Below are 71,574 nucleotides of genomic sequence, written 5' to 3' on the forward strand. Positions count from 1 at the left end.
GCTTGTTAGCAGAAAGCCTCTTCATTGTCTTCCACCCGTATCTGAGCCACACTGAATGGAGTGTTATTCAATTTGCCATTCCAACGAATGTCAAATTTCCCAAGTGACATATGACTTAAAATTTAACTCTTCAAAGCGATTACAGATTTTTTTGGGAAGCGTATCAACAGGTAAATGTATCCTCTATCGGAAATGTCAGAGGGGAGTGCTGTTTGAACCCTTAGAAATAGATTAGAAATAATGGCCAGGATTCTCCCAAAAACATTCTAAGTGTCGAATTCACGTGAAAGCTGGAGTAAATCGTGCTTTTTTTTCAGCGGTTTTTCAAAATGAATCTCCCACACTCTGCGCACTGCAGATGTCACCAGCGTGAATCAGTCCAGAAGTCCGGGGACGGGGCCTATTCCCGATGAAGAGGCTGAAATCAGCGCGCTGAGCGGGACGCCTGCACATGCACACACCGCTGGGAGATCGCTAGACAAGTCCCCCCAGCATAGACACCGCTGGCCTCAGCCCCTCACAGACATCACTGGCCTCACCGCTGGCCTCAACCCCCCACAGCCATCGCTGCCCTCTCGCCCATCCCCCCACCCCTCAAGGAAATTGCTGGCCTCTCACCACCCCCACCCCACCCCCCCCCCCCCCCGCTCCCCCATGGACATTGCTGGCCTCTCACTGACCACTCACTCTTCCACGCACATCGCTGGCCTGATTGCTGGCCTTTCACCTCCCTCTCCCCCCCCCCCCCCATGGACATTGCTGGCTTCTCACCCACCACCCCCGCCACCCCCCCCCCCCCCCCCCCCCCCCCGCCCCCCGCCCCCCTCACCCCCATGGACATCATTGGCATCTCGGCCTCCTGATCCTCCAGTGACCCGCACATTGCCGGATTACTGCCTCCCCATCAACCCCCCCCCCCCCACCCCCCCTACCCAGCCACACTACCTTGTTGACTTAACCCAATCAGCACCTTTGGAGATGGCTCACCCTCTATTGAAACCAGGTTGCTTGTACATTTCTCACAAGTGAACATCAGCTTCCGAAGTCTTCTTTGAAGTGAGTGCTATGTTGCGCGGGCCGCTTTCCTTCCCTTCCTCTAATGTCCGTTCTTTTTTACAGTCTTGGACCCTGAGGAACCAGGGTGTTGACGCCCCCACTCCGCTGCTTCCCAACCAACTACCCAGGACACCCCGGACACCTTGGAGGGAAGCCCTGAAGGACTTTCTGAGGACAGCACCAGTGATACGACACAGGCATCAACCACACAACCCACCAACACAGAGACTGTCACAACAGTAGGTCATGTTAGTGCTGAAGCTTCTGGGTCACGAACTGGTGAGCATATCACAGCTGCTGATGTACATCGGGTGGAGGCAGGCACATCCGAAGGCTCGGGCACACAGAGGTCTGCCGGAGGCCCCAAGTGGCCCCAAGCCGGATGCCGGGCCTCAGGATTCGTTTGTCCTGAAGCTGGTGGAGATGCATCAGCAAACCCAGGGAGTTGTGGATGGGTTGTCAGCAACTATGCTGCAACTGTAAGGCTGTTTAGAAGAGTCACAACAGAGTGCTGTAGCAGGAGGTGGTGTCGGCACAGTGTGCAAACCAGGCCAACACTGCAAGGGTGGCGTCCGCAGTGGATAGTCTGGCTCAGGGATTAGGCCTCACGGGTGACATATCCAGGCCATCCTGGAGACACAGCGGGCCATGGCAGAGACACGGCGGGCCACGGCTGAGGGTATCGCTGGTATCTAGGAGGCACATCGGGCGTGGCCACAAGTGTCGGGGGCCATGTTGGAGACACTGCTGGCCATGCGGGAATGGCGGTGTGCGCTCAAAATCCAGAAAGTGTGATTCGTGCTGGCGAGTTTCGATCTTCCTGGCCCCTCCCGGTGGAATGGCGCAAAACACACCGTGGGACTGCAGTAAGCTCATTTTAATACATTAGTGTGTCATTAGTAAACACTCTCTCTGGGACTTCCCCCCATCATTGAATCATAGAACACCTACAGTGCAGAAGGAGGCCACTCAGCCTATTGAGGCTGCACCGACTCTCCGAAAGAGCATCCCACCCAGGCCCTACCCTCGTAGCCCCACACATTCATCCTGCCAATCCCCCTAACCTACATATCCTGCGCCACTTAGGGGTCAATTTAGCATAGCCAATCCACCTAACCTGCATATCTTTTGTGGGAGGAAATGGGAGCACCCGGAGGAAACCCATGCAGACACAGGGAGAACGTGCAACCTCTACACAGACAGTCACCCACGGCCGAAAGCGAACCCGGGTCCCTGGCGCTGTGAGGCAGCAGTGCGAACCACTGTGCCACCGTGCTGCCCATACCTCACTGGATATTCAGCGGGCACGAGCGTGATGTCACGCTAGCGCCATTTACAACAGCTCTACATAAGGGTCACACCTGGCATCTTCACCTCTGAGGGGGAGTTCAGAGGTGAGTTCGGTTCAGGAGACACCAGAGAGGACGCGGGGGACACTGATAAGTGACACTTGAGGCCGGGGGTGGCGGGTCTCAAAATCCTCATATCAGGGAGGAGAAGGTCCACAGGGGTCACTTGCAGGCCTTATGAGCCCGGTCAGGTCTTCAAAGTTTTGGTCGGGGAACATGTGGCAAATAGTGACCACAATTCTGTTAGCTTTAGGATAGTGATGGAAAAGGATGAGTGGTGTCCCAAGGGTAAGGTGTTGGATTGGGGGAAGGCTAACTTTATTGGGATCAGGCAGAAATTGGCAGCTCTTGATTGGGAGAGGCTGTTTGAGGGTAAATCCACATCTGGTATGTGGCAGTCTTTTAAGGAACGGTTGTTAGGGCTACAGGACAAGCATGTGCCTGTAAAAAAGAAGGATAGGAAGGGTAGGATTAGAGAACCGTGGATAACCAGGGAAATTGAGGGACTGGTCAAAAGGAAAAGAGAGGCGTATGTTAGGTCCAAGCAGCTAAAAACGGAGGGAGCTCTGGAGGAGTATAATGAAAATAGGAAAATACTCAAACGGGGAATTAGAAGAGCAAAAAGGGGTCACGAAATGTTCTTGGCAGACAGGATTAAGGAGAATCCCAAGGCATTTTATTCATACGTTAGGAACAAAAGGGTTGTAAGGGAAAAAATCGGACCTCTCAGGGACAAAAGTGGGGACTTATGCTTGGAGCCCAAAGAGGTAGGGGAGATCCTAAATGAATACTTTGCGTCGGTATTCACTAAGGAGAGGGATGTGTTGACTGGGAGTGTCTCGGAGGGGAGTGTTGAACCGTTGGAGAAAATCTCCATTACAAAGGAGGAAGTGTTAGGTTTGTTAGAGAATATAAAGACTGACAAATCCCCAGGGCCTGATGGAATCTATCCAAGGCTGCTCAGGGAGACGAGAGGTGAAATCGTTGGGCCTCTGACGCAAATCTTTGTCTCGTCACTGGACACAGGTGAGGTCCCAGAGGATTGGAGGATAGCCAATGTGGTCCCGTTATTTAAGAAGGGTAGGAAGGATAACCCGGGTAATTATAGGCCGGTGAGCTTGACGTCCGTGGTGGGGAAGTTGTTGGAGAAGATTCTTAAAGATAGGATGTATGCGCATTTAGAAAGGAATAAACTCATTAACGATAGTCAACATGGTTTTGTGAGGGGGAGGTCATGCCTCACGAACCTGGTGGTGTTTTTTGAAGAAGTGACCAAAATGGTTGACGAAGGAAGGGCCGTGGATGTTGTCTATATGGACTTTAGTAAAGCGTTTGACAAAGTCCCTCATGGTAGGCTAGTGAAAAAGGTTGGATCCCATGGGATAAAGGGGGAGGTGGCTAGATGGGTGGAGAACTGGCTTGGTCATAGAAGACAGAGGGTGGTAGTGGAAGGGTCTTTTTCCGGCTGGAGGCCTGTGACTAGTGGTGTTCCGCAGGGCTCTGTATTGGGACCTCTGCTGTTTGTGATTTATATAAATGATCTGGAAGAAGGAGTAACTGGGGTGATCAGTAAGTTTGCGGACGACACAAAACTGGCAGGACTTGCAGATAGTGAGGAACATTGTCAGAGGCTACAGAAGGATATAGATAGGCTGGAAATTTGGGCAAGGAAATGGCAGATGGAGTTCAATCCTGATAAATGCGAAGTGATGCATTTTGGTGGGAATAATGTAGGGAGGAGCTACACGATAAATGGAAGAACCATAAAGGGTGTAGAGATGCAGAGGGACCTGGGTGTGCAAGTCCACAGATCTTTGAAGGTGACGTCACAGGTGGAGAAGGTGGTGAAGAAGGCATATGGCATGCTTGCCTTTATAGGACGGGGCATAGAGTATAAAAGTTGGGGTCTGATGTTGCAGATGTATAGAACGTTGGTTCGGCCGCATTTGGAATACTGCGTCCAGTTCTGGTCGCCACACTACCAGAAGGACGTGGAGGCTTTGGAGAGAGTACAGAGGAGGTTTACCAGGATGTTGCCTGGTATGGAGGGGCTTGGTTATGAGGAGAGATTGGGGAAACTGGGGTTGTTCTCCTTGGAAAGACGGAGGATGAGGGGAGACTTAATAGAGGTGTATAAAATTATGAAAGGCATAGATAGGGTGAGCGGTGGGAAGCTTTTCCCCGGGTCGGTGGTGACGTTCACGAGGGGTCATAGGTTCAAGGTGAAGGGGGGGAGGTTTAACACAGATATCAGAAGGACATATTTCACACAGAGGGTCGTGGGGGCCTGGAATGTGTTGCCGGGCAAGGTGGTGGAGGCGGACACACTGGGAACGTTTAAGACTTATCTAGACAGCTATATGAACGGAGTGGGAATGGAGGGATACAAAAGAGTGGTCTAGTTTGGACCAGGGAGCGGCGCGGGCTAATTGTTCCTGGTTTCTCGTTTCAAGGCTTCATTCTACGATCATCTTGCTGGTGCCAGTACAGAGTGAGACTGCGGATAGTTGGGAACCTGTCTCGGGGGCAGGGAATTCATATGGTGTTCGTGGAAGTGGAAATGACTAGGGTTGGGAAGCATTTTCCGATCGGGGCCATTGTGATCTCCTGGACTCGTTTCGATCGCCTCAGGGGGTCGGAGAGGAATTTCCCAGATTTTTTTTTCCCCATATTGGCCCTGGGGTTTTTCACTCTGGGTTTTCGCCTCTCCCTGGAGATCACATGGTCTGGAATGGGGGGGTGGGGGTAAGTTAATAGGTTGTAATGAACAAAGCATCGTAGCTGTGAGGGACAGCTCGGTGGATAGGATATTGGTATGTAGATAGGCTGGAAAATTGGGCGGGGATCCTGGATTCAGGATTCAATCCTGGACCGGGGAGCGGCGCGGGCTTGGAGGGCCGAAGGGCCTGTTCCTGTGCTGTATTGTTCTTTGTTCTTTGTTCTTTGTTCTTATCTTCCCTTCATTTCTGGGTGCACCTTGTTTTAAACGGGATGTGAAGGCTGGAATGCAGGCAGTGCTTCCCGAGTCCTCCTTCCTAGGTTTCTATCCATATCACAGTTGAGGGCATGCCCTTAGTGGATAACTGAGTGGCTTGTTCGGTCGTTTCAAGGGGCATTTAAGAGTCAAATACATTTCTCTGTCACAGGTAAAGGCGGCAGTTTTACTTTCCTAAAGTGCATCAGTGAACCCGATGGATTTTTACGATAATGGATGACTTTTAATTCCAAACTGCTATTGAATTCAAATTCCACCATCTGACCTGGGGGATTCGAACGCAGGTACCCAGAGCATTGCCCCTTGTCTCTGGATTACTCATCCAGTGATAGTAACACTGTGCCACCGCCTTCCCAATTTATTTTTAGAATGCACAACCTACTTTGGTGACAGAGGGATTACTGATCCACAATTATCTTTGTTCATTGTTCATTTATTTGCTGATCCATTATTACTTAGGACTCATCAGCCCTCTGTAGCTCTAATAAAGGCTATAAGTGTTTTGCAATGTTATCACCAGACATACACTTATTCATCTAATTCATCCAAGTGCTATGATTTCTGTTCCCATTCAATTTTTTAAATAATTATTGAACAGAACGATTGAATAGACCACATTGAATATTAATGCCAATTCCCTGTCTCTAACCTGCTTTTAAAGTTACAGTGTTTATATGGCTGGCTCAGTTCAGTTTCTGGTCAATGATAACTTCTCGGATGTTGACAGTGGGAAATTCAATGATGGTAATGCCATTGAAGGTTAAGGGAGATGGATAGATTGATTTTCTGTTGACGGAGATGGTCATTACCTGCCATTGTGTGGCAGAAATGTCACTTGCCACTTAGCCCAAGTCTTGCTGCATGTGGACACAGACTGCTTCAATATCTGAGCATCCTCAAAACGAATGGTACTGAATGGTACTGAATGGTACTGAATGGTACTGAACACTATACAGTCACCAATGAACATCCCTCCCTGGATGCAAATTACTGCAGATGCTGGAATCTGAAACCAAAAGAGAAAATGCTGGAAAATCTCAGCAGGTCTGGCAGCCAGACCTGCTGAGATTTTCCAGCATTTTCTCTTTTGGTTTAACATCCCTCCTTGCTTCTGACCTAATGACAGAGGGAAGATTATTAACCAAGCTGCTTAAGAGGGTTGGGCCAAAGATACTATCTTGGGGAACCCCTGCAGAGATGTCCTGGGCCTAAGATGATTGGCCTCCAACAATTCTCCTTTGTGCTAGGTATGACTCCAACTAGTGGAGAGATTTCTCCCCAACTCCCATTTGTTTTCAACCTTGCTAGGGCTCCTTAATGCCACATTTGGCCAAATCCTGCCTTGATGTCGAGGGCAGTCACTCTTGCTTTTCCTCATGACCTCATCTCCTTCGTCTATGTTTGGATCAAGGATGCAACGCAGAACTGAAACTGAGCATAAGTGAGCAGGTTATCGATGCTTAAGTGATGCTTGATAGAATTGTTGATGACAGCTTCCATCACTTTGCTGATTATCATAGATGCCGGTTATCAGCCAAGCTGATTCACCCCACATGATATAAAGAAATGGCTGAAGGCAGTGGAAGAAGGAAAGGCTAAGAGCAGTAACAACATTCTGTCAGAAGAACTGAAGATTTGTGCTCCACAACTGCCTGCACACCTAACCAAGCTATTCTGGTACACAACAAATTCTGGCATCTATCTGGCAATATAGTTGGGGTGTGGAACAGACTGCCTGCAGTGATAGTGGAGTCAGACACTTTAGGAACATTTAAGCGGTTATTGGATAGGCACATGGAGCACACCAGGATGATAGGGAGTGGGATAGCTTGATCTTGGTTTCAGATAAAGCTCGGCACAACATCGTGGGCCGAAGGGCCTGTTCTGTGCTGTACTGTTCTACGTTCTATCAAGAGTGGGCTGATTTTTAGGGATCTCAGAAGCAGGATGGGGTGGATCATCCATCGATACTTCTGGTTGAGGATGGATGCAAATGCTTCAGCCTTGTCTTTTGCATTGACATGCTGGGCTGTCTCGTCATTGACTACCTCTTCCACCACCAGCGCAGAGTGGTAGCAATACGTACCATCCATAAATGCACTGTAGCAACTTACCAAACCTCCTTTGACTGCACCTTCCAAACCTGTGGCCCCCACCATCTAGAATGACAAGGACAGCAGAGCAAAGGGAATATCAACACCTACAAATTCCCTTTCAAGCCACATACCATCCTGTCTTGGAACTTTATTGCTGCTGTCTTACAGCATCAGGGACCCGGGATGAATTCCAGCCTCGGGTCACTGTGTGTGAGGAGTCTGCACATTCTCCCCATGTCTGCGTGGGTTTCCTCTGGGTGCTCCGGTTTCCTCCCACAGTCTGAAAGACGTTCTGCTTAGGTCCATTGGCCATGCTAAATTCTCCCTCAGTGGACCCAAACAGGCGCCGGAATGTGGATTTTCACAGTAACTTCACTGCAGTATTAAAGTAAGCCCACCTGTGACACCAATAAATAAACTTTATACTGCCTTATAACAATCCTGGAGGCTGTCTGCAATTCATATTTTGGAACTGATCTTGAAATGATCCTGTTGCCATTATATTGGATATTTATCTGGCGATCCATTTCTACAATTGTTTGATCATTCTCACCTCCCAAGAACTTTATTCAAACAGAGGAACTGCAAGCCTAGTGTATAACTGCTTAGGTGCAATTTGATACCTTGCATCACTGAATCTAAGGGTCATGGTGAAAAGTAAGAATAGCAGCACAGGAAGGGACAATGATGTGTGGTTCCTGCAGGAAGTGGGATCTTCAAGTGGCAGATGTTAACTCAGACAAATATAATTTTGAAAATCTTAAAGATTACTTGAGCTGGAAAGGATCTGAAAGTTCAGAGAGGGAGAGTGAAATGAACAGGAATAACAAATCATTGATTATTGTTCCAGGATATTTTCAGCCTTCACTTATTGATTGGGAGAAGGAAGAATTAAACAAGAGAAAAGGAATAGAATATTAAAATATGTCCAGCTCGCCTTTCACCAGCATGATGTTTGTCCAAAATGTTGTGACATTGCAATAATGAAATAGTGTAAATTAGTTCAAAGTGAGCAGCTTGAGAGTAGTAATATGATTGAGTTTAAGGTCTAAATATAAAGTGAAAAGTTAGTAAAAACCAAAGGCACAGATTGGAATGAGGTAAATTCTAGAAAGATAAGGGGCTGATTTCTTAGGGAGGTGGAAAGCTCAGGAAGTATGAAGTGAGCGACAGACCCTATTCCCATCCTCAATGATCTCATATAATTGGTGGGATGTCAGGCCAGTCACATCAACCCAGCTGCTTTGTGTAATTTCTTGTGGACAGGTGAGAGAAGTGAACCAAACTTCTTTATCCTCTCACTATCTGTCCGAAAGCAGAAGTGTTTTTGAATTATTTTTAAATTTGGCTGATAAACATAGTAAGTGATAGCCATTCGCTGGTTCATTCCTCAGGGCAATGCCTTGACCAACCAGAGTCAAGCTGCCTGGTTTAAATTTTCAAAGAATGCTTGGCAGTTAACAGTTAGTCATCCATGAACTGGTATCTGACAGCATGCACCATGGCAATGCCTCTACCAATGTGTCCACTTGCCAACCTTTCATTACTCTTTTCTCAGAGAGTATGAAGGTATTGTTTCCCTTGACAATGGTATTCTTGTGATTGTCCTGATGAATACAAGACAAAAAGCTTTGACAAAATGTCTTTCTTCAGCAATACTCAGGTTCTGTACTGTCAAACTACTATCTGCATACTCGGATTACTGGATTACTATACATACCTAAACTAATCAATGTAAATAATTAACAAACTTAAGCTTTTCTACAGTGGGGCCTGCGCAACTGAAGGCAGGGCCATAGTATAACAAACATGATTGGGAATGCACAAGAGGCCAGAATTAGTGGAGGGCCTGAAGGAGATTTAGGGGAGGTGATGGCATTATAGCTAGATTATTGATCAAACTCAGCTACCCCAGGTTCTGGGGACCTGGGTTTGAATCCCACCACGGCAGATGGTGGAGTTTGAATTCAATAGACAAAATCTGGAATTAAAAATCTACTGATGACCTTAAAACCAGTGTCGATCGTTGGAAAAACCCATCTGGTTCACTAATGTCCTTTAGGGAAGGAAATCTACCATCCTTACCTGGTCTGGCCTACATATAACTCCAGAACTACAGCAATGTGGTTGACTTTCAAGTGCCCTCCAAGGACAACTAGGGATGGGCAATAAATGCTGGCCAGCCAGCGACGTTTTGGCTGTTGGGCTGGGAATAAAGTGCAATGTTTCCCTCTGGCAATCATCATCTGAGTTGTGAACTCTACCCCAAAGCCGGATGGATGGCTGCAACGTAATGGAATATAGACTTACACTGACTGATAGAGATCTTTCAATTGTCATTGGTACAGCTGAGATGATGAAAGTGTAATGCCAGTGCATCCACGTGAGGGACACATTGCTGTATTCACATCCACGTTTTTGTTAAAAGTTGACGCTTTTTCATTTTAATTTTGTCACGTCTTTTTCTGTTATTTAAGAACTATAACAATGAAAGTCGACGCAAGCACAAAATAGGTGCAAAAACAACATTGTCTCAGAATGAAGAGTATTTGGAAGTAAATTGCAGAAGTGGCATAAATGGGGCAATGTTCAATCCAACGGTAGATGTTAACCTGAAAAATGGTTTTGTAGGCAATTGACCAGAGAGACTCTAAATAAAATAGACGGGGAGCAGCAAGAGGCAGCTTTTAGGCTGAAGATTAAACATTGGCAGGAAGGTCATGAGGCTTGCTGCGGCGAACCGTAAACTTAATCGATCTTTATCTTAGCATTGTTTTTCCGGTTTATGTATAAAAAATATTCTGATAGATACACCCCCGCTACCCCAATGTAAGACCATCTTTGCTCAGTTTCGGATTATGCAGCTCACCGTAACCCCCTAGCCTGCCATCACTGAAGAGGTGACAAAAAACATCCTTTGGTACAACTAAACCTTTTTTCGTTGACAATTCCCATCCAGAGAGAGAGAGCGGAATGTTAGTTTAAAGTGAAGCATTGCTTCATAGTGAAACCACAGCTTTGGCTCTTCCCCCTCCCTCCTGCTCACAAGTGATACTTGCGATAGTGTGTGTGGTGTAACGGGGCAGGTCACGCAACTTTTCGGATTGCTTGTGCCGGGTTCCATCGCCTCGGGTTAAGTGGCTGGGCAAAGACAGACAAATGGACCGCTCTTCACTCACCCTGTGATAACCGCGCTGGGGGTGGGGGAAGAGAGAGAATCATTATTTTAGTGTGTTTTTTTTCTCTCTCTCTCCAACACAAGGACCAAAAAGCTCCGGAAAGGAAAGGATCAGACTTTGAAAGCTCAGAAACACAACGACAACAAAAGAAGGAAGTCTCAGTTCTCGACAGCAAAAGGCAGGAAAGTGATCGGAACCGTCCTGAAACTAAGAGGGGGGACTCGTTGGGGTGGGGGTGGGGGGGCAATCAGTTTGTCACCTCGGATATGCAAACAACTACCGAAGCACCCTTTAATAACTCAGGAATTGGTGTATTCTCCGAAGATGCAAACAGCGTCCAGAATCATAAAGGTGAGAGGGGATATGTTTGAATTGTCTGAATACAGAGGCAGCACTTGCTGTCGATGCTGCATCTTTTTTTAGAGCAGGTCTCTCTCTCCCTTTTTGACGCCATTGCGAATATTTACCTAGAGTCAGTGTGATTTTTGCACAAACTGGGACAGGGATCTGGTCACAGTAATATTCCGGTCCACATTTCCCGCAGGAAGGATAATAATGTGCCCCGCTGTCAGCGAGTGAAATACTACAGCTTGCAGCAGCGTTTGTTACAAGGACAGCACAGTAAATCTCACCCCTTCACACGTTGCCTCCCGTTACCTAGTCTTTCAGAGGATTTGAAGGGGACGTTTGAGTGTCCCAGTTGCAAACACAATCGTCTTGTCACATTCGTAAATCTTTTGAGTTTTAACTTTTTAAAAGAAGGCAAAAATGAGAGAGGATTTTTTTTAAAAAGGAGGCGCGTGTGGATTAAGGTTTGGTTTCAAGTTATTACAGGTCAAGTTATTTAAATAGAAATAAAAATGATAGGAGTGATTTGGAAGACTGGGCTTGGTATCTATTGCAGTGCTGGGAGGGGGGGGGGGTAGGTGGTTGACGAATGTATCAGTCAGGTGTTGTTTAATCGTGACAATTGGTTTCAGAAATGAGTGTATCTTGTTAGTGTTTGGATACATTGGCGGTGTAGAGTCGTGAGCGCCGCCTCCCGATCAGCCTGGGGAAAGGCTGCAGATACCCATTCCACTGGAGAAATTGCTCCTCACTCCCTTCATTCCAAAGGCTCAGTTGATCCATAAGACCGTAGGATACAGGAGCAGAATTAGGCCATTCGGTCCATCGATTCTGCTCCGCCATTGGATCATGGCTGATAAGTTTCTCAATCCCATTCTCCCTCCTTTCTCCTCCCCTTTGATCCCCTCACCAATCAAGAACCTATCTACCTCTGCCTTAAATACACTCAATGACTTGGCCTCCACAGCCTTCTATTTATTTATTAGTCACAAATAGGCTTACATTAACACTGCAATGAAGTTGCTGTGAAAATCTCCTAGTCGCCACACGCTTGTTCGGGTACACTGAGGGAGAATTTAGCATGGCCAATGCACCTAACCGGCATGTCTTTCAGACTGTGGGAAGAAACCGGAGCACCCGGAGGAAAACTGCGCAGACACGGGGAGAACGTGGAAACTCCACACAGACAATGACCCAAGCCTGGAATCGAACCCGGCTTCCGGCTCTGTGAGGCAGCAGTGCTAACCACTGTGCCACCGTGCTGCCCAGGATGCCTGTGTTGTGGCAATGAATTCCACAGATTTATTTTCTCAGGGGAATATTATCCTCTGAGTTACTTTTCTGGAGATTTGCGAGGGGTTAAACGAGATTCGCTGCATGAATAATGCCCTGTGTTTGTTCAATGATCTTGAATGGTTTTTTTGGGGGGGGGGAATAATCTGTCAGCTTCAAATCGAAACAAGAGTTGTGCCTCTCTGTCCAATTGTAATAAAACACCGTAACCATCACAAGTGGTTTCTCCTTCCCTTGGGCAGCTTTATTTCTAGCTTAACTAAGCATTCTCTCATTAATCAATTGAGCATTGCAATAGAGGAATAATTAAAATGGTGCTTTCTGTTGTTGTCGAAAACCCAGCGTACGCAACCAGTTCCTACCGACAAGTATGTCGAAACATTGAAGGAATTATCAATATTTCATGCAGTTGTACAGAACTAAGATCTAAGGTTCCACACCATGTGGCCTAATCTTCTTCAGCCTGCTGTGAATCTGCACAGAAGTTCTTGCTCACTGGCCATGCTTGGGATATACGGCTTTGTCCCAGCCGCGCTGTTCATTAATTGATTCATTGGGCCTGAGGTAAAATATTTCTGTGCTCAGCAGAGCATTCATGCACTTTTGGTTAAGGTGATCTGGGTTTGATCGATTTGAGACACGTTTCACACCAAATGGGGTTTGTTAGAAATTGATCCTTCAAAAGTCACCTGATTGTTTAGGAAATCCCCAAAATAGTCCCAAATCTCATTGAGGCATAAGGAAATATAATATTGCCTCGTCGGTAAGAATTATTTAGTCATTAATGGATTGTTGATGTGTACATGTTATTACTCACATAAAAGCATTGTTAGTCAATTCTACATAGACATTCTGGTTTTAATCTGGACTCCGAAACAACAGGATACTGGGTGATACTAGTCTGTGTGATGTTGATTTGCAGAATAACAATGTTTCTGATTAATTCGAGTTGATGAGCAGCCTAGCAAGCATTTGGCCTTCATTGTGACACTTCAGTTCTGCTGTTTTGCAGTTTGGCGGTTAACCATGGCATATGAGAATTCTTGAGCAATGTGTGCAAAGTGGACTAACAAAATTTAAGGACGTTAATAAATCATTATGATATTTACAATAAAGTACCTCACCAAAAGGTTAATATATAAGACAAGGTCTCATAGGGCCTGAGGTGATATATTAGCACGGACAGAGAGAACTGGTTATCAAACTGAATGTGGAGATGCCGGCGTTGGACTGGGGTAAGCACAGTAAGAAGTCTCACAACACCAGGTTAAAGTCCAACAGGTTTATTTTGTAGCAAATACCATAAGCTTTCGGAGCAGAGCTCCTTCGTCAGATGGAGTGGATATCTGTTCTCAAACAGGGCACAGACACAGAAATCAAATTACAGAATACTGATTAGAATGCAAATCTCTACAGCGCCAGGTCTTAAATGTACAGACAATGTGGGTGGAGGGAGCATTCAACACAGGTTAAAGAGATGTGTATTGTCTCCACACATGCCCTCAGGGCATGCTAGTCCAGCCAGCGATGCCCACATCCCATGAGAAAATAAAATAAAAGAAATAGACAAGTCAGGTGAATGGGCACTGAGGTGGCAGATGGAATATCATGTGGGAATGTGTCCTGCACACAGCTTACATTTTCACCAAGCAGCAGGCAGAGATACCTTACTTTTGGTCTCTTCAGCTAAGACATTAATATAGATTGTAAATAGCTTCAGTAGTAAAAATAGAAAAGCAGTGTATTTATAAAAGGTGTGAAACTTGTAAATGCTGATATTCAAAGAAACCTTGTACTTGTACAAGGCACACAAAGTTAGCATGCCAGTACAGCTGGCAGTTAGGAAGTCAAATGGCCGATTGGCCTTTATTGCAAGGGGATTGAAGCGCAAGAATAAGGAAGTTGTTGCTACAATTGTGCAGGACTTGGTGAGATTACACCGAGAGCATTGTGTCCAGAATTGGTCTCCATATTAAAGGAAGGATGTACTTGCATTGGAGATGGTGCAGCGAATGGGTTCCTGTGATGAGAGAATTGGCCTGTAATGACAGGCTAAGTAAATTGGGCTTATTCTCTCTGGAGTTTAGAAGAATGGCAGGTGATCTCATTCAACCATAGAAGATTCTGAAGGCTTATGACAAGGTAGACACTGAGAGATTGTTTCCTTTGGCTAGGGAGTCTAGGCTGGGTGGCACAGTGGTTAGCACTGCTGCCTCACAGCGCCAGGAACCTGGGTTCGATTCCTGGCTTGGGTCACTGTCTGTGCGGAGTCTGCACGTTCTCCCCATTTCTGCGTGGGTTTCCTCCGGGTGCTCCGGTTTCCTCCCACAGTCTGAAAGACATGCTGGTTAGGTGCATTGACCCAAACAGGCGCTGGAGTGTGGTAATTAGGGGAATTTCACAGTAACTTCATTGCAATGTTAATGTCAGCCTTACTTGTGACTAATAGGTCAACTTTACTTTTGGTGGCACAATGGTCAGCATTGCTGCCTCACGGTTCGATTCCCAGCTTGGGTGATTATCTGTGTGGTGTTTGGACATTCTCCCCATGTCTACGTGGGCTTCCTCCAGGTGCTCCAGTTTCCTCCCACAGTCTGAAAGACATGCTGGTTAGGTGCATTGGCCACACTGAATTCTCCCTCAGTGTACCCGAACAGGCTCCGGAGTGTGGCAACTAGGGGATTTTCACAGTTATTTCATTGCAGTGTTGATGTAAGCCTATTTGTGACACTAATAAACTTTAAATAAATAAAATAACAGGGGCACAGTCGCAGGATAAAGGACCAATCATTTAGAACTGAAATGAAGAGAAATTTCTTCACTCAAAGGGATATGAATCTTTTGAGTACTAGGGTTGTGGAGGCTCCATTGTTGAATATATTTAAGGTGAAGATAGTCAGATATTTTGGTTTCTAAAGGAATCAAGAGATTTGGGGAAACGGGTGAGAAAGTGGAGTTTAGACCAATGATCAAGAATGATCATATTGAATGAAGGAGCAAGCTGAGGGTCCATAATGTCCAGCCCTGCTCCTATTTCTTGTGTTTTTAATGATCTGTTATTGTCAGTTGACGTTTATATATTCTTGGCATCAGCATAGCCATTGCTCGTTGAAGACTGATAGTTGCTTTATCTGGGTCCTAACCAGAGTTGAAGTTTTAGTGCCTTATAGCAGCATGTAAATATAACATCTTTGAAGCTTTGTTTGATGAGGATTGTTGAAAAAAGGACTTGACAGCTCACAAGGGAGCAATTCTTCAGTTCATTTTAACAGGAATAATTGAAGTCCAGCTGGATTTCCTCAAGCTGAAAGTAAACAGCCTTAAGCAACAGCTGGAAGCATTCCACAGTGGTACAAAAATGATAAAAAGAAGCTCAAACAGTAAAAGCTTAAGCAACATGAAAAATACTCCATAACATACATTGCTCATGTAAAATCATTGAATCATTACAATCCCTACAGTGCAGAAGGAGGCCATTCAGCCCATCGAGCCTGACCAACAACAATCTCATCCTAGCCCTATCCTCGTAACCCCACGTACTTACCCTACTCGTTGCCCTGACACTACGGGTCAATTTAGCATGGCCAATCCACCTGACCCGCACATCTTTGGACAGTGGGAGGAAACCAGTAGAACAAAATTTACTGTGCTAAATATTTGAGAATAAATGCAGAGATATAGCCTGATACTCCCTTTCAGCATTTATCACATATCTGTTTCTTTAAAAATGGACACCTGAAAATAAGTATTTGATGGACATTTGTGTCGAATAAATGGAAACAGTAAGTCATCCACTGTGATGAGTGCTTGTAAATACACTGTATAAAAAAGTAGACTGCATTGGGATACCTTTAAACTTGTATAATGTTTGAAATGATACTTGAAACTTGTACATCTGATGCGCTAAGTGTAATTTTACAAGATGTAAATTTTAAATTTTCATCTTGGGAGGAAACCCTCACAGACACGGGGAGAATGTGCAAACTCCACACATTCACCTGAGGCCGGAATTGAACTCAGGTTCCTGGTGCTGTGAGGCAGTAGTGCTAACTACTGTAGATGTATATTCAGATAGAAAGTAAATTATAGAAGGGGCAGCAACTGATCATTGATCAGTAAGGGAAGTGGAGATCGGAATAGCACGTAGAGGGCATTCTCTTGATCTGGAATTATCTAATTAGCTTGCAGAACTGGACGCCTGTAATGATAAGTGCCAGTGAAACAAAAAAATAATAGCAAGCAGCATCTTGACACTTGAAGCAAATGGTTTCGCATTGGGAGGGGGGGCGGGGGGGGGAGGGGGGGGGAAGGTAAAGATGCCAGTGAGAACAGGGAAGTGGTAGTAGTTGTAGTGATTTAATTAGAGGAATCGGCAATCTTTATTCCAGCTATGACTTTGAATCATGTATTACCCCCCAGGTGCTAAGAATGAACTGCGTAATAACATGGTTAGAAATACTTACAGGGAAGAACTGACAAAAGTTATTGCTTTTAGGATAGTGTAAGAAAACTGGGGATAGGTATTCTGATATGCATTCATCAGGCAACCAGAAAACAAATCCTTAACCCTTCACCATAAATTCTTGCCAAGGAACTGTTTCCAGCTTATCATCCGGGTTACACCTCGGAGTGAATGATATTTCTGTTTGGCTTGCAAATCTTCCTTAGGCCAGCTAGTTTAGTTTGTATTCATATTTACTTCAGAAACCTCCAATTAGGTACTCATTGCTAATGCATGAATGATTTAAGTAAGAAGTCTCACAACACCAGGTTAAAGTCCAACAGGTTTATTTGGTAGTACAAGCCACAAGCTTTCGGAGCGCTGCCCCTTCATCAGGTGAGTGGGAGTTCTGTTCACAGAACTGTCTATGAACCACTCTGTGAACAGAACTCCCACTCACCTGATGAAGGGGCAGCGCTCCGAAAGCTTGTGGCTTGTACTACCAAATAAACCTGTTGGACTTTAACCTGGTGTTGTGAGACTTCTTACTGCTTACCCCAGTCCAACACCGGCATCTCCACATCATGAATGATTTAACCCATTCTTGCCAAGTTATCAAAGAAGACGGCAAGCAAGTCATGCATGAATTGCTTATTAATTTCAAAATCATGATTTTTAAAATTTAATTTGATTTATTATTGCCACATGTTTTGGCATACAGTGAAACGTATTATTTCTTGCATGCTATACAAACAAAGCATACCATTCATAGAGAAGGAAAGGAGAGGATGCAGAATGTAGTGTTACAGTCATAGTTAGGGTGCAGAGAAAGATCAACTTGGTGCGAGATAGGTCCATTCAAAAGTCTGATGGCAGCAGGGAAGAAGCTGTTCTTGAGTCAGTTGGTACGTGACCTGATGTTTGTATCTTTTTCCCGATGGAAGAAGGTGGAGGAGGGTATGTCCAAGGTGCGTGAGGTCATTGATTATGCTGGCTGCTTTTCTGAGGCAGCGGGAAGTGTAGACAGAGTCAGTGGATGGGAGGCTGGTTTGCATGATGGACTGGGCTTTGATCACGACCCTTTTTAGTTTCTTGCGGTCTTGGGCAGAGCAGGAGCCATACCAAGCTGTTATACATCCAGAAAGAATGCTTTCTATGTTGCATCTGTAAAAGTTGGTGAGAGTCATAGCGGACATGCCAAATTTCCTTAGCCTCCTGAGAAAGTAAAGGTGTTGGTGGGCTTTCTTAACTATAGCGTCGGTGTGGAGGGACCAAGACAGGTTGTTGGTGATCTGGACACCTGAAAACTTGAAGCTCTCGACCATTTCCACTTCGTCTCCATTGATGTAGACAGGGACATGTCCTCCACTACACTTCCTGAAGTCAGTGACTATCTCCTTCATTTTACTGACATTGAGGGAGAGATTATTGTCTTCGCACCAGTTCACCAGATTCTCTATCTCTTTCCTGTACTTTGTCTCATCATTGTTTGAGATCCGACCCACTACAGTGGTGTCATCAGCAAAATTGAAAATCGAATTGATGGGGAATTTGGCCACACAGCCGTAGGTGTATAAGGAGTATAGTAAGGGGCTGAGAACACAGCCTTGTGGGGCACCGGTGTTGAGGATGATCGTGGGTGATTGTGGATTGGCAATACTGAATGTATTTTTGAAAAAGTTGATAATGTTAACTACCAAATAAATGAGAGGTTATAGTAGCGATCCAATTCTATCACAGTAATTTTACCTTGATTGGTTTGCAAAACCAATATCTAAGATTGATATATATTGGTGTGATTAATTTGAGATTAGACCCAATACATAGTTGACAAGCTAGCAGCATTAGAAAGCAGTCTTTTGGTTTATATGTGCTGGTGGTTAACAATGTTCTAGAATTTATTCAACCTCATAATTATAAATTGTGTGGGTTTCCCCTGAGCCACTGGCGTTGGCTTCTGAGACATCAGAATGGTAAACCTCTGACTCTACAGTTGTTGTCTGCTGCTCTCAGATTCTCTGCCTCCAGCTAAATCCACCTTATTGCACTGCTCATAGAATCGTAGAATCCCTACAGTGCAGAAGGAGGCCATTCAGCCCATCGAGCTTGCAGCGACCACAATCCCACACAGGCCCTATTCCCGTAACCCCACTTATTTACCCTTCTAATCCCCCTGAAACCAGGGTCAATTTCGCATGGCAAATCAACCCTAACCCGCACATCTTTGTACTGTGTGAGGAAATCAGAGCACTCGGAGGAAACCCACGCAGACACGGGGAGAATGTGCAAACTCCACACAGACAGTGACCCAAAGCCGGAATTGAACCCGGATCCCTGGCGCTGTGAGGCAGCACTGCTAACCACTGTGCCACCGTGCCACCCATATTCAAACACACCATGGTCCGAGTATTCAAACTAGCTGATTTAAATCTCATCTTTCCTGATCTTGGGGAAAACGTGCCCATTTAATATAACACTCTGTCGAGAGCAATGGGAATAGTTAAATAAAACATATTGAAGGGCAAACTGGATTGGCACATGAGGGAGAAAGGAATCAAAGGTTATTTCAGATGGAGTTGGGCAAGGGAAGGCTCATCAGCCTAGCTACCAGAACCAAGCATTTGGGGCAAATGGCCTGTTTTTGTGATATAAATCCTATGAAAAAGGCATGATCACACAAACAATCATGCAGCTGATTAGGATTCCAGTTGTAACATTTAGAATATTCAGACAAAAGTATTAACTTTGATTAGAGTTGTTATGCTTGATTTGTAGTTTGTGTTGCTGCAGTTTCATTAAGATTGTAGTCGGTGCACAGTATAGTATTAATTAGACTGACAAAAATGAACATGGAGATCTTTTGCCACTCTGTACACACTGTGATTATCTTCCAATTTTGAACATAGTGGATTACTTATTGCTTTAAATGTTCACACCATATGATCCCTAAAGAACTGGCTGTCGAGGTGTACAATCAACCGCACTTAAAATTGCTTGATAAACATCTACCCATTATGCGCCGTTGCATAGTTGCAATAAGGTGGAAATGATTATACCCAGGAAATATACTCAATGGAAGTTTCAAGAAAAGCATCCCATGTTTTGATTAGGTAATTTATAACCCTCTGGATTCAACATCGAACTCCCAATTTCAGTTCATAAGCTCTGCCCCCCTTTTTCCAATGACAACTGTTGGTGTACATTCTGCTGTTGCCATTTACACCTCCTCTAGATCCATCTTTTGTTTCCATACTTGCCTCTTTACCACTCCTTTTGTCATTTAATCTCTCCTGCCTTCCACCCTGTCTGTCACAGGCCTTTTCCTTTTGTCCTTTCCTCCCCTGCCACTTTCCCTCCCTCTCTACATGTCATATCTCTAACGTTCTCCAGTTCTGAGGAAAGGTCATTGACCTGGAACATTCCTTGTTTCTCTTTTCACAGACACTGTCCGACCTGCTGAGCAATTCCAACATGTTTTTATTTATACTTTCATTCATTTACATCATCATAAATCTCTTAAATTATTCACCCGACATCTGAGCTGTCAGGAATAGTGGGGGTGATTCTCCCAAAAAAGTTCTAAGTGTCAAATTTGCAGGAAAACTGAGTAATTCACGCTGTTCTTTTCAGTGGGAGTTCAGACTAGAATCTCCCACATTCTGTGCAATGCAGGGGCCACCAGCGTGAATATCATTAGATTTCAGGGCGTGGGGCCTATTCATGCTGGAGAGGCTTAAACCAGCGGGCCTGTGCTCATGTGCAGTGGTCCCAAACTGACAGCCTCCTGTTTGCTGGCCCGATTGCGCTGCCCCCGACCATTCCCGGGCCAGCCTCGACTCCACCACCTGTCCTGGACCGCCCCGATCTCCAGCCACACCCCCCACAGGCAGCCATACTCCCCTACTCCCCCCCCCCCCCCCAAACCAGCTAACCCCCCCCCAACCTTGCAGGCAGGCCACCCCCCACCACCCCCCATGGCTGACCCTCCCCACCCACTCCACACTGATCCCTGGCCTCCCTCCTGCCTGTATTGGTCCCCTTGCAGAGAGGCAGCGGGACCCCCCATCCCCACTCGTTGCCCCCTAAGCCCCAACCCCAGTAGGCTCCACCCTCTTAGCCCTGCCCCATGCCCACTGGACATTGCCAAGGTGCCCCCTGAGCAGTGCTGGGGGCACCACCCCCATGCCGCCCGACCCCCTGGGGGGGGCCACAATTGCCCCCCATTCACTCCAGCGGGGTCGGCCTAATAGTTCTCCGAAAGTGGGGACCTACTGTAAACCCTGCCAGATTGGAACAGTCTGGCCCAGGTGGGAGAGGCTAGCGGGCCCGGAGAATTCAGTCCTGGGCCCATTAATCACATTAAAATGACATTAAAAATAGATATAAATTACTTACCTGGTCTTCCCGCCGGTTTCCAGTGTGGATGCGACGCGGATGGCGCTGGGAGATGCGCACGCGGCGGAACCGCATGCGCCAATCTCGTGCTTGCCCGGACGCGAGATTCTCCCACCCCGCTGCACTAGAAAACTAGCACAGCGGGGTGGGTGGGAGAATTGTCCCCAGTGTGTATCAATCAGACTAATTTCTCGGAGAGAGTAATTGTGTCCGTGAAAGTTGTGTGTGTAATCAAAACATAAAACAAATTAAATGAGTTGGAGTATTATTTGAATTACATGCTTGCATTTCATTTCATAGGGATGAAGTCTTCCATTATTAAGTCTACTCATTCCATTTAATGGAGCATAATTTTGTGCAAAAACACCTTAATTATCTGAGACTTTATTCCAAGGTCAGTTTCATAAATTCTAAGCATTGCTGTCGGATTTCCAGATTAAATTCTTTGTTCTAATGTGCTCAATTTTTAAACTCAAGTCTGTAATAAAATCAGACTTCTACCTATTTCTACATTATGAAGCTTGTAATGTACCTGCTACAAGCACAGTACTTTGAGACTTCTGTGTCATATTCTGCAACATTGCTGCCAACCCAACTAAACCGCGGCCACAGTTTTACAGATAAAAGCGGCTCTGACAAAGGGTCATCCAAACTCGAAACGTTGGCTCTATTCTCTCTCCACAGATGTTGTCAGACCTACTGAGATTTTCCAGCATTTTCTGTTTTTGTTTCGGAGTTTCACAGAGTTTGAGCAGCTGCACACACCCGACTTGTGTGAAATTGCACGAGAAGACATCAGGGGCATGTACTGACATCATGGCTCCCTTTCGCGATATTTTGGTTGGCGTGGACATGTAAGAGTGGGAAGCCCACCCACCAACAACTGAAAGGGGATTGAAGCCCATTAAGCATGCAATTGAACCTAACTTCATGTGGCCTGTGCATTTTTACGATTGATGGATGGGCCAATTGGCCAGGTGGTGTTCATGTTTTTTCACACATTCTTGTTCCAAGGTGGGATAATATGTCCGAGATTTTAAAAAAGAAAAGGTTTGAGGGTTGAGGTATTGTGCTGTGTTGCCAGTTGCTTGACTCTGCACAATGGAAAGAGTTTGCAACATGTCTTTGCTGCAAGTGTCATTGGAACAACACTGTAACTTCCCTGAGGCAACTGTCAGCCTTCAGGGAGCTGGTTGGAAATGCCCACTCGCACTTCTCTGATCACCTGCCCTCTCCGGCAACGCTCAGCCTGTCAGAGCGTCTGTTTCGCTCTGGTTGGCTGTTAAGATGTGGAGATGCCGGCATTGGACTGGGGTGAGCACAGTAAGAGTTTTAACAACACCAGGTTAAAGTCCAACAGGTTTATTTGGTAGCAAATACCATTAGCTTGCGGAGCGCTGCTCCTTCGTCAGATGGAGTGGAAATCTGCTGTCTCTGTGTCTCTGTGCCCTGTTTGAGAGCAGATTTCCACTCCATCTGACAAAAGAGCAGCGCTCTGAAAGCTAATGGTATTTGCTACCAAATAAACCTGTTGGACTTTAACCTGGTGTTGTTAAAACTCTTACTGGCTGTTAAGAGCCAGCCAGCGGAAAATCGTTCTCCAGGGCTAATTGTGGCCAGAAGCACATTTCGTGCCTGTTTCCAGCGAAACCGAATGCGTGCGCCCAATGGGTGAAAAATTCGGGCCCATGAAAATGTTTGCAACCTTGCATGAAAAAGTGGCAGAGAGTACTGAATGGAAGTTACAACTGAAAACTCTTTTGATTTCATCTTAGCAAAAATGTAGGTGCTCCCAAACACATTGCAGGTACAAATCCTCTGGTGCCACATGTCAATTTGACTTTGACAGTACCCTCAGTTTAATGCTACTTCTGAAGCCGAGACTGTCTCAAAGTTTAATATCGTAACACATTTTTGAAATGTCTTTGGCAGACTCCTGCTGATAGGCCATGGGTACCCCTCCTGCGTATATCTATATATCATCTTAACAGTGAAAGGAGCTGGACTCCTCTGGCATAACATCCTCTGCAACTTACCGTACCCTGCGAATAGCCACATTACTCACCACACCATCAAAGGACATATGAAATAGGAGCAAGAGTATGCCATGCAGTGTCACCTGCTCTGCCATTCACTGCGATCATGGCTGATCTTCTAACTCAACTTCACTTTACCACCCTATCCCCATACTCCTCAATTACTCAATCACTGACTAATTGGATCTAATTTCAGTGATGTGTCAGTACTACTATATATTTACTTTGCAATGTATTTTTGTTTATCTAGTGGTAGGCCGAGTCCTATTTCTTTGCTGTTGCTGTATTGTATCTTCCTCATTAACGTGCTGATATTGGTGCCATCACCCACATAGAAGTTACCATCTATCCCTACACCACCTACTCGGGGCTCTGTAAAATTGCTGAGAATCAGCAGGTGCACATTCAGAAAATATCAATAGATGGTTTAAAATGTTCTCTGTTATCAAGTTATTTGAAAGGAAAACTGATTGCTGTTAATGTGACGATGTTAGTGTAGACAGATGAGTACACTTTCAGACATCATTGTGAAGGAGCTTAGCTGTGTATTCTTCATCAAAGTTTTATAAGTTTATTTATTAGTGTCACAAGTAGGCTTACATTAGCACTACAATGAAGTTACTGTGAAAATCCCCTCGTTGCCACACTCTGGCACCTGTTTGGGTACACTGAGGGGGAATTTAGCTTGGCCAATGCACCTAACCAGCACGTCTTTCGAACTGTGGGAGGAAACCGGAGCACCCAGAGGAAACCCACGCAGGCACGGGGAGAACATGCAGACTCCGCACAGAAGTGAGCCGAGTTGGGAATCGAAGCCGGGTTCCTGGTGCTGTGAGGCAGCAGCGCTAACCACTGTGCCACCATGCCATCCGTAATCTAAATCGCTTATGAAAAGCATTTAAATCTATCCAGTCTGTAGGCCCAATCTATGTAATCACCTTTACCACTACGAGCCATGGTAATTGGGAGGATAGCAAAATCACATTTTGTTAATTGATTACGCCAATAATTTAGACGGACAGTTTTTTCTATAATAGCTGGCGACAAAGATCAGAGTACTAAGTTTGAGGATAACCGGAGTAGAACTGAACTGGACAGGTGTTACCTCTGACCTCATACATGGGCGTAGGAACTGCTTGGCATTTCAAAACTGGAGATTGGTAAATTTCCAATAGTGACAGCCACTGCATTGCAATACCCTGTTTTTTTTTGGTAGAGACTAGTAGCACAAGCTTCTGTGTGCTCTGGTTTATTGCTCATAGCAAGCCTTATGTGCTTCCTCATTCTATTACAGCAAGACCCACATCCTGTTTGTGTTCGCATTATGATTTCATCAAACCTATGTCTTACTTCTGAAATTGTCTGCTATGAACTGGACTTCTAACCACAAAATGTTTACTGAACGTTTTATTACAATTCATTTTAGTCTCCAACCTTCGTAAGACAATGTAAAGATGTTGAGTTCTTCCCTAATTATCTACTACTCCCATCCTGCATCGTTCCTTCTAGAACGTTCATTATTTTATAAAACGATTTGCCAGAATCCCCCATCGAGAAGTGGATGTGCACAATCTCTTTATTTTTCAAATTTTACAGAATGTTGTTCCCCCATCTTAACATATGGATAACGCAGATTTTGGAAGGTAACTAATCACAGGAATATTGCTGTTTTATTTCAGCTGTCTCGAAGTATGAAGATTTCGGTTTTAAAGTTGCAGTGATTGCTTCCATTGTCAGTACGGCTGTCATTTTATTGATGAGTGTGGCTTTTCTAACCAATTGTCTTATCAAATGTGTGAGGAAGAATGAAAGAAGAAAACATCAGAGGTAAGGAGGGTGTTGGTGAAGAATGTGTTAAATTGTAATGTTATGGGGATTGTTGTTTCTGCACTCACTGCCAATTTTCTCCCATTTTGTCTGCCCCTAACATATGATTGGGGGCCCAGAGCCAGGTGAACTCTCTTTGTGCTTGAGCTTAGACAGACAAACCTGACTGTGGCAGGAACCACAACCTAGCTTGATTGTGCTCACGTACAAGTATTTTCAGCAAGGCTGACTGGAAAACCCCCAGCAACAGGAATCCTCCCAGGTTTAGCCTTCCTAATCCAGAAACACTGACAATACCTCAATATGCTGCATCAACCGGGATCAACTAACTGGAGATGTTACATGCTATCCAGAAGGTTATTGCTTTGGCTCACGCAGTTAAGCAATGCCTTGTTATAAAAGAACAAGTGGGTCAGCACACTGACAGGTTTGGGGAGTAGTGTCCCACAGCGTTAATTACCAACGTGGGCTGGGTTGTAAAGAGATGAGACTTCACATGATTTTCTGAGTGAGGGCTTGAAAAAGCCTTCGTGTCCTTTTCAGTTCCTGGCTGCACATCTGAGACTTCCTTTCTCTGTCTTTAATGACACTAATTTGTTTGCAACTAGAAAAAACATATTAGGCGGAATCTAACCAAAGTGTCAGACTTTGACCGAAACGGGGGTGTTTTCTCTCTAGATCTTATGACACTTTGTCAGAAAAAACAAGGGGAGGGGTGTCATTTTGAGGGGTAGGGCCTAACCATCCCGGTAAAGCTGGCTGCACAGGGTGATGTGGAGATGCCGGCATTGGACTGGGGTAAACACAGTAAGAGTTTTAACAACACCAGGTTAAAGTCCAACAGGCTTATTTGGTAGCAAATGCCATTAGCTTTCGGAGCGCTGCCCCTTCGTCAGATGGAGTGGAAATCTGCTCTCAAACAGGGCACAGAGTCACCAGGGTGCCCCAATCAGACCAAGAAATAACCTCCCACCACCCCACTATGAAGGTCTCAGGTGCACCCCCATAAAACAGTCACCATCAACATCTCCCTCCACCCCCCCCCCCCCACCACATACAAGAGTCATCACCAGCATCTACCGCGCCCCCCCCCCCCCCAACTCCCCACAACCCACCACCAAACAATCATGGCCGGCATTTCCTTCCCCCATTCACTGAACGCTCTCTCACCGCTTGCCACACATATATGCCCCACCCCCCCATGAGGCTCCCAGGTTGTGCCAGGGCAGTGTCAGGGGGCAGTGCCAGGGAATTGCCTCAGTATGTGCCTCTGTCCGGGGGCCATACTCACCTTTGCACCCCCAGGGAGGATCCCTTTGACAGATTTACGTTCAGGCAAACCTGTTGTAGACCTTGCCAACGTGACATCACGTAGAGGTTTGAAAATTCTGCGAGGGTGGGTTCATGTGGTGGTGGGGGTGGGAGGTGGGGAGGGGGGGGGGCGGTGTTGGGGCTGTTAATTAGGTTGAAATGTATTCACATTTATTAAAATGTGGTTCCCGCCCTTTGTGGGTGTGAACCTCACAATGTCACCGGCAAGGGGTGGGGAAAATCGCGGAGATCGCGTTTCCCGATTTTCTCCGGATTTTCAGACAGCGTCACATTCTCTCTGTTGGCAAACTTGGGCTGAAAATCACCCCCAACATTTATAAGGAAGTAGCTCCTTGGATTTCAGTGAGGAACACTAACAATAACGAGGTAAGGTTAAATCAAGTCAAAGTGAAATATAGTAATAAACAAAGTGAGATCAACTTAGCATAAGTGTAGTAAAGTTAAGTTGCTAATAATTTATTCTATTCATTCTACTCACACTAAGTATAATAAATAGTTTTTAGAGTTACGGAATGGCAGATCAGCATGGCCAAGTGGAGTCTACATCCTGTGGTATGTGTGAAGTTGTGGATACATCATTTGTCCCAGACAAACACATCTATAGGAAGTGTCACCAGCTCCACAAGCTTGAGCTCCAGGCTTTGGAATTTGAGTGGGAATTGGTGTCACTGTTGTGCATCCACGAGGCAGAGGACATCGAGGATAGCCAATTTAGGGAGGTGGTCACACTGCAGGTTAGAAGTGTACAGACATAGAAGGAATGGGAGATCGCCAGGCAATCTAAGGCAACCAGGTAGGTAGTGCAGCAGTCCCCTGAGTTTATCCCGCTTGCTAATCGGTTTTCCATTTTGGAAACTGATGAGTGTGATGGCTTCTCAGGGGAGTGCAGCCGGAGCCAAGCCTGTGGCGCTATGGGTGGCTCAGCTGTACAGGGGAGGAAGAAGAATGGAAGGGCAATAGTGATAAGGGATTCCAGAGTCAGGGAACCAAACTGGCATTTCTGCAGCAGTAAATGTGACTCCAGGATGGTGTTTCCAAAGTTTATTTATTAGTGTCACAAGTAGGCTTACATTAACGTTGCAATGACATTACTGTGAAAATCCCCTAGTCGCCACACTCCAGCACCTGTTTGGGTACACTGAGGGAGAATTTGGCATGGCCAATGCCCCTAACCAGCACATCTTTTGGATTGTAGAAGGAAACCAGAGCACCCAGAGGAAACCCACACAGACAGGGGGAGAAGGTGCAAACTCCGCACAGACTGACCCAAGCCAGGAATTGAACCCGGGTCCCTGGTGCTGTGAGGGGGCAGTGTTAATCACTGTGCCATTGTGCCAACCTGGGTGAGCTGTCTCCCTGGTGTCAGGGTCAAGGATACCTCGGAGTAGCTGAAGCACATCCTTCCAGCGGAGGGTGATCAGCCAGAAGTCGTGGTTTGCCAACAACATGGGTAGGACGAAGAATGAGCTCTTGAAAGCAGATTTCAGAGTTAGGAAGCAGGATTGCTCCTAGTTCTACAGGCTAGTGAGCATATGAATAGGAGGATTGACTGATTAAGTATCTAGCTGGAGAAATGGTTAGGAGGGAGGGAATCAGATTTCTGAGGCATTGGGACTGATTCTGGGACAGGTGGGACCTGTACAAGATGGGCGGATTACATCTTAACAGGACTGACACTGATATGCTTGCAGGGAGATTTGTCAGAGCTGTTGGCGAGGGTGTAAATGAGCTTGTCGGGGGATTGGAACCTGAAGGGTGGCCCAAATTGGAAGGAAGTAATGTTGGTAACAGGAAGTAGATCATGGACTAGAAGGCAGGAGACACAAAGCATCAAGTATGCACCAAATGTGGAATGATGTCAAAAGGACAAAGTTAAGGGCCTTCTACCTGACTGTGTGCAGCATTCGTAACAAGGTCCAAAGGCACAAATAGAGATAAATGGGTATGACATAATTGGCATAATGGAAACATGGCTACATGGCAACCAAGACCGGGAACTGACTATTCATGGACATTCATTGTTTAGGAAGGACAGACAAGGAAGGAAAGAAGGTGGAGTTGTGCTGATAATAAGGAATGGTGTCAGTGCAGTAATAAGGAAGGATCTCAGGTCATAAAAGCAATGTGTGGAATCTATCTGGGTGGAGCTAAGGAACAGCAAAGGGCAGCAGACCTTTGTTGGAGTTGTTTATAGGCCACCAAATAGTAATGGTAATGTGGGGCATAGTATTAATCAGGGGATGAGAGAAGCATGTAACATGGGCCATACTGTGATCATGGGTGACCTCAATCTGCACATAGACTGGTTAAACCAAGTGAGCACGAATGCTGAGGAAGACAAGTTTCTGAGTGTGTTAGGAATGGGTTTACAGAGCAATATGTTGAGGAGCTAACTAGAGGACAGGCTATTCTAGATCCAGTATTAAGCAATGAAAAAGGGCTAGTTAATGATCTAGTTGTAAAATAACATCTAGGGATGAATGATCACAATGTGATAGATTTTTACATTATGTTTAAAAGTGAGGAAGTTCAATCTGAAGCCAGGATGTTAAAGTTGAATAAAGGAAATTCTGAAAGTATGAGGTTTCACATGAGGAATTGGCTGATGTGGATTGGGAAAATACATGAAAAGGTATGACTGTGCATCGGCAATGGATAGTCTTGAAAGAATTATTACATAGCGCACAGCACCTCTACATTCCTTCAAGACGCAAAAACCTAAAAGAAAACCAGTCAATCGTGGCTGACAAAGAAAGTTAAGGATTGTATAAGATTAAAAGAAAAGGCTTATAAATTTGCCAGAAATAGTGGTAAATCTGATGATGAGGAGGTTTTTGAAATACGGCAAAGGAAGGCCAAGAAACTTATAAAGAAAGGGAGAATGCAATCTAGCAAAAAATATTTTAAAAGACTAAAAGCTTCTATAGGTATGTAAAAAGGAAGTGTTTGGCTAAGACAAATGTAACTCCATTACAGGCAGAGTCAGAAGAATTCATAATGGAGAACAGAGAAATGGCAGAGAAACTAAATGATTACTTTATGTCTGTTTTCACTGAGCAAGTTACAGGAAATCTACCAGATGTAGAGATCCAAAAGACTTAGGAAAATGAGGAGTTGTAAGAAATTAGTATAAGTAAGAAGATTGTATTGGAGAAATTAATGGGACTGAAAGTTGATAAGTCCCCGGGACCTGATATTATGCATCCCAGAGTGTTGAAAGAGGTTGCTATAGAGATAGTGGATGAATTGGTGGTCACCTTTCAAAATTCTGTAGGTTCTGGAATGGTTCCTAAAAGATTGGGAGCTAGCAAATCTCGCCCCCCTATTTAAGAGGAGAGAGAAAACAGGGAACTACAGATTCGTTAGCCTTACATCAGTGGAAGGGAAAATGCTAGAATCTATTAAAAGGAGGTGATAAATGGATACTTGGATAATCATGATTTGATTGGGCACAGTCAGCATGGATTTATGAATGGGAAGTCATGTTTCATGAACGTGTTGGAGTTTTTTGACAAAATTGATAAAGGAGATGGACGTAGTATATTTGGATTTTCAGAAGGCTTTTGATAAAGTCCACCACAGGAGGTCGATTAGCAAAATAAAGCACATGGATTGGAGGCAATAAACTGGCAAGGAATAAGGACTGATCAATAGATAGAAAACAGTGAGTAGGAATAAATAGGTCATTCTCGTGTTGGCAGGCTGTAGCTAGTGGGGTACTGCAAGGATCAGTATTTGGGCTCCAGCTGTTCACAATATTTATCAATGATTTGGATGTGGGGTCCAAATGTAATATTTCCAAGTTCACAGATGATACAAAGCTCGGTGGGAATGTGAGGAAGATGTAAAGTGGCTACAGGAGGATTTGGACAGACTTAGTGAATGGGCAAGGACATGGCAGATGGAATTATGTGGAAAAATGTGGAGCTAACTTGGTAGAAGGAACAGATTTGCAGAGTATTTCCGAAATGGTAAGAGATTAGAAAATGTGGATGTACACAGGGAATTGAGTGTCCTTGTATATAGTCACTGAAGTGGAGATATCGGCATTGGACTGGGGTGGGCACAATAAGAAGTCTCACAACACCATGTTAAAGTCCAACAGGTTTATTTGGAATCATGAGCTTTCTGAGCGCTGCTTCTTTCTCAGGTGAGTGACTCACCTGAGGAAGGAGCAGTGTTCTGAAAGCTTGTGATTCCAAATAATCCTGTTGGACTTTAACCTGGAGTTGTGAGACTTCTTACGATAGCCACTGAAGGCTAACATGCCGGTGTAGCAAGCTATTAGGAAGACAAATGGAGTGTTAGCTTTTATCGTGAGAGAATTTGAGCACAGGAGTAGTGAGGTTTTGCTTCAATTGTATAGAAGCTTGGTTTGACTGCTCCCTGCACTATATTGCAGTTTTGGTCCCTTTACCTCAAGAAGGATATTATTGCCATAGAGGGAGTGCAATGAAGGTTCACCAGATTTGTTCTGGGGATGGCGGAACTGTCTTATGAAGAGAGATTGGGCAAACTGGGCCTGTATTCTCTAAAATTTCAAAGAATGAGAGGTGATCTCATTGAAACCTACAAAATACTTCAAGGAATAGACAGAGTAGATGCAGGTAAGCAGTTTCCCCTGGTTGGAGAGTATAGAACCAGGGGGCACAATTTCAAAATAAGGGGGAAGCAACTTTGGAGCGAGATGAGGAGACATTTCTTTACACAGAGGGTTCGTTGTGAATCTTCAGAATTCTCTACCCCAGAGGATCGTGGAAGGTCAGTCATTGAGTATGTTTAAAGTAGAGATTGATAGATTTCCAATTAAAGGGTTATGGAAAAAATGTAGGTAAAAGGCATTCAAGTGTCTGATCAGCCACGATCGTATTGAATAGTGGAGCAGGCTCGATAGGCTGAATGGCCTACATCTGTTCCAACCTTCCTAAACATTTGGAGAAAATATCCATTATCTACAAATTTCTAAAACCGAGAGGAAAAACCAACTGCTCCATCTAACCTCAATTGGAATAATTATGATGCCTTTCTACTCAGCCAAAGTCACGTAACCATCTGGGAGACGGTAAACAATAAACATGCAGGCTAATTCGGGGAACAATATAATTTTATTTCAAACACTATTTCAGCTAAATCCTGTAATTTATTTTTCAGAGGATTGCCAACTTGGTTTGAATATGATGTGGTGGAAGAGTCAGGAAACTTTTACCATGGTTACAAAGGCAGAAACAATAACAACAATAAACTCCAGGATAATATATTAACCAAAGAGTTAGAAAGGAATGGATTGGACAACCAAGGATTCTGCAGGTAATATTTTTTGAATGTATGATTGCCAAAGAACTTGTGGAATGTAAATAGCTACATTGCATTCAGCGGCACAGTGGCACAGTGGTTAGCACTGCTGCCTCACAGCGCCAGGGACCCGCGTTCAATTCCTGGCTTGGTTCACTGTCTGTGCGGAGTCTGCACATTCTCCCCATGCCTGCGTGGGTTTCCTCCGGCTGCTCCAGTTTCCTCCCACAGTCCGAAAGACGTGCTGGTTAGATGCATTGGCCGTGCTAAATTCTCCCTCAGTGTACCCAAACAGGCGTCAGAGTGTGGCGACTAGGGGATTTTCACAGTAACTTCATCGCAGTGTTAATATAAGCCTTCTTGTGACACTAATAAATAATACACCTTTCTTTAACATACAAAGAAATAGAGGTCTCTGATCATTTAATGGATCGCTGACTGATGTGAAACTGAGCCACACAAATCTTTGAAAATCCTACATTTGAATCCAAGTCCTTGCTGAGTGAATCAAACACACGAGGAGGGGGAAAGAATCAGTTCTCACTTTTTTTTCAGCACCCTCTGCCAGAAAGGACTGGGATAATGGGTGTTTACTGCAGTTACTGTCTTGTAGCAAAGTAACCAATCTCTTGATCAGGGTCACTATTGGCTGCTGAAATGAAATACTGGAGGTTGATGAGTATCTGTGGGATCACAGAGCATTTAGTGGATGGGGAATAAAATGTAGTAAAATGTTGTGATGCTGCTACTCTGAAAGGGATGCATACAAGCATTAATACTCAACAATCATTCACTGCCTTTTCTTTGTTTTGTGGTTTCCCGGACTAACATAGTTAAAATACTTTACGTGAAATGTCCTCTTAGCTACAAAGCAGAAAGGCCTTTGCACTGCAGCTTGGCTCAATCAGTACGTTTTATTAGCTGTTACATACATGACCGTGTGAAAGTGAGATATTTATTGGGATCAGTGAGACAGGAATGAAGTGATTTTTGCCTTGGACCTGTCATTTTTGGATTCTTTCTTGATGGTCATCGGACAAATAGGTTTAAAGATGGCAACTTCTAGCTGCTTCTGTTGGCTGTAAGGGATTTGTAGTGTGGTACACGGAACGTACTATTAACACACGGATCTTTTACTGCCGTTGTCCTTAGATAGAGATCCATCTCAAAGATCATTACAAAAAATCAAAGTGATTTTCTAGGAAGCTATTGCATTGAATCACAGGAATCTCGTAAATGACTGACCATATAAGGTAGTTAATAATAATTGTTTTCATTACTTTTGTTCTGAGATAGTTTTAGAAAACGTGGAAAATGTGGCCAATATTGCGTGAAACGTTTTTAAAATCTTTTGTGTTCAGTGAGCATGGCTGGCAAATGAAGCCCATCTCTAGTTGCCCTTGAGAAGTTAGTGGTGGGTGAGCCACCTTCTTGAACCACTGCAGTCCATGTGGTGTAGGTGCACCCACAGTACTATTAGGGAGGGAGTCCCATGATTTAGATCCAGCGACAGTGAAGAAATGGTATATAGTTCCAAGTCAGGGTGAGTATGTGACTTTGCAATGGAACCTGCAGTTAGTGGTGTTTCCATGCATCTGCAGCCCTTGCTCTTCTAAGTGGTAGAGGCTGCAGGTTTGAAAGGTGCTGTCGAAGGAGCCTTGGTGGGTTGCTGTGGTTCATCTTATCGATGGTACACACTACTGCCACAGTGAGATGGTGGTGAAGGGAGAGAATGTTTAAGGTGGAGGGTGCGCTTTTCATCAAGTGGGCCGCTTTGTTCTGATTGCCGTAGAGATTCTTGAGTGTTATTGGAGCTGCACTCTTCCAGCAAGTGGAGAGAATTCCATCACATTCCTAACTTGTGCCTATAGATGGTTAACAGGCTTTGGAGAGTCAGGAGGTGAGTTACTCACCATGTCCAGTCTTTGACCTGCCCTTGTAGCCAGAGTATTTATATGGCTGGTCAGTGGTCACCCCCAGGATACTGATAGTGGGCGATTCGTCAATTTCCATGTCATTGAACAGAGTAGGAGATGGTTAGATTATCTCTTGTGGATGATTATCTCAATGGATGTGGCCATTGCTTAGCACATTTGTGGTGCGAATGTTACTTGCCACTTATCAGCAAAAGGTAAGGCAGAAGTATTTGCAACAATCTTCAGCCAGAAGCGTCAATGGATGATTCATCTTGGTCTCCTCCTGAGGTCTCAGCATCATAGATGCCAGTCTTCAGACAAGTTGATTCACTCCATGTGATATCAAAAAAAGGCTGAAAGCACTGATATTGCAACGACTATGGACTCTGACAACATTTCAGCAATAGTATTGAAGACTTGTGTTCCAGAACTAGCTGCACCCCTAGCCAAGTTGTTCCATCCAGCCATAACACTGGCATCGACCTGGCAATGTAGATAATTGCCCAGGTATACAATGTCCAGAAAAAGCAGGAAGAATCCAACCCGGCAAATTACAGCCCCATCTGTCTACTCTCGATCATCCGTGAAATGATGGAAGATGTGTAGGCAGTGCTAAGTGGTACTTATGCACCAAAAGCCTGATCACTGACACTCAGTTTGGGTTCTGTCAGGGCCACTCTCCTTCTGACCTCATTGCAGTCTGGGTCCAAACATGGATAAAAGAGCTGAACTCAAGAGGTGAGGTGAGAGTGATGCCCTTGACATCAAGGCAGCATTTGACCGAGTGTATTCATGGCAGGCAATGCTTGGAGTATCCGTTCACCCCCAAGAGCTGATGAGGACGCCTATCCCTCAAGTGCCTGAAATCTCCAGTGGTAGAGCCGCCCACCAACTGATGCCTCTGATGACAGTGAAGACACAGGAGAATATGCCCATGGCATGACAGGTGGTAGAACAGGGCCTCGATGCTTTAGAGGTTCCCAGTCAGTAACGCTTGATGCAGAATCGTGCTCCTCAAGCCATAACCATTTGTCCCTCTCGATGAAAAGGAAGTACAAAGTAAAAAAAGTTAGTTACCACAGGTTGGGACCCCAAAAGTTGGTGAAACCCTAGAGGTATAGCTGGGAAAGGGCCTGGCCTGGTACGGAATAATGGATGATGAGGCCGGCCTAAACCTTCAAGAGAGGTCAGACCCTGACAGCAGATGTCAAACCTACCCGGATACCTGCAGAGCCCAGAATATAGGAATGTTTGAACCAACTGGTCAGCTTGAGCAGATCCGGATAGAATGTGAAAGACATTCATATTGCTAAGCTTAGACAGCCAGGTTCAGGACAGCTGAACATACTGGAGGGAAGAATCTGTACTATTCTGGTGAGGTTGATCATCAATAGAATGTGGAATTTCTGGAGCCCCCGAAGCTACAGTGCCCTATCGCATGTATGAAGCCTGTTAACAACAGAGGGCTAAATCTTAGTGTTGTTTCCGGTGAGAAAACAGGTTGGTTTTCTCTCCAGATCTTACGATACTCTGCCAGAGAAAACCAAGGGGGCATGTTTCACGCCGTCACACAGGGGACGGGGCCTAAAGAAGCCAGCAAAAGCCGGCTGCTCGGAGATGAGAAGGCCAACTTTAAATCATAATCCCCCCCCACTCCCACCTCAGCTCACCATGGAGGTCTCACCAGGGGCTCCCCTCTCCATCCCTGATCGGAGTTGGCTCACTCCCCCCCCCCCCTCAATCATCAGCCCTTTCTCTCCCCCACTCCCACTCCCCCTCCCAACCCCCCCGACCCCCCGGCCACAGTCTGAGCCAGCACCCACCAACCCCCCCTCCCCAACGGCCATCGCCAGCATCCCCAGCTCCTCCATCTAGCCCCGGCCACCACCCCATCTAAATAAATCTGCCCCCCCTCCCTCATGAGGCTCCCACAAGGGCCCGCCCCTGGGCCCAGGTTGACACTGCCATGGGCGTGAACCTGACGACGTTGCTGGTGAGGAGCGGAGAAGATCTGAAATCCGCCACTTGCGGATCTTGAACCTCTGCTGGCACTCGCACGGAGGGTGAATGTGAGCTCAAGATCGCCCCCCAGAGTGATTCTGATGCAACTTGAGGCGACGAACCTCATGCAGGTAAATATGTCAATTGCAGAATCCTCTGAAGACGATGTTAGGGGGGGGGGGGGGGGGGGGGGGGGGTGGACATGGACTTTCTAGTCAATGCCAACTCCAAACATGAGATTAATTTGAAGGAGAGACTTTAATGCTGAAAGTAGGAAGTGGGGCAGCAGGAGTGCTGTGGAAAATCTAGCTTGGGTGAAAGCAGTAATAGAGAAGAGCTGGCGGATTGGCTGACAACAAACCTGTTCCTGTAAATACAGGCTTTTGGCAGGTTGGAAAAGAATGCTACATGTGGATATCGCCCAGTGGGTGGAACAGAATCATGATTTATGATATTGTGATGATAGTAATGGAGCAGAATGTATTGATTCCAGCGACCTGGGCAGCACAGATTGTGAATCTGATCATCAGCTTATATGGGCCAACGTAAGGACATGTAGTGGAGATAGAAGCATTGTCAGAATGACAGATGGATTGCTTGCATAAGAACTCCAGTGTCTCTGAACAAGTCTTACAGTGGGAGATAGTTTCAAACAGAGAAATGGAACCAACTTGGAAAAGATACTGGTTTGTCATTAAAAAAATGCATTGAATAAAGTCTACCTGAAAGCTGAGCCTGTCAAAAAACACAGGAATACAGCTAAATATCTGGAGCTGATAGGATAGTGCCGAGGAACAAAGCCAATAGACCCATCAAGGAGCAAAATACAAAAATATCTACAGAAAGAGTGAGAAATGTTTGCAGCCAAAAGGACCTGGCTGAAAGCAGACGATCCATGTCATAAAGGGCAGTCCGAAGAAGTACACAGATATGTCCAAAGAAGTACTCCAAAAATGTGCGGGTCAGGTTGATTGTTCATGCTCAATTGCCCCTTAGTGTCATGGGGATTAGTAGGGTAAATACGTGGGATTACAGGGATGGGACAAATGGCCTCCTTCTGCACTGTAGGGATTCTAAAATTCTAGGAATGTCAAGCTCGGGCACAGCGGTCAGCACTGCTGCCTCACAGCGCCAGGGACCCGGGTTTGATTCCCGGCTTGGGTCACTATCTGTGTGGAGTTTGCACGTTCTCCCCGTGTCTGCGTGGGTTTCCTCCGGGTGCTACGGTTTCCACCCACAGTCTGAAAGACGTGCTGGTTAGGTGCATTGACCCGAACAGGCGCCGGAGTGTGGTGACTAGGGGAATTTCACAGTAACTTCATTGCAGTATTAATGTAAGCCTTACTTGGGACTAATAAATAAACTTTAAACTTTTAAACTTTTTAAACTTTAAAGAAGTTTAACAATTGGTATTAGTGTTGAAAGAGCAGACAGCAATATGATCTGTGAGGCAGCTGTGTGGTCCAGATGTGAATGCAGCTCATTCCACAGCTGTGTCCTGGGAGGATTTGGAACCGGAAGCGCTGATTAGTGAAGTTGAAGATGTAATTAAGAATCTGGAGAACAGCAGAGTGCCAGGCCTAGATGTCACACCTGAGGCTGAAGGAGTGACGCACCTCAAAGCGATGAGAGAAATTATTGAGCTGAAATGGAGAAGTGGAATTTGGTGAAATGATTGGCTAATTTCAAAGCTGGTGACCTTGCCAAAAGTTCATGGCAGCTGAGACTACTCTAAACTAGAACAACTAGCCTGATAAGCCATGCCTCCCAGAAATGACCCTCCATAAGGTGACGGAAAGAGGATTACAGTTTTTGAAATGTGGCTCTGGTGAAGGTCCCTTTACAGTCAGCTGGACAAAGTGAAGAACTAATGAACTTGTCCACAGGGAAATATCCGAGTCCCAGCTTCGCGTGGGCTTTTAGCTGACAAGATAAAGCAGGACATAAGAAAGTATGATCAGTGAAAAAGGCAGAGTGAGGGTCTGGTGTTGGTGACAATAGAGGGTGAAACTTCAGGAAAGAGCAGGCCAGATTAGAGAAGGACTGGATGGGTGGACAACATCAGAAACTGGACGGAGGGAGGAATGACTGAAGCGTGCAGACCTGCAATGAAGGGAGAGAGAGGCAGAGAGAGATGCCTATGGCTCCTCCTGGGATATGGCTAATTTTGAATGAGTGGTTCTCCCCAGTGTGGCAGCCTCATGGTGAAAAAGCAACACTAAATGACTGACGGAACTGGAGTAGCAACTAAGTCAAGTTGAATTAAACAAAGTCCGCCTGATACTGGAGCAAAAGGGATGCACAGTAATGTTACTGTATGTAACTATTTGAATCTCATTTGCTTTGAAACAGATTTTCAAGCTGCCTCGGTGACATATTGTGTGCTGCGGTGGTGAGCAATATAACTTGCTAGATTCTAGTTTTGATCCCTGCTCTTTTTGAGTTAGATTCTTTAGCCAGGGTGATGTTTATGGTCCTACACTTGGTTTTGTGACTTGGACTAAAGAGGACATGTACAAGGCAAGATCTCTGATTACTAAGACACAAAGGGAATCCCATTTGGTGAGGAAGAGATCAGATTTGACTGTATTGCCCTCTAACTGCTTGCTGACACTTTGTTCACCCATGAAGAATGGCTGTGAAAAGCCAAAGTGACCAATTACTTTTCTAAATCCAGCAAGTGCTTGACGGCAAATATTTTATAATTTTTGCTTGCTGTTGTCTACTGCTGGCTTTTAAAGTCTGTTTTATTGAATGCAGGTACCAAGAGAAGACTGCAAAGGACTTTGAGAACACGGCGAGTTGCAGGGAAAGTGGATCACAAGTAACTTTTCAGCCATGGAATCCACAGATTTCCAGCAATTGTGGATTCACTGAATCAGAGATTTTATTGAATTCAGTGACGGATTTGCACGTTGATGAGACTTGTGCTTTTGAACAATCTCGAGACAAACATGGAGGCCATATTCCAAGACACCATCCCTGACATGGGAACCATTAAACACCTGTTAGTATAGTGTTCAACTGAGCAGAAAAGCCACAGAACATAAGCTGCTTGGGACTGACATGTGCCTTATGATTAACATATCGGCAGGCCTGGTTTTATTAACGTTTTATTGAGGAAATGTTTATACTCTAAACAAAAAGAATGTTCACCAATGACAATCAACTATTTCAAGGGATTCGTGTTTTTTTTATATCTTATCAAAGGTCCTGAATAAATCATTGGCTGTGGTATTAATAATTTAATTGCAATTGACCACAGTACAATTTTCGAAGCATGTAAATGATTGTTTACTCCACAGTAACTAGCGTACAACAGTTGCATAATAAAAACAATATACTGCGGATGCTGGAAATCTGAAATAAAAACAGAAAATGCTGGATAAACTCAGCAGGTCTGGCAGCATCTGTGGAGAGAGAAACAGAGTTAATGTTTTGAGTCCATATATCTTTGCTTCAGCGTTTTCTGTTTAAACAATTGTATGTCTGTCTTAAAGGCTGTTTAATGTACTTGGTAAATTAATTTTTTTCACTATTGTTTGCTTTCCTGATATAGCAGAATTCCAAACTTGAAGTCATTAAACCATTATTGCACTAGCTACTTTAAGGGTGTGTTGTGCTTTAAGGTCACATGCAGTGGATTTTTGCCCCAAGATCTTTTCGTCCAGTTACTCCACAGCCAAGGTAAGTGTCACAACACCAGGTTAAAGTCCAACAGGTTTATTTGGTATCACGAGCTTTCGGAGCGCTGCTCCTTCATCAGATGAGTCACTCACCTCTTCTTACTGTGTCCACCCCAGTCCAACGCCGGCATCTCCACATCAAGACAAGTGTCAGACAAGAGTGACTAATGTAATACTTCTGATGGAAGCAGTTCGGGGATATAATTCAATCCAGAGTGTTGAACTAATCCAGTTAACATTGAATGCAAGCATGCATGCAATTTGTGCATGAGGTCAGTCAAAAGTCAAGATTTGAAAATAACTCCTCACACTATGCAGTTACTGTCAAAATGTGTTTGAGACTTTTCATTTTTGCTATAGTATTTTCCCATTATTGGGAAAGATCTATACACAGCTCTGTAAAAGCTGGATTGCTGGCCTGTACAGTTTAAATTGCTTGAAGCCAGATTAAACATGATTGTACCAATATTCAGCAGCATCTCTGCAGTGGATTCTGGGGTCCCTCAAAGGTCAACCCTTGGTCCACTCTCCTCTTCCACTACATGTTGCTTTGTGGTGATACCATTCACAGACTTGGGATCAGCTCCCATGTACGCAGTGACAGCCACTTTACCTCTGCACCAGTTCACTTTACCTCGGCATTGTCCCTTGTGTTGTCCGACATCCAGTGTTGGATGAGTTATAATTTCCTCCATCACGGCAGCTCAGTGGTTAGCACTGTTGCCTCACAGCGCCAGGGACCCGGGTTCAATTCCAGCCACGGGTCACTGTCTGTGAGGAGTTTGCATGTTCTCCCCGTGTCTGCATGGGTTTCCTCCAGGTGTTCCGGCTTCCTCCCACAGTCCAAAGATGTACGGGTTAGGTGGGTTGGCCATGCCAAATTGACCCTAGTGTCAGGGGATTAGCAGGATAAATATGTGAGGTTACAGGAATAAGGCCTGGGTGGGATTGTGGTTGGTGCAGACTCGACAGGCCGAATGGCCTCCTTCTGCACTTAGGGATTCTATGGTTCTATTCTATAATTTGTAAGACCGCGATGTTGTTTTTGATGCCTGTCCCAAACTCACTTCACTCGCTCAGTGTCCTGTTTCACTCAGAGCTAATCTGTCCTATTTTGCCTCTGCTACAAAGACTGACCACTTCCCTCTGAATGACATTGCCTGACCCCCCCCTCTGCCTCAGCCTCTTCCGTCGTTGCAAATGAATCCTTTGTCACCTGCAGATGGTTCAACGCTTTCCTGATAGATATCCCATCCTGGAGGCAGTTGTGAAAGAAAAGCTTCATGTCTTTGTGCCAGAAATAGTTGCACTGTCTGATGAAATCGCATCCTCTTTTGCAAAGCTCTGGTTCCATCTGTCTGTTCATGTAAGGTAAAGATATTTAAACTAAATCTACAGAGAATCCTCAATGTTTAATTGTTTATTCCTGCTTCATGTGGCACATTTTCCCCTGTTTTCTTTTAATTGTTAGTAGATTATCTTTCAAAATATGTCAGACTTCAACTTGAATTTTCCTCTTCTGAGTCTTAGCATCTCCCTTTTCTTCCCATACTGCCTCTTTGTCTTTGGTCTAACTCCTTCCTAGATTCCCTTACTTATTTTGAATCTCTTCTCAGTTAGCATGATTGTATCTTCCTTCGCGTTTGTGATTAGTCTGAACCTATTCTTAACTTTTGTCTCGGTCTCTTATACCTGAACATCGGAGTGATTTAAGGGAATGAGGCATTTCATTTTCTTTTTCAGATTCTGGAATTTGCTTTTATCTTAATTTATGAAAACCACTTGCGGCTTTAATATGCTATTTACGAGAATCACGATACCAAAACATCTGCCTCAAGGTTTTGACTATCGTTAAATTCTTCTTGGGAGCTTTCAAAATTGGATGCCTGAAAGTTGGAAAGCAGTCAGAGACGCAACACAAGTTGGTGCCATTTATTGTCCTGCTCTCACTGGATCGTGTTGTTTCTCTCAAGATGGGCGCCGGAGCGAGGCAACTTCTTGCAAGTTGTGCCCAGGATACCTTCTAATTCTATCTTTTGGTCTCGTTCTATACTCCTAAAACTTCATTCTAACTCTTTTAAACTCTCTACCAATGCTCCAATTCAATCGCTTACTGTAACACTACATTCTGCACTCTCTCCTTTCCTTCTCTATGAATGGTATGCTTTGTCTGTATAGCATGCAGGAAACAATACTTTTCACTGTATACATGTGACAATAATAAATCAAATCAAATCAAACCAGATAAACTCCAGCTGTTTAAGGGTTCCAATTATAAGTAAATCTGCATTTTAAGTTTAAGTTAAGCTTTAAGTTTATTAGTGTCACAAGTAGGCTTACATTAACACTGCAATGAAGTTACTGTGAAAATCCCCTCGTCGTCACACTGCGGTGCCTGTTCGGGTACATTGAGGAAGAATTCAGCATGACCAATTCCCCATAACCAGCACGCCTTTCGGACTGTGGGAGAAAACTGGAGCACCCAGAGGAAACTCACGCAGACACAGGGAGACCGTGCAGACTCCGCACAGACAGTGACCCAAGCTGGGAATCAAACCCGTGTCCCTGGCACTGTGAGGCAGCAGTGCTAACCACTGTGCCACCATCTTTTAACCCCCACCTTCATAAATTCCATCCTAATTTGTCCTAAGTGTGCCTTCTATTATCTATTTTCTGTGATGATTCTGGTAGCCTGTGTGGATTTTATATTAGACACAGATCCATTATTGATTTTCATGTTTCAAAAGGTAGAAGTCTATCCTGGTAAACAGCACTGAGGTTTTCTGTTTCCATTGTTACTGGACAGATTACAAAGTACCCCATAAGATCATCTGATTTGAAACTAATGTGAAACATGACCCTTTAAATCAAGTTTGCAATGCTGTTGGATCTTTGAAAGCATGACCCAATTTCTCCATCTGCTGAGATCCTGTGCAAATGATGTGTCATTTTAATCTTTCTTGTGTTTCAAAGCAAATTAAAAAGACAAACTATTATAATGGGCACCTCTCATAAGGCGGCGTATTTAATAGGGGGCACCTCTGGTGTGGTATCTTATTATTGCAATCACTTGTTATTTGCTCATTGAAAACATAAAAGTCTCACAACACCAGGATAAAGTCCAACAGGTTTATTTAGTAGCACGAGCTTTCGGAGCTGCCCCTTCATCAGGTGACTCACCAGATGAAGGAGCAGTGCTCCGAAAGTTTGTGCTACCAAATAAACCTGTTGGACTTTAACCTGGTGTTGTAAGACTTCTTACTGTGCCCACCCTAGTCCAACGCCGGCATCGCCACATCATTGAAAACATGGGTGACTTTGCAAAGCCTGGGGAATTAATGTGGAGTCTGGATTGCTAAAATGAGGGATTATGTTACAGAATCTGGGCAGAATATTAGAGGCAGGAAAAATCAACACTTCAAACAAGCAATTTATGGACCTGAGTGTGTGATTAATCCACACGGGTACGGAAGGCGACCAGAGGATAAAAACCGTGTATCGTCGCAGGCTTGGTGGGCCAAAGGGCCTGTTCCTGTGCTGTATTGTTCTTTGTTCATATTTTACGAGCAGATCATTCACAGGGAGTAAGAGATGCATTCTTTCCGATGGTTCCATTGGGAATGTGCCATCAAATGAATGTTTGACTTCTGAGTCATTACTGCCAGACAGCACAATGTGTGGAGCTTTGGAAATATCAACAAGGAATTGGAACTGCAATCAAGATTAGCTGAAGTTGTGGAGTTATGAAAAGGATGATTTAAAGTGTGTGCGTGTTAAAAATCATAAATATAGAAATATCAGTGGCGCTGATGATGAGTCAATAGAAATAACAATCGGGACTTAATAATAAATTATTTACAGTGATTGTAAAAGTCAAATTCTGTATTATATGTTCATAATTGAAACTTTGTCAATTTTTGAGGATCAAACTATATAATTTCACCCATTGCTCTGTGAAACCTATGCTCATGTTGTCTTGATTTTCTGTTTGTTTTGATTCTTTTCCTGGTGTATTTAATTTAACCTCTTAACACCACAGGACACACATAATGAAGATGATATGCAAGATGTTCCAGATGTGCTTATTGCTGGCAGATTTGTAATGATCACTATTTTCTGGTAGCTAGGTGGTCGTCTTGGTTGTATAACTCAGACAGTGGGCTATCAGAACAATCTGTTTTACAGTTTTTAATCATATAAAGGATCTTTGCACATCAGTAAGTTGTCCCACATCAATCTACTTCAAAATGGTGGAAGTGTATCAAAAGCCTTGTTAAATCTCAGAAAAGAAACCTTGTGCATGATGTACGGATATTGATGTCTAAAACTGCACCACTACTAAAAAGTTTGCATGTCATAGGCATGGTAAAATAGAATTTTACAAAGTTCAGACTAGAAATGTTTCATTAATGACTTAGCAGTGAACTTAGCATCAAATCACAAGGTTTCATTTATAAAATAATTTCATCTTAAATGGAGGATACGCATCATAATTTTTGTGCAGAGTTTAGAGACTTTGTGAATACTTAAAAGTCTCTTGTCATCAATAATTTCTGCATTTTAAACTGAAATACTGCCCCCCAAGCCCGTGCCAATCATGATGCCCCAACTAAACTTTTTTTAAAAAGCTTTCTTCCCTATCCTGGGTCCATATCCCTCTATTCCCTCCCTATTCATGTACCCATCCACATGCCTCTTAAATGTTGCTAATGTGCCTGCTTCCACCACCTCCTCTGGCAGCGTGTTCCAGGCGCCGACCACTCTCTGTGCGAAAAACTTCCCCCGCACATCTCCCTTAAACTTTCCCCCTCTCACCTTGAACCTGTGCCCCCTTGTAATTGACACTTCCACCCTGGGAAAAAGCCTCTATCTATCCTGTCTATGCCTCTCATAATTTTGTAGACCTCTATCGGGTCTCCCCTCAGCCTCTGTCTTTCCAGTGAAAACAATCGTGGTTTATTCAATCTCTCCTCACAGTCAACACTCTCGAGCCCAGGCAACATCCTGGTGAACCTTCTTTGCACACTCTCCAAAGCTTCCACATCCTTCTGGTAGTGTGGTGACCAGAACTGCACGCAATACTCCAAATGCAGCCTAACCAAGATTTTATATCACTGCAACATGATTTCCCAACTCTTGTACTCAATGCCCTGGCCAATGAAGGCAAGCATGCCATATGCCTTCTTAATCACCGTGACCACCTCCTGTTTGAATATTTTTTGTACTCATCTTGGTAGACGCTACGAGCTGAATTTTTCACTCAGGAAAAATGAGAAACCTGACTTGACCATTTCCAGGTCCGAAGCCCCACTGGTGTCTGATGTCTGCTCCCATCCCAGCCCAATGTGATCTTATGAAAGGCTGCCAATGAAGAGGCTGTCTCACGGTTGCTGCCTGATTAAAGATAGTGGGTGAAACAGTGAGTGGGCCTCCCACCATAGAGAGCATGCAGCACTCGATGGCTGGCTACCCCATCATGAGAGGTGAGCGTTGAAGAGGCAGAAATGGAAGCAAAAGGGCACCTCCGATGCCCACAGTTGTGAGGACCATCGGTGTGGTGGGGGTTTCGGAGATGGAGCTGCAACTGGAGTCACTGTGGGCCATCCACAAGGGTGAGATCTTTGTGGACAGCACACACAGTGAGGTGGTCACACCGCAGGTAACAAGTGTGCAGGCAGAAAGGGAATGAGTGACCACCAGATGTGGCACCACAAGTGACCCAGCTGCACGGTGGGTAGGCGGGATGAGGAGTAAAGACTGGGAGAGCAATGGTGATAGAGGATTCTACTGTAAGTGGAACAGATTGACATTGCTGCAGCTGCAGACATGACACCATAATGGTACGTTGCCTCCCTGGTGCCAGGGTCAAGGATGTCACTGAGCGACTGCAAGATATTCTGAAAAGGGGAAGGTGAACTGCGAGATGTTGTACTCCATATCGGTACCAATGACCTAGGTAAGAAGAGGGATGAGATCCTGAAAGCACCATCCAGGGAGCTAGGGAATAAATTAAAAAGCAGGAACTCAAAGGTAGTAATTTCAGGATTATTCCCAACGCCACATACTTGGAATAGGAGAATAGATCAGATGAATGCATGGCTGGCTGGAGAGATGGTGTAGGGGGAAGGGATTTAGATTCCTGAGGCATTGGGGTCGATTCTGGGGAAGATGGGACCTGTACAAGTTGGATGGGTTGCACCCCAGCAGGACTGGAACCATTATCCTTACAGAGGTATTTGCTGACACTGTTGGCGAGGGTTTAAACCAGAGTGGGGTGAGGTGGACACCTGGAAAGACAGAAGAGAGGGAAACAAAGATAGAAATGGAAGATAAAAGTGGAAAGCTAAAGTGGAAGGCCAAGGAAACAAGGAATGGCAGCAAATAGTACAAAACAATGCATAAAAATGTTTAAAAAAGACAAGTCTAAAGGCACTGTGTCTGAATTTACCAAGTATAAACAAAAGAGGTGCCAGCTGATTGGAAAACAGCTAATGTAACGCCACTGTTTAAAAAAGGAGGTAGACAAAAGGCAGGTAACTACAGGCCGGTTAGCTTAACATCCGTAGTTGGGAAAATGCTGGAATCTATCATTAAGGAAGAAATAGCAGGACACCTGGAAAAGAATGGTTCAATCAAGCAGACGCAGCATGGATTCATGAAGGGAAAGTCATGTTTGACTAATTTACTGGAATTTTTTGAGGATATAACGAGTGCGGTTGGCAGAGGGGAACCGGCGGATGTGGTGTATTTAGATTTCCAGAAGGCATTCGATAAGGTGCCTCACAAAAGGTTGCTGCATAAGATAAAGGTACACGGAGTTGGGGGTAAAGTGTTAGCGTGGATTGAGGATTGGCTATCTAACAGAAAGCAGAGAGTCGGAATAAATGGGTGCTTTTCCGGTTGACAATTAGTGACTAGTGGTGTGCCACAGGGATTGGTGCTGGAGCCTCAACTGTTTACCATATACATAGATGATCTGGAGGAGGGGACCGAGTGTAGGGTAACAAAGTTTGCGGATGACACAAAGATGAGTGGGAAAGCAAATTGCATGGAGGACACAGAGAGTCTGCAGAGAGATTTGGATAGGCTAAGTGAGTGGACAAGGATCTGGCAGATGGAGTATAATGTTGGTAAGTGTGAGGTTATCCACTTTGGAAGGAATAATAGTAAAATGGACTATTATTTAAATGGTGAAAAATTACAACCTGCTACTGTGCAGTGGGACCTGGGGGTCCTTGTGCATGAATCACAAAAACTCAGTCTGCAGGTGCAGCAGGTAATCAAGAAGGCAAATGGAATGTTGGCCTTTATCGCGAGAGGGATGGAGTATAAAAGCAGGGAGGTCATGCTGCAACTGTACAGGGTACTGGTGAGGCCGCACCTAGAGTACTGTGTACAATTTTGGTCCCCTTATTTAAGAAAGGATATATTAGCTTTGGAGGGGGTACAGAGAAGGTTCACCAGGTTGATTCCGGAGATGAGGGGGTTAGCTTATGAGGAGAGATTAAGTAGACTGGGCCTGTACTCATTGGAGTTTAGAAGGTTGAGGGGAGATCTTATAGAGACATATAAGATAATGAAGGGGCTAGACAGGGTAGAAGCAGCGAGGTTATTTCCACTTACAATGGAAACAAGAACCAGGGGGCATAGCCGCAAAATACGGGGGAGTCAATTTAGAACAGAGTTGAGGAGGAACTTCTTCTCCCAGAGGGTAGTGAATCTTTGGAATTCTCTGCCCATTGAAGCAGTAGAGGCTACCTCGTTAAATGTGTTTAAGTCACAGATAGATAGATTTTTAACCATTAAGGGAATTAAGGGTTATGGGGAGCGGACGGGTAAGTGGAACTGAACCCACTATCAGATCAGCCATGATCTTATTGAATGGCGGAGCTGGCTTGAGGGGCTAGATGGCCTACTCCTGCTCCTATTTCTTATGTTCTTATGTAGAGGGCACAGAGAACATAGTGAATTATACAGTGCTGGGATACAGAAAACATCACCTCTGAAAAGCTATAGAGGAATGGAGATATAACAATGGTCAATTTAATTTTGAAGTTATCACATAAGAACATAAGAACTAGGAGCAGGAGTAGGCCATCTAGCCCCTCGAGCCTGCCCCGCCATTCAATAAGATCATGGCTGATCTGATAGTGGTTTAGTTCCACTTACCCGCCCGCTCCCCATAACCCTTAATTCCCTTTTGATCAGAAATCTATCTACCTGTGACTTAAACATATTTAACGAGGTAGCCTCCACTGCTTCAATGGGCAGAGAATTCCAGAGATTCACTACCCTCTGAGAGAAGAAGTTCCTCCTCAACTCTGTCCTAAACTGACCCCCCTTATTTTGAGGCTGTGTCCTCTCGTTCTTGTTTCCTTTCTAAGTGGAAAGAATCTCTCTGCCTTACATTTGCGATTCAGGTGAAAATATACATAACATATGTTCAGGAGGTTAAATGACTGAGATAGAATACATTGATGTGGTAGATACAGCAAGCTGAGTGACCTTTCATTTTTTCATATTTTCTGATTTCATTCAGCATTGTATTTGGCATCGTCTTTAGCCCTAATCGACTGGGTTCCATCTCAGCCCTGGTCCCAAAAACAAAAGGCCAAAGCTCTAATCCACTTTGCCTTTAACTTTTCAGAAAATTGTTCATGGTACACAGTTTTTAATTTTTACATTTGATTTTACACTTATGAGAACACTAGCATAAGTGTAAAATCAAATGTAAAATTTAAAAACTGTGTACCATGAACAATTTTCTGAAAAGTTAAAGGCAAAGTGGATTAGAGCTTTGGTCTTTTGTTTTTGGGACCAGGGCTGAGATGGAACCCAGTCAGATTCGGGCTAAAGTCTCTTTTTGATGACTAAGCAAAGCTGACTCACTCCATCTCCCCGAAATCATGAGCCTGACTTCCAAATGCCTAAATTTACCACAAGTTGCCAACGTCACTCCAAGAGACCGTGGCAGATTTGGAAAATGGGAGAGGAACAGTGGTGAATACTCGATTGAGTTTGAGGTTAAAACACACGATTGCCAGGACAATGTGGAGGAAACTTCAGGAACTGGATGAACTCAGCAACCAGGCTGGAACTGGCTCTCAGATTGCATTGCGCAGTCTTGGGTTAAGTGAAATTCCAGATCGCAATATTCTGCCAAAGTTGCACCATTAGAGCTAATACTGTATTGTCACAGTTTCAATAAATGATTGAACATTTAAAAGGGACCAACATAGGCAATAATCACTTACTTTTAATGATGAGAAATTGCTTTATGTCTTGTTAATCTAATCAGTCAATTACGATCATGAATGAATTAAAATTGCTGCATAAAATGCCAGGTTTATGCATAAACACGACCAATTTGTAAATAATACATCAACTGTTAAACAGGTGCCTGCAATGTATTATGTTGTACAGCATTCCCCCGTGATTTGTCATACAGCCCATATTAATCTGAACCTGGCAGTGTATCAAAGACTTGATAAAACTTTCATATGGAAAGATGAAACATGAGAGGATATCCTTGACAAGTGTTTGAAAGTAACGTTGATCTTTCTCTACACCCTAGCTATGACTATAACCCCACATTCTGCACTCTCTCCTTTCCCTCTCTGTGAACAGTATGCTTTGTCTGTATAGTGCGCAAGAAACAATACTTTTCACTGTGTACTGATACATTTGACAATAATAAATCAAATCAAATAGAGATCATCTTAACTTTGCCCTCCTATTCATTATATTATATTTAGGATTGGGTGGTTGGAATCCACTTCCACATCAATCCTCTGTGAGAAACTGTTTACCTCATTTTCTTTTTTAAATGAATCATTAAGCACTTCCTGGCCAGATGTAGCACCAGCCTGATGTTAAATTCCCTTTACTCTGCCCCATCAACATGTATTAATCTCAACTTCAGAAAGGCATTGGTACTGTACCATTGCAAATGTTCTACTTTACACACTAATCAATCTTCTCCCTCTCTGGGTAATATTGGCAATTTGGTGCTGAATTATAAGCAACTTTGTACTTCCTATCTGCATATTCAAATATAAGGCCTCTATTACAAACAGAGAGGAGATTTTCATCCCTTCATTATGACTGGTTTCCAATTTGAGTACCGAAGGTGAAAAGAAATGTGCCCTAACCACACTGCAGTACCCAGTACAGCTAATCAAAGCTATGATAACTTACCACAATATTTAACACTTGTTCCTGTCAGTTGTAAAATTGCATATTATGATATTGCTAAAATAGAATACTGAATAAAATTTAACATTTTAGGGTCAAAAGTTGTAACAAAGAGTCAACCGGACTCGAAACGTTGGCTCTATTCTCTCTCCACAGATGCTGTCAGACCTGCTGGGATTTCCCACATTTTCTGATTTTCTTTTAACATTTTAGGGTTTGTGCTATTTCAGAAAAATACATGATTTAGGAGAGCATCTGAAATCATGAGCGTCCAGGACAGCCGTTGGTGCAAGAAGTGATTCCAGGTGGACCTGTTTGAAGCTCAGAGGTGATAAGCTTCAGAAGCGGAGACATTCCAGAGTGCACGAAAGGAGGAAGGATTCCTGACAGGAGGTGATCACTCAGATAATGGGAAATACTGAGACAGAAAAAGGGCAATGGATGATCATCTACAGTGAGGCTGGAGAAGAAGGACACAACTGGAGGTACTGCGGCAAACCACTGGCATATGGAGTTGTTTGATAGTTGTGCAGTGCTGGGTAACTATGATGCAAAGCAGGACAATGTCACGGGGAAGGGTTAATCATGTGTAAGTCAATGGCACCGTGAAGCAATGAATATCCAGCTGAGGAATATACTGAAGTGGGTGAAGATGAATCTGGAAGGGAGTGTGAACAGGTCAAAGTCATGGTTCACCTTTGAACCAGTGACATGTGAGGAGGGGATTGGGTGGGGTCAGCATGATAAAGTTCGTACGTGGGGAATTTCAGGAGTTAACCCGAGATTTGGAAACTGGAGGGTAGTAATTGCACCTTAGTCTTACGACCGAGTGCCAGGCAAGTTGAACCAGATTAGATACCAACATGTGATTTGAAGATAGTTTAAGAAGGGAGGGTTCTAGTTTTTCTGAACATCAGTCTGAGTTCTGGGGCAAGAGCTTGGGTGATTGTCTGTGTGAAGTTTGCACGTTCTCTCCGTGTCTGCATGGGTTTCCTCTGGGTGCCCCAGTTTCTTCCCACAGTCTAAAGATGTGTAGGTTAGGTGGATTGGCCATGCGAAGTTGCCCCTTAGTGTCCAAAGATGTGTAGATTAGCGGGGTTAGCCATAATAAATGCGTGGGGTTGCAGGGATAGGGTGATGGGCGATGAGCCTGAGTAAAGATGTTCTTCTGGAGGATTGGTAAGGCTCAGTACAGACTCAATGGGCTGAATGACCTCCTTCTGTACTGTGGAAGCACCACAGCTAGAATGGGCTTCACCTAAACCGCTGAACCGGTTCCACGCTCGCAACAGTGAGGATAAAAAAGGACGTGAGAGGATTTATACTGAAAAACTAGAAAAGAAAAGGGCAAATATAGATGAAAGGTTAGGAACCAATATAAAATAAGTACAATATGACCTAAAATAGTTTGCTGGGAGGAAATGGAGTGACGACTTAGAACAGTTAGGAAAGCAATTAAGAAGAAAGATAGTGATGGCCAAATAAGACAGAATATAAAAGGGTAAAGTATACTGAAAAATATAAATGTGTCAGGGTAGCAACGTTTATATGTGAAAAGCATTAGAAAAAAACATGGGATAAGTTGGCTAATTAGAATGAACTCAGTTATCGCTGGAAACCACACAAAATCAATGTCATGTTGAAAATGTGCATCCGATAAATTTAACTAAACAGGCATGCATGAAACTGGAACCCATGCCTCATTTTAATAAGCTGCCACTGTTCCTCATGCTCTTGTTTGGCAGCTCATCAATTTGGGTAACAACCATTTAAAGGCAGCCTGCACTTCTTAAAGGGTCGATGCATTATGCGCATTTGCCCACCGCAGTTTAAAATGGCAAGCAGAGGTGTGTTGCGTTCTGCTCATCCTTTCAGCTCTCCTCCTGCTGCCTGGAAAGTCTTCAAGGCATTGAAATTGAGAGCCACGAGGCACAGGCATCCTGGGCGACCCGGTGGCACAGTGGTCAGCACTGCTGCCTCACAGCACCAGGGACTTGGGTTCAATTCAGGCCTCGGGTCACTGTCTGTGTGGAGTTTGGACTTTCTCCCCATGTCTGCGTGGGTTTCCCCCTGCTGCTCCAGTTTCCTCCCACAATCCAAAGATGTGCGGGGTTAGCTTGATTGGCCATGCTAAATTGACCCTAGTGTCAGGGGGATTAGCTGAGTAAATGTGTGGGGTTACGGGAATAGGGGTGGGATTGCGGTTGGTACAGACAGACTCGGTGGGCCAAATGGCCTCCTTCTGTACTGTAGGAATTCTGTGCATGACTTGCTGCTGGGCTGCGACAGTTGTATCACCAGGTGACCTAACTCAATGACAGCATCCGTGTCGAACGTGGTGCTGGACACAAAGCTCCTCAATCAATTTGAAGTAGAAGATTCTGTTGCAGAAGACCAGCAGACTGTACGGCATTTCCCTGGACCCTGCCCTGCTTGGCCCTCTTGTAACAGCAGTTGCTGATCATCCCCTTCCTGTAGCATCAGAAGACCCCCCAGCAAAGCATTCATTTTATTACACAAACAACTGAAGCCCTTCCCCTCAAACCTGAAAAATAAGTGTTTTTGCAAACTTTTCTGAACCATTTTCTCACCCATGGAAGTTAAAAAATAAATTCCTTGATCTTAACAAGATCTTACGCAAGAATGATGGTAGGAGTAATGTGTAACTCCCAAAGGTAGGGGAGTCTAAAACTAGAGGGCATAGGTTTAAGGTGAGAGGGGAGAGATACAAAAGTGTCCAGAGGGGCAATTTTTACACACAGTTGTGGTGAGTGTCTGGAACAAGCTGCCAGAGGGAGTAGTAGAGGCGGGTACAATTTTGTCTTTTAAAAAGCATTTAGACAGTTACATGGGTACGATGGGTATAGAGGTATATGGGCCAAATGCGGGCAATTGGGATTAGCTTAGGAGTTTTAAAAAAAGGGCGGCATGGACAAATTGGGCTGAAGGGCCTGTTTCTATGCTGTAAACCTCTATGACTCTATAACTTATTGTTTTGACATGCCTGAGATTTCCTCAGGTCTTCTCCCTGTGAATATTCTCCCTGTTCCAGCAATTGATCACAAAACGATGTTCATTAGGTGGCCTTTCCACTGAGGAGTACCATCCTGTTTCTTGTGACCTAGAAAATGAGTGTGATTGATGGCTGTGTCCGGGTGGTTTATCTTTCTGATTCCTGATTATCTCAAATGTATCAACCAGACTCTTGTGCAGGATTCAAAGTTGCAGCCTCATGTTCCTTAGAATAGGTGAAAACAGTGCAATCCCAAAGAGTTTTTGCCATGGTAGTGCCATGAGGTGACTTATATTTCAACCAATGGATTTAATGCTGTCATTCCCTCCTTGTTCAATATAGTGCAGTAACCCAATGAAGTTTTGGAATTGTTCTCATTTTAGAATGTAAATAACAATGGTTAAGTCTGGTAGAAGCCATACAGATTGTGTTGCAAATAAGTTCAAGTTTATTTATTAGTCTCACAAGTAGGCTTACATTAACACTGCAATGAAATTACTGTGAAAATCCCCTAGTCACCACACACTAGCACCTGTACGGCAGTGCTAACCACTGTGCCACCGTGCCACCAAATGCATCCTCGATGGTTCAATGACTTCATTTAGACCATGCAGATCAGAAGGGGCTGCACATTCATTACTGGTCGGTGCTGGGGCGGCATGGTGGCACAGTGGTTAGCACTGCTGCCTCCCAGGGGCCTGGGTTCGATTCCCTGCTTGGGTCACTGTCTGTGTGGAGTTTGCATGTTCTGCCCATATCTGCGTGGGTTTCGTCTGGGTGTTCCGGTTTCCTCCCCCAGTCCAAAGAGTTGCAGGTTAGGTGGACTGGCCATGCTAATTTGCCCCTTAGTGTCAGGGAGACTAGCTAGGGTAAATGTATAGGGATCGGGCCAGGATGGTATTGTGGTCGGTGCAGATTCAATGGGCTGAATGGCCTCCTACTGCACTATATGATTCTATGATTTTAGCTGGAACGGCAACTATGACAACTATAATCAACTTCAGCTCCTCTGGGTTGTAAGAAAACAAGGGACACATATTGTAGCTTTTTGAATGCTACCTCCTCTGGTGGTATGCATGTGGTGACATCAGGTAGGATGGGATTGGGTTTAACTGTGACATTTGTCACAGCCTGTCAACACTTATTGTCAGGGTTCACACTTGAAAAACTTCGCACTGAGCAAGTAGACTGAAAATGACAGGTCCATACGAACAGTAATTTGAGTTGTAATCTTAATTAACACTTAAACACAATGCAGAGGGAACACTGCAGTGCTGGAGATACAGTGCTCTGAATGAGACATTAATGTAAGGCCCAAACTACCTGATCTTTTTTGGTTTGGGTGATGCAGAACAACTCATGGCACTATTTAATAAAAGAACAATGAGTTCTCATTGTATCACTATCAACAGCCAATGCCAACCAAAAAAACACCGTTTAACAAATCATTCATCTTATGGTTGTATTTGGGTTGTTACTGCTGCAGACGACCTCCTCCCCCCCATTTATTTAACATCTGTGACTACATTTCAAAAGCATTTTATTTTGTGAAGCATTCAAGATATTCTAACAAGATAAAATACCATGCAGATTTTAATAAAGGAAAACAGTGCCTTCAGGAGAGATGGTGGTAAGAAAATCTGAGGAAAAATGGAGCATTAAGAATCCTTAATTAACTTAAGCAGATCATTATCATCAGTATGTCACCTTCAGACAGAAATTTTCTTGAGTGCCACAGTTTTAAAATGTGATACTTTCTGGTTTTAAGCTGATTATTTTTTGTTGCAAATATAAACAATCACTTCAATGCTGCTAATAGTTAAATTGTCCCCATTCTCCTGCCAACCTTATCCTTTCATCATGTCTACTAATGAATTATAAGACATCAATTTAGGGTGACACTGTGGTTAGCACTGCTGCCTCACAGCGCCAGGGACCTGGGTTCAGTTCCTGGCTTGGGTCACTATCTGTGCGGAGTCTGCACATTCTCCTCGTGTCTGCGTGGGTTTCCTCTGGGTGTTTTGGTTTCCTCCCACACTCCGAAAGACGTTCTGGTTAGGTGCATTGGCTATGCTAAATTCTCCCTCAGTGTACCCGAACAGGAGCCAGAGTGTGGCGACCAGGGGATTTTCACAGTAACTTAATTGCAGTGTTAACATAAGCCTACTTGTGACACTAATAAATAAACTTTTAAATATTAAAACATTATCTGAGTGATTTTTGTTGTAAAACTATTGAATTGCTTGAAGTAACAACTTGAGGTTCATAGCTCAAAGTATATTCATTGTATGCTTATTGGATACATGCTGTAATTAAGAAATTTTTCACAGTACAAATTATTTTGATTCATTGTATTACAGTGAGAGCATTATTGATGTGGAATCATCGGTGTCTATTGGAAGGGGAAATAGTGAGTATACTGACGAAATCACTTTAGGTAGCATTGACAATGTACTTGCCTGTCTGGCCCCTTTTAGATCTTATTTCACAGCCACACATGCGTGCTAACTTAAAAAGACGACTTGTGCATGGCCACAGGGAGGACTGTTGTTCAGTTTGGAGGGAATATTACACTGAGCTGCAAATCGCCACACATTTCTGCAGGATTTGCACAGCTCCAGCATTAGCATTGCGAAAGTGGGAGCTTGCTCGTGGGTTTTAAGATAGAACATAGAACAGTACAGCACAGAACAGGCCCTTCAGCCCACGATGTTGTGCCGAGCTTTATCTGAAACCAAGATCAAGCTATCCCACTCCCTATCATCCTGGCGTGCTCCATGTGCCTATCCAATAACCGCTTAAATGTTCCTAAAGTGTCTGACTTCACTATCACTGCAGGCAGTCCATTCCACACCCCAACCACTCTCTGCGTAAAGAACCTACCTCTGATATCCTTCCTGTATCTCCCACCACGAACCCTATAGTTATGCCCCCTTGTAATAGCTCCATCCACCCGAGGAAATAGTCTTTGAACGTTCACTCTATCTATCCCCTTCATCATTTTATAAACCTCTATTAAGTCTCCCCTCAGCCTCCTCCGCTCCAGAGAGAACAGCCCTAGCTCCCTCAACCTTGATGCACATGTCGGCCATTTCGTGGGTTCCCCGACAGCTTTTACGACCAGCGTGCATCTCCCAGCCGGAGAAAAATGGCACCGCTGGGAACCTGCAGAAAACTGGCAGGCCGCTGATTAGCATGAGCTTACACATCTTTGCATGCCATTATCAGAATCCACATGGCAATTATTGCCACATTTGCACTGTTGAAGCAAACACTCGCCAGCAAGTTATTGGCACTTTGATGTAGGCCCCCTTTTAATGATGTGGCCCATGTTTCTGCAATGCTACTTCACCAGGTGGATTGTAGGTCATTTTGTTCAAGGTGGATCTTTGGATGATAAGGGAATGTCGCCACAGTGTGTGTGAGAGGTGGATTGATCCATGGTCGAAGCATAGCAGAGCAGGTTGGCAGGGCCAAATGGACTAATGTAGCCCCTATTATATTCTTGCAACATGGAACTGAGTTGATGATAGGGAAGTGGTAGCTTGTTAAAGATGCACTCTCAGAAGTTGTTCTTTATACGTGCCAATGTGGCTACTTTCTCCAACAAGAAGCTATTTACTTTGATAGAAGGGTTGGAACAGAGCCCAATTATAAATAAGGTTGACACCGTTTAACAACAAACGGTTACAATCGTAATGTATTTTTTAAAAATGTGGTTGCAACAGAGAAAGATTGTTGACTTCACAAAACTGTGATTTTAACATTGCTTCTTGAATCTCGATTACAGAATCAGGGGAAATAGTTTGCAAGAGTTTTTGACCTTGGATGTGCGATAGGTACCTGAATAAACGTGATCCTTAACCCTGAAAACATTCATTGTTAACCCAGAGAGTTTCTGCTTCCATCACGAGGTTAATGCGAGCTCCCATTTCTGCAGTGCTGCGGGGGAGGGAATCAGCACAAATCATCCAGGAATTTGTGGCGCTCGCAGTTTACCGGTTCTCTCCTTATCAGTACAAAGCGCTGAGCTGCTTCAGTTCGCCTCGCACAGATAATAGGGCTCAGTAAATCTTGCTGCCTAAATAATACTACCTGCGCTTGCTCCTTGGATAAAAGGTACCAGGAGACGCAATTGGTTGTTAAAGATAATTTGTTGTAACCTTGGATTTTTTTTTAAAGAATAGGATACTGCTGGTGACATTTCTTTTCACCTGCTCCCAAGAGTTGGAGTTTTTAAACAATATCGCACTTCATAGAATCCTACAGTGCAGACGGAGGCCATTCAGCCCATCAAGTCTGCACCAACCACAATCCCACCCAGGCCCTATCCCCGTAACCCCATGTATTTACCCTGCTAATCCCTCTGATACGAAGTGGCAATTTAGCACAGCCAATCCACCTAAGCTGCATATCTTTGGGAGGAAACCGGAGGGGCACCCGGACAAAACACACGCAGACACGGGGAGAATATGCAAACTCCACACCGGTAGTGACCCGAGCCGGGAATCAAACCCAGGTCCCTGGTGCTGTGATGCAACAGTGCTAACCACTGTACCACCCTTAAACCTATTGCACCTGGTAATCCCAGGAAGTCTCCCATCCAAGTACTAACCAGGCCCGAGTCTGCTTAGCTTCCGAGATCAGGCATTTTCAGACTAGTATGGCCCTACCATACTCAGCAAATGAGCAGGGCAGGAGTCACCTGCTGTTTCTCACATGCTATTTATTTATTCCCTTGGAGATATATAACAGCACCAATATGTTACATATTATACTACATTTACTATTGTGGTGTATCATAACGAGAGGCACTTTCAGAATGGAACTCTGAAAGATAAAGTGGAATTGGTTAGATGAGTTGATGATTATCAAGCCATAAGTTGCTGATAAGATTTGATTAGTTTTTTTCATTCATTCATGGGACATGGCCATTGCTGGCTGGCCAGTGTTTATTGCCCATCCCTACTTGTCCTTATTCAGAAGGCAGTTGAGGGTCAACCACATTGCTGTGGCTCTGGTGTCACATGTAGGCCAGACTAGGTAAGGATGGCAGATTTCCTTCCCTGAAGAACATTGGTGAACCAGATGGGTTTTCCGACAATCGACAATGGTTTCATGATCACCAGTAGATTCTTAATTCCAGATTTTAAAAATTGAATTCAAATTCCATTGTCTACTGTGGCAGGATTCGAATCCGGGTCCACAGAGCAGTAGCTGAGTTTCTAGATTAATGATCTAGCAGTCATACCACTAAGACTTCACTTCCCCCAGTTGGGTTTGTACACTAATTCTATCAGTCAGGTGAACTTTTCCAGTTAGGATTTCATGCAGTGAGAGCAGGCAATGATTAATAAGAAGCTGTTTAATAATAAGGGTTTATTTACCAAAGGTCGCTCCAGCATGGGATAGAAGTATGTGTTGTACGCATGACCTTGAATTTGTTGCTCTGTTAGATTATTGCTGGATTTTGTCTGAGAGCCTGTTTGAATATACAGTGGAAACTCTGATATAAAAAGTGAAAGTTGCCATGAGTTCAACAACCATAAGTTTATGGGTGGAGAATGAAATGTTCTGACAGACTTTAGCCAATTAGAGTCCAATTGGAAAGGCAGATGAATCTGAGACTGGGCGAGGCAGTAATCCTCTGTGCACTGCATAAACGGAGAAGCCTTTCTTAACTCTTTTTTTATTTAATTAACATAAAGTTCATTGATATGAAACAGTCATGGATCTACTTTTACAGTGCTTTGAATCTACAGTTTTTATGTCAATCCATTTATTTGATCGTTAGAGGCTGTACGCTGTTACGGTGAGTTTGATCATTTATAAATTTATATTGTGTGGGCAGAAGTGAGCTTTATTGCATTTTTAAAGCCACTAAAATATTACTTAAATTCATCAGTTATGGAGAGTATGAAGAAAGATTGAATTGTTTAGTATTATATTTGTTGGAGTTCAGAAGAATAAGGGAGGAATCTCATATTAAGCTTTAAAATTCTAACATGACTACACATGAAGGATGGTAGAGAGGTCACATCTAAGGATGTGGGGTAAACCTTTTGGGACTGAGATGAGGAGAAATTTCTTCACCCAGAGAGTGGTAAACCTGTGGAATTTATTACCACAGAGAGTAGTTGAAGCCAAAATATTGTATGTTTTCAAGAAGGAGTTAGACGTAGCTCTTGGGGTGAAGGGGATCAAAGGATATAGGGGGGAAAGTGGGATCAGGCTATTGACTTGGATGATCAGCCATGATCATAATGAATGGCAGAGCAGGTTTGAAGGGCTGAATGGCCTCCTCCTGTTCCTATTTTCTATGTTTCTATGAATATAAAGCTCCTTTACAAAATATTATACATCCTAAAGCTAAATAATGTAACAATTTTGAAGGAAAAGTGTAGAATTCAACCATATTTAAATAGCCCAATTGGGAAACCAATACCATGGGTGGGATGCCCAAACTTTTTATTTGGGAGTAGAATCATAGAATCATAGAATCTTACAGTGCAGAAAGAGGCCATTCGGCCCATCGAGTCTGCACCAACCACAATCCCACCCAGGCCCTATCCACATATCCCTACATATTTACCCACTAACCCCTCTAACCTATGCATCCTGGGACACTAAGGGGCAATTTAGAATGGCCAATCAACCTAGCCCGCACATCTTTGGACTGTGGGAGGAAACCGGAGCACCCGGAGGAAACCCACGCAGACACAAGGAGAATGTGCTAACTCCACACAGACAGCAACTCGAGCTGGGATTCAAACCCAGGTCCCTGGAGCTGTGAAGCAGCAGTGCTAACCACTGTGCTACCATGTCGCCCATGAAACATTTCTCCATTAATTTGCATATATCTTAAGTTGTTGATGCTGACAATCTTAATGTTTTATTTAAGATTTATCCACCAATGAGGCAACAGCAATTAGTATTTTTTCCAAACTTTAGGTCACAAAATGCAGACAAAACAGTGAGTGAGAAACATCAGTGCAAAGTAGGACTAAACTGGTTTTCAGAGCCAGTGGACTTCTGCTTGAAGATCCCTAACCTTGACTCTAAGAACACAGTTTTCCAAAGCACAACAAGATTATCTTTAATTCATGTTTGAAAAGAATAAATCCAAATATGTCAGTACTTTGACCCACAAACACTCCTCTCTCTAAAAGAAGTAGGTCCTTTCTATGTGCAATGGTCGCTCATGTTTCATATAGTCGAGTTTGTCTTCCTTTCCTCTTTGAATTACTCAACTGCACTATCACAACACATAATAAATCAACATCAAAAATCAGTCAGATGATGAACCAGTTTTTTTTAGATGCAGTCATAGAATCTTTACTGTAGGTGTCAAGTTGCCACTATAGGATTGGCTACCTGTTGTACCCCTGTCAATTTCAGTTGGAACGGGAAATTGAATCATGGATGGGTAGCTGGTGGGATAGCTGTGTGCCTGACACATTTGAACAGTATTTTTGGCAATAAACCAATGCTACAGGTTATTCAGGAACATTTAATCAATATCTTGTGTACCGAGGCTATGCGAATGTACAAATCTCAAAATAGAATCTCCCAACCAGTAAATAAATTGAAGTGTACGATCCTAGTTCAGGTTTTGCTTTGGAAAGCCTTAAAAAAAAGCTGAATTACTATGATGTTTTATTGTTTCAAATGTTGAACCTATTACTCATACAATAGGTTAACGAACACATTATTTTAAGGCAATGATCTGGGGTTTCAAAGAGAAATGGACAGAATCACAGAATGTGATCTCAAGACATCAGCCCAAATCCTGGAAGGTCTTGTAACCCCATGAAGATAGTTGAAACTGATTTGTTGCACCACCATAAACTAATCATTCTATCAATGGATAGAATTGTTGAACTCCAATTAACTTAGTATTCGCTGTAAAAAGTGGCCTTAGCTATTGTGGTATGGAAATTAATTAAATGAAACGTGATCTTGAAATCAAGTCATGGCCAAGTCAAGTCACTTTGATCCCAGTAAGACTTAATCTTTTATAATTATGCATGTTTTTCACAATTTAGTTTAAGGATGCACCAAGACTAAGGTCAGAAGTGCTGAACTATGTAAATCTTTTTTTTGCTATTAACTGAATCAGTGTCTCTTTAAATCAGTAAGGTCTACAGGTTAATTGGATTTTAATTATTGTTGTTGAATTTGTAAATGAGAAAGTAATTATAAATTTCTGGTTTTGGCTCCATTATTTATTTTGTTTTGTTTCCGTAAAAAAATGTGGCATCTGGAGAATGATGAACATTGCTAGATGCAAAATATGTTGCTTTCATTTGGCATTGCACATAGTAAACCAGGGAATATATCAAAGCTATGTAATGTACAAGAAAAAGGTGTTCAGCCACATTCTGCAGTGGCTGCACATGAATGTGATACTCCATTATCATAATCTCTTTGAAAGCTGAACAAGTGAAATTAGCATTCTAAAGCAAGGCCTGATATCTCTGGTCTGCCAATCAATTATGAAATTGGTCTCTTGCTCCTAATCACTTGTACATTGTGTCACACTTGAAGTGTCATGGTTATGGTACTAGACTAGGAATTCAGAGATTTCAAAGTTCAAAACCCATCATGGCAAGTAGTGAAAGTGAATAAAATAAAATCTGGTAAATGATCATAAAAGCTACTGGGTTATCATTTAAAACTGAACTCGGTCACTTGTGTCCTTCACAAATGGAAACTTGCCACCCCTACCTATCTGACATGATGTGGAGATGCTGGCGTTCATCAGGTGAGTCCTGATGAAGGAGCAGTGCTCTGAAAGCTCATGATTCCAAATAAACCTGTTGGACTTTAACCTGGTGTTGTGAGACTTCTTACTGTATCTGACATATATGTAATCCTAATGTGTGATTGGTTCTTAATTCCCTCTAAGGTGATCTAGCAAGTCAACCAATTACTATAGAAACAAATCATAAAAATATGAGAAGGACCCATCAGCCATAACCAAGTCATTAGACCTGAACAATACTCCAGTAATCCCTGATGACACCAAGATTGGTGGAGTAGTGGATGAGGTGGAGGGCTGTTGTAGGCTGCAAAGAGACATAGATAGGATGCAAAGCTGGGCTGAAAAATGGCAAATGGAGTTTAACCCTGATAAATGTGAGGTGATTCATTTTGGTAGGACTAATTTAAATGTGGATTACAGGGTCAAAGGTAGGGTTCTGAAGACTGTGGAGGAACAGAGAGATCTTGGGGTCCATATCCACAGATCTCTAAAGGTTGCCACTCAAGTGGATAGAGCTGTGAAGAAGGCCTGTAGTGTGTTAGCTTTTATTAACAGGGGGTTGGAGTTTAAGAGCCGTGGGGTTATGCTGCAACTGTACAGGACCTTGGTGAGACCACATTTGGAATATTGTGTGCAGTTCTGGTCACCTCACTATAGGAAGGATGTGGAAGCGCTGGAAGGAGTGCAGAGGAGATTTACCAGGATGCTGCCTGGTTTGGAGGGTAGGTCATATGAGGAAAGGTTGAGGGAGCTAGGGCTATTCTCTCTGGAGCGGAGGAGGCTGAGGGGAGACTTAATAGAGGTGTATAAAATGATGAAGGGGATAGATAGAGTGAACGTTCAAAGACTATTTCCTCGGGTGGATGGAGCTATTACAAGGGGGCATAACTATAGGGTTCGTGGTGGGAGATACAGGACGGATATCAGAGGTAGGTTCTTTACGCAGAGAGTGGTTGGGGTGTGGAATGGACTGCCTGCAGTGATAGTGGAGTCAGACACTTTAGAAACATTTAAGCGGTTATTGGATAGGCACATGGAGCACACCAGGATGATAGGGAGTGGGATAGCTTGATCTTGGTTTCAGATAAAGCTCGGCACAACATCGTGGGCCGAAGGGCCTGTTCTGTGCTGTACTGTTCTATGTTCTATGTTCTATGTTCTATGTTCTAATCCCAGTTCAATTGACCCGGCAAAATTCTTCTGCCTAATATTTAAGGATTTGTACTTGTGTTGATCAAGCTCTAACAAACTATTCAAGCAACAGCAGTATCATATTTATCAGCTCACCTCCCAGACACCTCTAACATGGGGTGTATCCTGTCCTACAGGGTCTGCAGCCCTATGATCCTTCTTATCATCCTGCTGCTCACTCATAATAGTGCAGCAAATGATATTAAGAATATAAGGACCAGGAGCAGGCAATTAAGTCCCTCAAGCCTGCTCTGCCATTCATTACAATCATTGCTGATCTCATCTTTGCCTCAACTCCAATTTCCTGCCCGTTCTCCATAACTCTTCAACATATTACTGATTAAAAATCTGTCTATCTCCTCAAATTTACTCAATGACCTGGCATCCACTACACTCTGGGGTAGTGAATTCCACAGATTCATTACCCTTTGAGAGAAGTAATTTCTCCTCATCTCTGTTTTAAAACTGCCACCCCTTGTATTAAAACTATGACCTTTGTTCTAGATTGCCCCAAAAGAGGAAGCATCTGCTCTATGTCTACTTTGTTGGATTTTCATACATTCATTAAATCTCTTGATACTGTCAATGTGGGTAATCAAAGCATCATGATTGTTCCCTGGATACTAATCATATGCATAACTTTTTTCCTGTGGCTAGGTACTCCCTTAACGTCTATGGAGTGGCCTCCTTTTCTGTTCAGGTCAGATTAAGGTTTCCATGTAAATTCCATATATAATTCCCATGACTCTTGGATAAACCAACTGGGGAGAAAAAATGTGCCTCTCTGAATGGTGTTTCCTTTCCATCTAACAAGATGATAAAAGTTGTTTCACTTGGTGAATATGACGTTAGTCAAGGTGTGAATTGAGTGCTTTCTTCAAGTTTGAATGCAAATTAGATTATCCTATAGCTCTCAACTGCAGTGGCTTGGAATGAGCATATTGCATGGAAGCTTGTTACCAATGTAAGTTGCAGGAATACCATCCCATTCCTCGAGGTTCTCTGAATATCAAACTGCAGCAGATGGCATAACTTTGATTATTACCTTTGTCAGTCAAGTAGATGAGGTGAAGACAGCTTTCTGACATGTTGAGGTAGGAATGGCATGGTCTTTCAAGGTGAGTCCTTGGATACTGAGAGCAGTAATGATAGGGCAAAAGGCATGGCAGTGGAACAGTGAAAGGAGGAAGCAGGGCAGGAAAGGACATTTTACTGCATAGTGGAGGGAACAGAAAGTAGTTGCAAAAGGAAAACAAGGCGCTCAGAGCTGACAGGATGGGTGTGAGAGGCAGTAGGAGAGAGCAAAGAAGAGTGATGAAAGGAGATTTGAATCTCTTGACCCTCCATCTCAAGATGTTTTTAAGGGGTTTTCCAATAGTAAGCTGGAAAATCTGTTGTTTAAACAGTAATATCCGTTTGAAGTTCATATTGTCAGTTTGAATTGGGGGTTCCCCTGTCAGCTAGAGTGGGAAAGCCTTGAGAAATTTCTGCCTGCACTGAAAGTAGTGACATTTCTAACTGTAAACAGAAACCGTCCCTACAATTAATGAAGCGTTTTTGCTTTTTAAAAGCAGGTGTGTTTTCAAAAATGCTGACAATATCTAAAGTTGCATTTGGCTTTATAGCCAGAGAGAGAGACAAACAGCTACATTTCAGATTAGTGTTTCAGTGCTGTGTTTCATTGTGATCTGTTGCTCAGAAACTAGCACATTGTCTAATGTGAATTGTTAATATATTTACAATATAAATAAACATAAAAGCCTATATGGAACTAATGGAATTTTAACAATATTTTTACATTGGGAATGACCATATACAAATTACATTACTCACCTAAAGTAGGCTTTGGCTGCATTAAAATTTGCCATGGAATTAGCTCTGTACTGTTTAATTTCCCTTTGTAAAGCAACAAAAAGGTCAAAATGTCTCGACCTGAATGTATGACAGAATATCTGGCAGCACAAAAGCATTGGAATCCGTTTTTTGAATTATTTTCCTCCTGTACTGAATGATGTAATTGAATAAATTAATCCAGCAGCCAATGAAAATGCATTTTGTTTATGAAATATCTGAAACCTTTCCAAAGTGAGCTGAAATGTTGTGAGATCTGATATTTTGTTTCAAGCTGATGATGAATCCTTTGAGGCTGCTGTATTGGAAAGAGCGAGCTTCATGTCTCTATGAGGAGAAATTGAGTAAGTACCCTATTTTCATATTACAAATACTACACATTTTAATCTTCTAGGCTTTACTTTGCGCATCTTCACAGGAGCAGAGTTAAACATGCAAGCTAATTGTTTCTCATTTTCATAAATGACCTGGATGAGGAAGTGGAGGGATGGGTTGGTAAGTTTGCTGACGACACCAAGGTAGGTGGTGTTGTGGATAGTTTGGAGGGATGTCAGAAGTTGCAGCGAGACATAGATAGAATGCAAGACTGGGCGGAGAAGTGGCAGATGGACTTCAACCCGGATAAGTGTGTAGTGATCCATTTTGGCAGATCCAATGGGATGAAGCAGCAGTATAATATGAAGGGTACCATTCTTAGCAGTGTAGAGGATCAGAAGGACCTTGGGGTCCGGGTCCATAGGACTCTTAAATCGGCCTCGCAGGTGGAGGATGCGGTCAAGAAGGCGTACGGCGTACTAGCCTTCATTAATCGAGGGATTGAGTTTAGGAGTCGGGAGATAATGCTGCAGCTTTATAGGACCCTGGTTAGACCCCACTTGGAGTACTGCGCGCAGTTCTGGTCACCTCATTACAGGAAAGATGTTGAAGCCATTGAAAGGGTGCAGAGGAGATTTACAAGGATGTTGCCTGGATTGGGGGGCATGCCTTATGAGGATAGGTTGAGGGAGCTTGGTCTCTTCTCCCTGGAGAGACGAAGGATGAGAGGTGACCTGATAGAGGTTTACAAGATGTTGAGAGGTCTGGATAGGGTAGACTCTCAGAGGCTATTTCCAAGGGCTGAAATGGTTGCTACGAGAGGACACAGGTTTAAGGTGCTGGGGGGTAGGTACAGAGGAGATGTCAGGGGTAAGTTTTTCACTCAGAGGGTGGTGGGTGAGTGGAATCGGCTGACGTCGGTGGTGGTGGAGGCAAACTCGTTGGGGTCTTTTAAGAGACTTCTGGATGAGTACATGGGATTTAATGGGATTGAGGGCTATAGATAGGCCTAGAGGAGGGATATGATCAGCGCAACTTGTGGGCCGAAGGGCCTGTTTGTGCTGTGGCTTTCTATGTTCTATGTTCTAATTGTTAAAGGATTCTGAATATTAATAAGTCTGCCTCTTTGAAAATATTAAATTTCAAGGCAGTCCAAAGATGTGCGGGTTAGGTTGATTGGCCATGCTAAAATTGCCCCTTCGTGTCCTGAGATGTGTAGGTTAGAGGGATTAGTGGGTAAATGTGTAGGGATATGGGGATAGGGCCTGGGTGGGATTGTGGTCGGTGCAGACTCGATGGGCCGAATGGCCTCTTTCTGTACTGTAGGGTTCTATGATTCTATGAACTGTAGGAGTGAATACTTTTGTTCAAGGTACAAAGGGTTACTCACAAAGAATGTCTTATTCCTTCGCCTCCCAAGATTTTCCTACAGGATTTCCCACCCTTCTGGTTAATCCAGATGTTAACCATGGGCAGCCGCCCACGTGGGCCCAGACTGAAAGCTGCCAAAATGCCTGGAAATCATGTTACAGGCTGGAAAATCTGACTACACCCAAGCAAGGGAGACCCTGTTTTTAAGATCTTCATTTCTAAGACGAAATCAGTGTTGAAAAAAGAATTATGAAAATGAACTTCTGGAAAGAATATATTATTTAACATTAGAGCATTTAACAAAATATTTTAATCCCTATCCTTTTTTACGTTAATTTGAGAAATTGTCACGGCATTTTTCGCCTGACATTTATGATTTTCTTTTTGGGTGGTGTGTAAAAATATAAATAAATCCAGCAATGCACAGATCCACAAGTTACTCTGCAGTCTATCGAACTGTTTCCAAAATTAGTAAACCTCAATGCTCTGGTTCCTCAAAGTGATCCTGTTAGTTTTTGTGTGATCCATCTCCACTGTCTCCAAGGACAATCTGTTACACACATTCAGCATCCTTTGTGTGTGAATAAAATCCAAGCTGTGTTTGCATCTTCCCTCTTCTGAACTTGAATTCATGTCCCTAATCCTAAAGTTTGTGATAGTATGAAGCATATTATCTGTGCCAATCTCTTCCCACAGTCCCTTCTAAGGATGTAGAAAAGAAGGAATCATTTGGTAACAGTGGTAAGCACTCCTGCCTCGCGCCAGGGACCTGGGTTTGATTCCAACCTTGGGTGACTCTGTGTGGAGTTTGCACGTTCTCCCGTGTCTGCATGGGTTTCCTCCGAGCGCTCTGGTTTCCTCCCACAGTCCAAAGATGTACAAGTTAGGTGGATTACCATGCTAAATTGCCCTTTAGTGTCCAAAGATGTGTAGTTTAGGTGGATTAGTAGGGTGAATATGTGGGGTTACGATATATTAGGACGGGAGGTGGGCCTGGGTAAGATGCTCTATTAAAGAGTTGATGCAGACTCGATGGGCCAAATGGCCTCCTTCTACACTGTAGAGATTCTACGGTTCTTAATGTTTGCTCATTTGCTATCATGTCATCTTTGGGCTCTTTCATCAGTCAAAATGCTTTCAAATACATTTATAGACATTACTGTACTCAATACTCTTGTTATCCTACCCCCTTTATCTGGGTTTCATATTTATCTTAATTCACTGTGCTTCTCGCAGCTTAATACTTTAGGAACATTGGCTTAGAAATTCAGTAATGCAACCCATTTTCAAAGTAAAAACAAGCACAGAAGCACAATGTGGCCTAAGGCATGTGCACATACATTTCTTGCCAGATGATCACCATATTGGTTAAGGTGACCCAGTAGCTCTCACCTGCCTGAAATTGACCAATGCAAGCCTGAGTCCAAGTAACTATTTCCAGTCCCTTTTACAAAACTGGTTTCAAACTAAATGCAGCATCCACCTGGAATGCTGTTCTATTGCAGTTATTCTCTTTGCCATTATACGCATATCCTTACACTCTATCAGATTCTGTTTGCTGTTGTTGTGAACTCTGACTTTTATTTATTGGTTGTTACTTAATGTCCATTCCAATAATCACCCTGCCCTCATGGATTCATATATTTTTATATTTGGTACTGCATCGCGAATAGACTTTGCTACCCTCATGATCCAGATTATATCTTTATCTTCTTTTCTAAATCCTTGCCAAAGGACACTGACTTAACTGGAGCTTCAGGAGATTGATTCTATAGTCTATCAGACTGAGAGTTAGGCTACATGCCAACAGGCAGTTCATCATTGAGCTAAGGACAGGTACTTTTGAAAAACATCTTTCTCTCATTTATAAAACAAAGACCCAGCTCTATTTAAGCAACACCATGGCCAGAATCTTATGGCCGTTCACGCCAGCGGAATTTTCCCATCCTGATGCAGTGAATGGAGATTTAAGTTAATGTTTATTTATTAGTAACAAGTAGGCTTACATTAACACTGTAATGAAGTTACTGTGAAAATCCCCTCGTCACCACACTCAGCGTCTGTTCAGGTACACTGAGGGAGAATTTAGCATGGCCAATGCACCCAACCAGCACATCTTTCGGACTGTGGGAGGAAACTAGAGCACCCGGAGGAAACCCCACGCGGACACAGGGAGAACGTGCAGACTCCACACAGATAGTGACCCAAGCTGGGAACCAAACCCGGGTCCCTGGTGCTATGAGGCAGCAGTGCCAACCACTGTGCCGCCGTGATTTGGCTGGTTGCCAAATTCTCTGACCTCACTGCAGCGGGAGTGTGGCATGAACGGCCGGTAAGATTGTGCCCCATATCCTTGAAAATTATTACACACTTTGTGACAAAATCCAACCATAGAGTCAACTGGCCTAATAACTGAAGACTTAATGGGCTATTTGGACTTGAGTAAACATTCAAATGGAAGTTTCTAGCCTACTAAAGGACTATAGCCTATCCAAGTAGGTTAATCCCCATTATAAATTAGGTTTCCTTTCACAAAGAACACTGCAATCCAACACCCACCACCATTTTTATCTCTGAAGTAATCTGTAAGTCATGTTTACACAACCCCTGCTACTATTATCAACCTCACCATCACCTCTTCAAGTCCTGCACTGTTGCTAAATGACTGTAGGAATTCTATAATTCTAAGTCCCATTCACACATCTCCCCTGCGCTCACTGATGTACGCTGACTCCCTGTAAAGCAACATCATGACTTTAAAATTCTCATCCTCATTTTCGAATTCCTCCCTGATCTCATCCCTCCTTAGTTCTGTAATATTCTTGTCCCGCAACTCTCCCAGATACAATATTTGCATTCCAATTCTGAACTTTCTGCATCCCCAATTTTAATTGCTTCACCATTAGTGGCAGTGCCATCAGGGCCCAAACTCTGGAATTCCCTACCACTCCACCTCACTTTCCTCCACTAACATATTCTAAAACCTACCTCTTTGACCAAGCTTTTGGTCATCTGACCTCCTAATGTGATTTGCTGTCATATCACACTGTGTATCCTACATCCAATACTAGATGGGCAAAAATATCTCCAATTTAAATATTGGGAAGACTGAGCTATTGTTTTTTTTGCCTCTGCCATCTCCCCATACTTTGTTCCCGAGTTACTGACTCTCCCCCTTTCCCTGGTAACAGTCTGAGATCAATCCAATCTCTTCACACCCTTGGAGTCACATTTGATCCCAAGATGGGCATCCAACATCATTTTTGTGCCATCACTAAGACCACTTATTTCCAATTCTGTAACTTTGCCAATGTTTCAGCATTTGTTTTTCATATTCTTTAGTGGGATGTGGACATCATTGTCGATGTCAGAAATTGTTGCCCATCCCTCATTGTCCTTGCGAGGATGGTGGTAAACCACCTTCTTGAATCGCTGCAGTCCATATGGTGCAGGTACATCCACTGCTGTTAGGGAGTCCCAAGATTTTGATCCAGTGACAGTGAAGGAACAGTGATGTAGTTCTAAAGTCAGGATGGGTGTGTGGTTTGGAGGGAAACTTGTATATGGTGGTGTTCCCTTCGTTACCTCAACTATTCCCACCCATTCCTGGCTTGTCTCCCACATTCTATTCTCTTATTTTTTTCTTGAGGTACCTCAAGTACTCTGCAGCCTGTGTCTTAACTCATAGCAGGTCCTTCCACAGTCCAAAGTTGTGCAGGTTAGGTGGATTAGCCATGCTAAATTGCCCCTTAATGTCCCAAGATGTGTAGGTTAGGGGATTAGCGGGGTAAATGTGTGGAGTTATGGGGATAGGACCAGGATAAAATAAAAAGGTGGGTCAGTACAGACTCGATGGACCGAATGATCACCTTCTGCACTGTAGGAATTCTATAATTCTAAGTCCCATTCACACATCTCCCCTGCGCTCACTGATGTACGCTGACTCCCTGTAAAGCAACATCATGACTTTAAAATTCTCATCCTCATTTTCGAATTCCTCCCTGATCTCATCCCTCCTTAGTTCTGTAATATTCTTGTCCCGCAACTCTCCCAGATACAATATTTGCATTCCAATTCTGAACTTTCTGCATCCCCAATTTTAATTGCTTCACCATTAGTGGCAGTGCCATCAGGGCCCAAACTCTGGAATTCCCTACCACTCCACCTCACTTTCCTCCACTAACATATTCTAAAACCTACCTCTTTGACCAAGCTTTTGGTCATCTGACCTCCTAATGTGATTTGCTGTCATACCTTGTTTTATAATGAAGCATCTTGGGATGTTTCATTGCGTTAAAGATGGTATGTAATTATAAGTTGCTGTTGTATTGAACAGTGTTTTTATGATGCTTATTGAGATTACTCTATCTGCTCCATCTATCAAGAAGCACTAGGTGTCCCATTCTGTTCTTGGCTCTGCTTACATTTATAGGACTTTTGGACATGATCCACTTCCCCTATCGTCAAACACTGATCTGTTTGTTATCTCTGCCACTGAAAGTGAACAGAAGTAATGTTACCACCCCTGCATGTTAAGTCTTTTTGTCTGTAAATGATATATTTCAACAACTAATAGACGAATTTCAGTAAAACTTGGAAGCAGGGCATGTCCTAAGGAGGAACTGATTCATTTCTGGTAAAGCTCTGAATTTTTTAAACGGTCTGTTAACATTGGGAGATGGGGTGAATTGATTTTTTTTTAGAATGTTGTGGATTGTTTTACTTAATGTTGCTGTTTGTTTTAAGATGTTTGGGTCACCTACACCTGCTGTGGTGTAATTTGCACAGCTGTGCAAATGTGAGCAGAGTTTTCAGAGCAAGTTGTTGGGTGTGGATTGGCCTGAAGCCGCCGCAGTGTGATGACAGCTCTGAATAAAAAGATGTTTTTTCGGCTTTTGTAGTTAGAGCGTCAACCTGGCAGGGAAAAGCCTCGAGGAAGAACGTAATAGTAATAACTTTGAGTTAATTGGGGTGGCATGGTGGTACAGTGGTCAGCACTGCTGCCTCACAGTGTCAGGGTCCCGGGTTCGATTCCCGGCTTGGGTCTGTGTGTGGAGCTTGCACATTCTCCTTGGGTTTCCTCTGGGTGCTCCGGTTTCCTCCCACAGTCCCAAGATATGTGGGTTAAGTTGATTGGCCATGTTAAATTGTCCCTGGTGTCAGGGTAAATAGGTGGGGTTAAGGGCCTGGGTGGGATTGTGGTCAGTGCAGATTCCATGGGGTAAATGGCCTCCTTCTGCACTGTAGGGATTCTATTCTATGAACAGGCACCGGAGTGTGGCGACTAGAGGATTTTCACAGTAACTTCACTGCAGTGTTAATGGAAGCCTACTTGTGGCGCTAATAAATAAACAGCGTGGAGGAGACATACTCTCTACTGTATGCCCCCTTCACTTGTTTATATTGTTATCACATTGTTGTCTCTACCTGCTATGGCAACACTTTCCATCAGCCCTTGCTTTAATAATCCTTATTCTTCCTCTTTCTTTGCATCTCCTTTACCCTTCGTTCAAATATTCGCTCCCCACTACATTAATTTCTTCTTCAAGCACACTCCCAATCCTCCACCCGTGCTATACACAGGCCCAAATCTAAAACTGCCCGCAGTCTTGCAGCATCTAAGTCGCCCTCTG

The 71,574-nt window shown here is 43.8% G+C and overlaps 1 protein-coding gene across 1 annotated transcript; it reads left to right on the forward strand.

The window, feature by feature from the left end:
• The first annotated feature begins 10,553 nt into the window (after window positions 1–10,553).
• Window positions 10,554–39,156, forward strand: LOC144484921 (uncharacterized). Its single transcript, XM_078203284.1, has 4 exons — window positions 10,554–11,026; window positions 24,868–25,015; window positions 31,499–31,654; window positions 38,317–39,156. The coding sequence occupies exons 1-4, from the start codon at window positions 10,942–10,944 to the stop codon at window positions 38,540–38,542; spliced, it is 615 nt and encodes a 204-aa protein (XP_078059410.1). The 5' UTR covers window positions 10,554–10,941; the 3' UTR covers window positions 38,543–39,156.
• The last annotated feature ends 32,418 nt before the right edge of the window (window positions 39,157–71,574 follow it).

This window comes from Mustelus asterias, chromosome 3, assembly GCF_964213995.1.
Source record: "Mustelus asterias chromosome 3, sMusAst1.hap1.1, whole genome shotgun sequence".
NCBI classification, from domain to species: domain Eukaryota; kingdom Metazoa; phylum Chordata; class Chondrichthyes; order Carcharhiniformes; family Triakidae; genus Mustelus; species Mustelus asterias.

Excerpts from the sequence above, each read along its gene's own strand:
- LOC144484921 (XM_078203284.1), top strand. The coding sequence starts at position 10,942 with ATGCAAACAACTACCGAAGCACCCTTTAATAACTCAGGAATTGGTGTA. Across the intron at positions 11,027-24,867 it reads CAGCGTCCAGAATCATAAAG|CTGTCTCGAAGTATGAAGAT; the intron begins GTGAGAGGGGAT and ends GTTTTATTTCAG. Across the intron at positions 31,655-38,316 it reads GACAACCAAGGATTCTGCAG|GTACCAAGAGAAGACTGCAA; the intron begins GTAATATTTTTT and ends TATTGAATGCAG.